Source organism: Prunus avium, chromosome 4 (genome assembly GCF_965620075.1).
Source record: "Prunus avium chromosome 4, drPruAviu1.hap1.1, whole genome shotgun sequence".
NCBI classification, from domain to species: Eukaryota; Viridiplantae; Streptophyta; class Magnoliopsida; order Rosales; family Rosaceae; genus Prunus; species Prunus avium.
In genome coordinates, this window is record NC_142287.1 from 15,348,916 (window position 1) to 15,418,072 (window position 69,157).

Sequence of the window (69,157 nt, forward strand, 5' to 3'; positions counted from 1 at the left end):
TTTGGAAAGGAGACTTATTAGATAACACCCTAGTAGGCAATCGATTTATGATATACGTGGCAGTTTGGAATGCATCGAACCAATAGGAAGTGGGGACAGATAGATGAGAGAAAAGGACTATACCAGTTTCAACAAGATGCCTATGTTTTCTTTCTGCTAACCCATTTTGCTCAGGATGTTTAGGACATGAGAAACGTTGAACAATGCCATGATCAACAAAGTAGTTTTGAAATGCATGCTTGGTATACTCTCCTCCTTCATCACATTGTAAGGATTTAATGGTGGTATTTAACATTTTTTCAACCTATTTCTTAAACCAAATGAAAAGATCATCAAAGACTTCGTACATATGTTTCATGGGAAAAATTCAAGAATATCTGGAAAAATCATCAACGAATAGCAAGTAATTACGATAACCTTGGATTAAAATAATTAGAGAACTCCAAACATCAAAGTGTACAAGCTCTAAGAGAAACTTTGAAACTGAACTTGACTGACTAAACGACAACTTAATACTCTTGCCTAATGGACAGGAATGACAGAAACTTATAGTAGAGGTGCTACTAATTGGCACTTGTTTATTGGAAATTAAAAACCTAACAACTGCACTAGCTGGATGACCAAGCCGAAAATGCCACTACTTTGCGGTTACCCTTGTGCCTACGAATGATGAAAAAGATTTATTGGATAGTCCACGACCATCATATAATGGATATAATCCATTCTCACATCTCCCTTGGAAAAGCGGCGTCTTCCAAGTCTTGAGGTCCTTCACAACAATACGATCAGGAATCATGAGAACATAACAATGGTTATCAGAGGTAAAGCGATGGACATAAATTAAGTTTGTGGAGGCGGAAGGACAGTGTAGTTTGTCATTGAGATGAAATTTGCAAGAATCAATGTTAACAGTATTTGAGCCAAAGTGAGAAATATGTAACCAAGAAGCATTACCTACACCTCCAACCTGATCATTATCGGTATATTCCTTCGAATTCACAAGATTTTGCAGCTCTGGAGTGATGTGTGCATTCACACTAGTATTGAATAGCCAGCTACCATTGGATTGACGAGTGAGAGTGGTAGGAGATGTGGCCATGGAAGTAAGTCACTTGGCTGGAATTCTACCCTGATATGCCATGTTCATTCGCTGGAAACAGTCAACAGCTAGGTGGCTAGCTTTGCCACAAATATGACAGACAATTCTTAGAGTAGCCGATGCAAAGGACTCCTCAAAATTGGCTGTAGTACGCTAAGTAGAGGAATTACCGTGAGAGACACCACCTCTTTGATTGGGAAAACGTCCATGAGTGGGTGTAGGATTTCAAAATATTTTTAAGAAGTTCATTTAAATATTAAACATGCATTTAATCAAATTAATCGCATCGGAAGTCTATGGTGGTTGTTTAAATTCAAAAACAAAACTTCTTCCAAGTATCTTAAGCTATGAACATTGATATGTTTTTCATAAATGGAAATTCAAGAGAAAAGGATAAGATCCAATTACCCTTGAAGCAATTATATGAACCAATTTGTATTTGGTCTTCTCTTGATGATTTCCTCTTTGTTGATCTCCTCTTTGATCTTTGATCTTTGTTCCTTCATCTTTCTCTTCCATTTGAGCCACAAAAGTATATGGCCTCTAAGTCTCCACACCAATGGAACCTTGAGATGAGAGGAAGGATGTTGAGAATACAAGGATGTGCTAGTGCAAGATTCTCAAGATTAGTTTCAATCTAAACCCTTTGAAAGATGAAAGTGTTTCACACTTGAAAACTCTCTTTATCTCGCGTTGATCTCCCAAACCTATTTAGTTGATGTTGGATTGTGTTTGTGTGTTAATGAGCTTATGGAAACAATTCCCATATACATTTACTTAAGCATCATTTTCAGCCAAACCCCATTGGGCTTCCAAAATTGGGCCTTGTGACACTTAAACCATAATATTTAGGTGTCTTAAGCCCTTGGGCTTGATACCCAACCATTTGGACTTCCAGTTAACTATTACCGAGGCCCAAATACATTTTTACACGTAGTAAATCATCCACATCAAATCAACCAAATTGATTTCCTCATTCTCATTTGTATTACTCAGAGTTAACCATTTAAGGTGTGCGATCCATTAGGTTCTAATTAGCAAGGCAGTGGGAAAATATTAGAACTCTTTCTAATCAATTGGAATTAAAATCCCTTTTTAATTCTTCCTTTATTTGGATCTATCACAATCAATCCTAGGATTTCCACGAGCCAAGAGTGACATCTAGCAATTATCAAGGCTACCCAAGCTAACCAGAATAGATGAAGAACCTATTCAGTTGGAATTGTAATGCAATACGGTCCTTTTCTTATACAATGTTTCAAATCATATTATTAGGGTACGAATTGATTATGTCAAACTCCTAATATGATTTATAACCTCATGTGATTCAAAAGAACATGATTAAGAACAACTTTCTAAATTAAGCTCAAAATACTTTGGCCAAAGATTTACTGAATCACATCTTGAAACATTCTCCTTCTTTTATCGAAAGTAGAGCTTTCTTGTTGTACATTCACATGCCCCTATGATGAATTAAGAGATCCCAACAACACTTAAGACCAATCTTTTACAGCTTATCTTTGAGAGCTATTAAAGATCAATAACGCATCACAGGACAACCATGATGCCTCAAGTCTAAGGAATAATTTGCATTATTGCAACTATGAGTTCTCGTTTGACATATAAATAAATACTCCATACGAGAACTACGGTTGATCGCGTTCAGTGTACTCATTCACTAATGAGCACCCACATACTTGTATTAGTGTCAACTACACAAATGGTTTGAGACTAACCATCCTCCTAATTGAGTATACATAATATGTGCTAATCTTGACGGTTTATCAATGCTCATTTGATAACCTATGATTAGGAACATTTTGGGATACTACAATTAGAGATTAAAGGTCTCCCAAATCTAATCTTCTTTAGATTACTTTATCTCTTATTTAGCATACCCTGGACATTTATTTCTTTACACGATGTAAAAGATAACAAAAATAAATTTGCCCTTTATATATCATATATGAAATGTATTCTAAGGAGATTACATCAAATGTATTGGCTCTTATGGCACATTTCTAACAGTGGGCGGTGCAGCATCAAGCCCACGTCCTCAATAACTACCACATCCACAAGCGGCAACAGAAGCCGTAGGTCTATTCTCTGGCATAGGAACAGTTTGCTCTGCTATTCGTCGCTCAACCGTAAAAAAAAAGAGCTTCAAGGGTGTCATAGTGATTGGAGTGTCACAAGCTTGCACTGCACTCACGATCATTTCATAGGCTGGTCCGAGATTATTCATAATAATCTGGACAGGTTAATCATCATCCACTGGCCTTCCAAAAAGAGCCAGGTTGTCACCAATAGCATTCATGCGATCAAGGTAGTCACTCACAGACAAATCAACCTTCATGGTTCGAAGCAACTCATTACGTAGGTGCAAGATTCTGTTATGAAAGGCAGAGGCATATCTGTGCTCCAAAGCTTGCCAAGTTGTGCGAGAAGTCTGATTTCTTGACATGGTAGAGAGAAGAGATGAAGTTAGAGAGCTATTGATCCAACTAAGGATCAGTTGATCTTGTTGAACCCATGTGGAGTAGGCAGGATTCACAGCAGTACTCCGAGCAACATTCTTAGGAGTACATTCACTAGTGCCATCAACGAACGACATAAGATCCCAACTTTCCAAAAGAGGAACGATATGAGCTAGCCATAATGGATAGTTAGAGCGATTCAGTTTGATGTTGACGATGGAGGGTATTGAAGGACCAAGTATTGTTTGTGCAAATAATCTCGCGGGAGAATATTCGCTTCTAGATCCTTCACCCTTTGATCTTCCTTCTCTCTCTTCCTCGATTCCTGTAAAAAAGACCAGAGTAAATAGACCACACTCGGGGGGTGTTGGCTAAAGGCCCTTCGATGCCTAAGTTAGTTCGATTGAATCTTGGTGAAACAATAGCTAAAAAGGGTACGAAGATTTTTCTAGGGTGAGAACCGGGTGATCGGAGCCTTTTGTGGTGGCCGGAGTCGTGTGGAGAAAATATGGAGAGTGGAGAGGGAGAGAGAGAGCTTTGGGTATTTTTCTCGGGTTTTGGAGCTAGGTTTAGAAGTACCTTGAATGATGAATGAAATCATCTATTTATAGGAGCCTTGGGGCTAGGGTTTCGTAGAGATTGAGTCAGACTTGATTACATCCCTTTATTAGGATAATATCTAAATTAATGATATTATCTCATTAATTATAAGATAATATCCTATAATTAAGATATTATCCCCTTATTAGGATTATATCCAAATTAATGATATGATCTTGTTAAATAAAGATAATATCTTATAATTAAGATATTATCCCTATTAATTAATTAACCAAATAAATTGGTTTAATTAATTAATTTAAGGGATAATCTTCTTTTCCATGTGGCGTGCTGTGATTGGAGACGAAAATATTTGCTCTCACAGGCACAACATTACTGGTGTGGGAATTGTTGGTTGCCATGAGTTTGAAACAAGTGTGGAGAGAAAAAAAAAATTCAAGTTGTGAGACTGAAGGCTCTTGATACCATGTAAAACAATAGAGAACTCAAGAATAGTTTGATGAACTTATATCCATCAACACAATGGAACAACTATTTATATTAGCAAAACAAATGTATCAATTACAAAGATTACATCGTATCCCTATATAAGTGGGAGCCAAAATTATACATTTGAAATACAAACAAAACCCATATCAAATTACAATTGAAGAAGTCCACACAAGCTATACTACAAAAAACACTTTGCGCGACGAAATAAGTTTGTTGCGCAAAGTACAATTTCGTCGGCAAACCCTGCACGACAAAATTTTCGTCGCACAAAGATTGTGAAGAAAGGGTTTGCGAGACGAAACCTAATATTCATCGCGCGCTCTACTTTGCGCGACGAACCTTAATGTCGCGCAAATATACTTTGCACGACGAATCCTAAGCTTTGCGCGACGAACCTTAGCGTCGGGCAAAGCTACTTTGCGCGATGAATCTTAGCGTACTTTGTGCGACGAATACTAACGTCACGCAAATATTTGCGCAACGAAATATTCGAAATATTTTAATTTTTCTATTAATTTTTTTTTAATTAAAATAAACTAATTTAATAGTTTGCGCAACAAAATATTTTGTTGAGCAAAGTTTTTGACTTGTTGTTTTATTATTTCTCTTATATCAATTTAATTATATTAATTTTTTCAAATTTTTACTTTTAAAATTTAATTTAATTGTATGATTTTTTTAAATTACTTTAATTTAAATTGACATATTCAAAATAAAATTACATATGAAAAATAGTGGTCAAATTATCCAATATATATAATATTCAAAATGTACACATAAATTAACAAAGTACAATAATAAAATTCTAATACAAGCCTATTGTGGTGGTAGTGGCGGAGGATATGTTTCGATAGCGTCCTAATCCTCAACTTTAGCCGTCAAAGTCTCGATGATTCCCTACAAAAAAAACAAATATGGTCAAATAACAAAAAAAATAACATAAAATAATAACAAAAAATTGGCATAATCTCCCCTAAAATTGTTATACCCCAAATCCAACCCAAACTCCAATCCTCACCCTATACTCAACCCCGAACCCAGCACAAACTCAAAACTAACTCAAAAACACATATTAATGAAAAAAATTTAAAATTTAGAGAGAATATACATTTTGGCAAGATTTTGAGTGAGTGAGAATGAGAGGGAGAAGTGAGTGTGAGAGAATTAGAGAAGATAGTGAGAGAGAGAGTGAGTGAGAGTGAGAGATGGTGAAAAGAGAGATGAGAGAGTGAGTGAGAGTGAGAGATAGTGAAGAGAGAGATGAGAGATTAAGTGAGAGGAGTTAGTGTGAGAGAAAGGGTCGGATTTGGAAAGAGGTAAGAGTAGAGAAAGACATTGAGAAAATGGTGGAGGAGTTATTTTGGTTTTAAAAACCGTATCACTTTGCGCGACAAAATATTATATTGGTTGTGCAAAGTCTTAAATTTATTTATTTTTTAAATTTCCATTTTTGGTGCCCGCCCAAATTTTTAGAGTTTTGCGTGACGAAATATTGGTTTTGCAAAGTTTTGCGCAACCAACAAATTCCCGCGTCCCATTTTTGGTACCCACCCAAATTTTTAGAGTATACTTTGAATCACGAAATATACTATTGGTCGCGCAAAGTTTTTTAAAAAAATTCCCATTTTTGGTGCCCACCCAAATTTTTAGAGTATACTTTGCGTGACGAAATATAATATTAGTCGCGCAAAGTCTTAAAAAAAAAAAAATTTAAAATGCCCGCCCAAATTTTTATAGTATACTTTGCGCGATGAAATATAATATTGGTCACGCAAAGTATTTGAAAAAAAATCCCTTTTTTGGTGCCCGCCAAATTTTTAGAGTTTTGCACAACAACAAATTAGTTCGTAGCGCAATATTTATAAAAATAATTGTTATGAATAACAAAAAATAAAATAATTTTATTTTACGATTGAAAATAATAAAAAGTAAAGAAATAATTTAGTTTAACAATATAAAATATAAAAATAAGTAAATAAGGGTTTGGCGAAAAAATATTGATATTCATTGAGCAAAGTTTTCAAAGAAAAATAAAAAATTATGAAAACAACTATATCTTAAAATTTATAATGTATAATTAAATAAAAAAAATTAATTGGTTTGCCGGACGCATGTTTACATTATGACGTCGTGCTATTGGTTTTTGCACAACCACCCCATTGTTTTCTTTAAAAAAAAAAAATTATTATTATAAAGTTTATTGAAAATGTGACTTTACTCCCTTCAAATTCAAAAAAGAAATGTTTACATAAAACCCACAATAATATATTTTTCTAACAAAAACCCAATCCTAACTACAATAATAAATTTAAAGCTACTAATAAATATATATACTATTCAATTTCTTAAGTGTTATACGTACAAAATAAATAAATTTAAAGCTACTTAATAAATATATATACACACACACACGCACACACACCATTCAACGATCCAACCGTCAAACTTGTTTGCATATACTTCAAGATCGTATACCCCAAAAATCATTATAAAAAAAACAAACATTCAGAGATCTAGTAGCAGGACAAAACTTTTCGACGGTTATAAATGAAAAATCACGATTTAACGGTTATTTTAACTCTGATTTTGTTGATGTTTTACAGCTACACTCCTTGAGCCTATATGAATACAATGACTGAATTTGATCTTCAATTTAAAATATTTACACTAGTGGATATCACAAAATCTTATGTTATATTTAACGAAAATATAAATAAACTCTTAATTGTTAGTGAATATATTGTTTTGATGGCATACGCATTCTACGAAACTAGTTTCAACAATCCAACCGTCAAACTTGTTTGAACAAGCAGATAAGCTTTGTCTAATAGTAATTTCATTGATTACAACAAATAATACACCTAATCAAGAGGGTACATAAACAATTTCTTCTACTTTTCTTTCTTTTTTTATCCACTGGCTGTGCATTCTTCTTCTTTTTCTTTTTTTTGGGTCGGGCTACGTTTGCTATTAGCCATCACTTGAAATCCAAATGCGTTTGTTGTCTGTTAAGACGTCTTATCATCCATATTTTTTGTTACAGATGGTGGCCTCCTTCCCTTCCTTTCATCCCCACCCCCTTTTTTCTCTCATGATCCTTCTTTGTTTTTTTGTTTTGTGATGTGGAAGTAGCCGTCGTGAAACGCTATCGTCGCCATGAAATAGTCATTGTTTTTTGGCCCACACATACAAGAATGATGTCTGATTGCATCAGATTTTGGTTTAGCACGTGCGACACTATGGCGCTATGGCTGTCGTCGAGTTGCCAAATAGGATGTGGAGCAGTGGTCATGCTTTTTAGTTTGTTTAAGTCTAATAATTTTTAGGAACTCTTTAGGAGTTCATTGTGGTTTGTCTTATCTTTAGGTTGTTTTATTTCTATTTAGCTTTGGTTTTCGATACGAATTTGTTGTTTCTACCGTTGTACGATAGATCTGTATTGCAGGTTTGAGTACATGTGCTTCTAGTTGCTTAATCGGAGATTTAGTCATCTTTAGATCAATTCAACATTTTGTTGCGTTTTGGTCACTGGAGAAGATTTACCCACCATATTCGGCACATCGTTGCTTTGTACTTTTGTTTGTTTATCAATAAAAAACTATCACTTATTTTTTTAAAAATTAAATAAAAAAAATGTGATGCTATTTATAGGCTTCTAGGACCACCGCTAAATTAATAAGAAATGAAAAGTGTAGACACACCATAATTTCTCACTAAAATAATAATAATAATAATAATAATAATAATAATAATAATAATACAATTAATATTAAAATCAACCAACACTATACACTCTTAACAACTTGACATTCATGGCCCGTTTCAGTTTACTAGATTTCTAACAAAACCAGTGCACTCTCTTGGTTGCCACATTTTGTGGCTTAACATCTCTCTCTCCTTCTGTCTTTCATACTACTTTACCATAAGTTTCTAACTGAAAATGGGTTGATTCAGTTATACCACCTTACACAAGGACGGTAAATGGCCAGATTAACAGGCTGTCCTTACTATCATCCAATCATGTTCCGCCACCTCTTAAAAATAATTTTGAACTTCCTTCCAGTTAGAGACATATATAATTTAAGAAATTCTGAAAATTATTACCAAGCATTTTTTTTAGCTGCATTCATCTCAACCTCTCCTTCCAGGATTGCATGGGTCACAGGGAGGAGGTAAGGCCAAGAACTTGAAGTTTTGAATTGATATTTGATATTAATCCTCTTTGTTTGGATGTTCTTGATGCATGAATTGTTTTCCTCCATGTTGAAGAGAGAGATTATTTTCCTCTTGTTCAATGTTCATGCATTCTTCTTTAAATTACGTTTTGTTCTGATTGCTTTTTTTTTTTTTTTTTTTCAAACAAAGACTGATCATAAGATTAAGGAGATTCTGTCTCTTCATATTTTCTCAATTTTATTATTGAACTTTATGAAGAACAAGAATTTATTATTTGAAAGTTCTGTGAAAATTTCCTTATCGAAATCGAAGCTCTATTTGATTTTGATTCGGACATTCTTCTCGTAGCAAAACCCGGAAAATTAATATGTAAACTTGTTTAAAATTTTGCAATTATAAGTTTTGAGACAAATATTTAAACCAAAATGATGTTTTGGCCAAGTAATTTTTTCATCACTTGGTACTCCATTATTGTGATATAGTTCTTATGTCTTGTTCTTTTTCCTTTTTCTTCATTCGTTTTTACAAAGCTGTTTTTTACTGGTTGGGGTTTCATAAAATGAATTCAAGCTTGTTACCCTTCTCTCATTTGTACTTGGGATTAAACAAAAGGCTACTTAAAAAGAATATGAGTAATTGAAACCACAAAGTATGAAAAAGAAGCTCCTATGTGCTTCCAATCCTGTTTGTATTATATTTTCCTTGTAACCTCAAATTATGTACGTTGTGTCCTTAGAACACAGCTTATTTGGTCTGTTAATTGTTAACCAATACAAGCTCAAGATGTCATCTCCAGCATGATAATATCTTACCTATTTCTGTACTGGATTACTATTCCGGCTATACGAGCGTATGTACAACAGTCGTGTTTCGGATGGCAATGTGTGAATGTGAACAAAATGTAGTTTTCGACATCAAAGCGTTCCCAGATGTATGTTGAACACTAGGTTTTCTGCATTTTGCAGAAAAATGCTCGGAGGTCTGTTCCTCAATTTGGAGGATGGGATCAAAATGGCCCAGATCCTACAAACTACACCGTGGTGTTCACCCAAGCTCGTGCTAACAAGAAGCAAAACAAGACAGACTTGACTGAGTTCAAGCGCAACAGCCTGGGGAATGAACAGGAATTCTTGGATGCTCATTCTCAACATCGTCATCATCAACAAGACGATTCTGTTATGGTAAGACACTACTTTTCCCATCCTTCTGCAACGTTATTGTCATCTTTTTGCTAATTAAATAACATAGGTTAAGAACCCGTTTGGGACTCCTTCTGTAGGAAGCACTTCTGCTCATAAACGTGTTTTCAAAAAGTGCCTCAATTAAAAAACATCAAAAATTTTATTCAAAGTCAAAATTCTTCATGGAAAAGCACCTAGAAAGTGATTCCTGAACAAGCACATGTTATGTACGTGCTTCTCCCGAAACCGCTCTTTTAAAACAAAACCAAAAGGAAAAAATAAGATGAAAGCACAATTCTGCTATATGAGCTTTCTTTCTAATTGTATTCACATTTATTTTCATGCAGAGGAAAAAGACGATTCTGACCTACATAAATTGCTGTATTAGGCCTTGATTTCCTGAGAATGGGAATAATTTATCCATTCCTGTCCTTTGTAATCTATTATCGACATGTAATCTTATAGACAAGACTCGTTCATCAATCTTTGAGTGAGCAATATACTTTCTATTTTAGTCTATACTGTTGGATTTGTTTATACTTATTCATTGTGAACAAAGTAAAATAGATAAGAAAGAACAGAAACCATATCATACAATGACGGGATAATTTCCTAAGCTTCTTTTAAGGGAGTCAAATAATGATTGAGGCTCTGTGCACCCAAACAATTCCAGATGTGATGCTGGAGGGCATCTTTCATGATATTGCTGGGCTTGTGAAGGATTTCTGCAGTGTCTCTTTTTCTCATGTACCGCGATGTTGTAATAGGGAAGCTCATGATGTTGCTGGTTTTGCAGCGAAAGTTGGTGGCGCTTGTGTTTGGCATGGGTGGCCACCGTTTTGGCTTTCTCCAATTAATGATGTAAACTTACCCTTATGTTAAATGCTAGATACCTATCGTTTGACCAATATATATATATATATTTATAAAGTGCAGGTGTGAGTTAGGTAGGAACCCACCCCCTTGGACCTAAGTTGTATAATCCAAATTCAAATAAAAAATTGAAATTAAGGTCCCGTTTGGGATTGCTTTTTTTTGGCCAAAAACCTACTTCACTTTAAAGTTAAGCAGCTTAAGGTATTTGGTAAAAATAAAATATCTCGATTATTTTAAAAGCAGTGGCCTTTTGACAACAACTTTTAAAAGCAACTTTTTAAATTCCCAAAATACCCTCATTCATTTTTTTAAATGACACCACCTCCACCTCCAACTCTTACCACCTCCACCACCACCACCTCCACCTTCATCACCACAACTACCACTTTAACCGTCTCCACCACCATCACCACCACCACCACAACCACCACCACTACCACAACCACAACCAACACCTCTTTCACCACCATCTTCACCTCCATCTCTTTCACCACACCTAGACTTGTCTTATTGAGAAGGCACATGTCACAACCTCAAGTGTAGAAGGATGATGGATGTGACAGCTTCAGTAGATTTCAAATGGAACAATCTACTGAACTTGAATGATATGCACCATGAACTACTCAAAGATGTATGCAGAAAAACCTAGAAGTTCATTGAAGAAAAATCACTCAAAAAGCTATGGATGCACAAACCCTTTTTTCGTGCGTGCACAATGGGAAAGACTTGGAAAAACAGGTTTTGTACTATAAAGCTCAGACTTAAAATCCAATCCAATGCACATTTAGAAATATGCATTGATTTAAGAATGAACATGTAGACATGCATAATGCATCTAAATAACTACTGAATATGAAAGAGCCTCTAAGTCTTACTTACCTTTCCTAAGGATAAGTAATGACTTAGAAACCTCAATGTAGCTTTGAACTTTGGCTGCTTATTTGTTCTTGGCCTGCTGAATCATCAGTGGATTGAAGACGAAATCCATGTTGACAATTCGAGAGTTCAGTGCCTAAGTTGCTCAATATGTGGAACATTATCTCATCTCGTTCATTTACAGAATCTTCCCTTAAAATCCCTTCCTCATTATGTAAACATGACCTCAACCAGGCTTTGATCCCAAAACTGATAAAGAGCAAAGAGGAATAGTATGTAGAAAGGCTCCTCTTTATTTAAATTAGGTAATTCTCATTGCCGTAAGACTCTGGTAAGTGAGATCCATATGGATTTTATGAAACAAGAAGCAAAAATTGTAAAAAAAGGATATAAACCACTAGCAGCATCACAGCAATAGGGTTCTAGGAATCACTCCTAGAGGCCTTGCAACACACCTAAGATTAGGTTGCATCACACAAACCTAGAGAGAAGCACAACTGCTGCATCTTTATTCAATTGTCCCAAATCTTTGCTGAACAATTACAACAATGTAACTTAAGAGAAACCCTAGTTAAAAAAAGTTGTGAAATGCCCATAACTTTTTTATTTCGATAAAAAACAAGAGGTACATTAGAATGTACAGCACAGGGTACAAGATGTACCCAAGACTTCAGCCAACTAAACAATCAACAAACCGAAGCCAATGGAAACAAAACTAATTAGCAACAGCCGAGCAAAAGGACCAGTCCTCAAAAATCTAAACAAACTGAAGCCCACAAGGATGCCCAGAAGCGAACTCTCTGTCATCTTCATTGCTGCTGCGTACGATATGTCATCTATCTCAAGTATTATAACCTTTTGTTCAATTCTAAAATCTCTAATTAAGTGTTTGTAACTGACTCTTACACTCCGGTCTGACTCTCTTCCTCCCATCACCTTCAAGACCTCTCATCACTGTTAGACATGATTTGATTCAAGGCCTCATAAAAAATAAATAACAAATTGATATCAAAGGCCAAATAACAGCTGTAAGTCATGGAAAATAAGTCTTTCTCAATCATACGTTACGGATTCAAAGAATAAACAGTAACAAGAACAGAAATATACTTCAGTTTCTTTGCAGGCAGACAATGTTTACCAAGAAAACTTCATCTTCTTTTTTTCTCAAGAAATACCCCTAACTTAAATAACGTCAAAGACTCCAGTAGCAATTATCAATTGAACTTGGCGAGGACCAACAAAATCCAAAGTACGCTCATCATCATCTAATGTATTTCAAATTCGGGATCGGATATTCGAACTGTCTTTGCTACAGCTCTGATAAACTTTTAAGGCTGCTTCCTTTTATATTCCTCATTGTGAAGATTTGAGGTCCTTCAGAGGAGGTCTTCTCTATGGTCCTTGGAAGTTTGTTCTTTTAGGGCTTCAACTTCCATGGTACGGGCTTTGCCCAAATATAATTAAGGCCCAACTAGACAACCCATATCAACAAAAAAGCTCAGGGCCCTCTTTTTTCCAATCCAATTCCTCCACCACCACAAACCCCAGTTAGATTCAGTCATGATATACTGTTTAGTTATTGGAAGAACCCAAGTACTCTCTTTCGGATCCAGGAAACAGCTCCCAGACATCCCTTTTCCTTTTGGACAAGAAAGAATACCGATGATAGCTAAAGATGCAATTGCTTGATGGATCAAAAAAATGGGAAAGATGCAGTAGGCTAATGATGGGGCTGTTGGTTAAACTCCGTATTATGAAACAATGCTAAGAAATGTGAGCTTCCATTTCGAGCTTCTCTCAGAACCAGTGATTTTAGGAAGAAAGCACTGTAAAGAAAATGGAAACCAGTGTCGAATCAGAGTGAGAGAGAACGGTGGTGGCAAGTGATGGCTGAAAAGAGAGATTCATAAAGGTGGCGTGATGGGCATTGGGTCTTTAGTAGCACAATGCCATGAAATCAAGTTGGAAATAGAAGTCAGAAGAATAAGAAGATCACGGTATTGTGTTCCTGGTCAATAGAGTGCATACATGTTTATATTAGAAAACCAACAAATCACTTCTCCTAGTATTATGCTCTACAAAGAACCAGCCTCAAATGAAGCCAACACAATGAGCCTTCAATTAAGACAATCCAACACTTACATTAAACAAATGTAACACATCGTCAATAGCCTATATCATTAACAAAATAAGTTACGACACAAGTGAAGTTGGTGAATATAAATTATCCATTCAAATAAATTGCCAACCGCAACCTGCAACAAGAATATTATTTATTGACTTTAAAGTGAATTCACATACATGGTACAACAAAAATAGAAACTTTGATCTTATTATTCAAACCATTTGCCATATATACAGGAGCATCATGTCCATTTACACCTCAAGTTTAAATAATAATAGTCGAAAAGGAAAGTACCTGAGCTTTTTAAGTGGTGGCTCTAAAACGCTTTACAGGGGCTTTAAGAGAAGATAGATACCTTTCATCTGCCTTGCCAATTCCATTGAAAAGATAACTGAAAGGTCGCATTTCTACGTACTTGCCAGAACCAGGAAAAACCTTCAACTCATCATTTAACCAAACAACCCTTCCACCAGAAATGGTCACTTCAACCTTTCCCTGCGAAAATAGAACATTGTCCTTCAACCTTTCCCAGAAAAAATGTAATATGAACTTTTAATGTCTGGCATGCCATAAAAATGCCACATGAATGCATACACAATATTACACAGGCTTTGTACAAGCTCAATCCACACACGTATAAGAATGAAACTTTATGAATGCAAAGTATATTTTGTTGTATATGTACAAACTGGAGAGAAGTTTGAGGGGAAAATACCACACACGGGGGCAAAGAATTAGAAGGATGATATAGGGAAGCATATAACTACAATAAAAAAGAAATAAAAATCCACAATCTTCCTTGGAACCTGTTGATTTTCCAATGAAAATACTGTGAATAGAACTTAAAAACCGTGAATCACATAATCACACCAAGAACACACGAGATTTATCATGGCTCACCGAATTCGTACTACATCCACGTCGGTTTTCACTATGTAATGAGTGTTATATTTACATTGAGGCATGAGGGGGCCTTTTGAGAGAGTGAATCGAAGAGAGTTCCGATGAGATTCCGATGAGAGGGTGAGGATGGCCATTATATATGGAAGATAATGGGCTCTCCCCTTTTGGACTTCCTCAAGGAATAAAGTGAGGCCAAAACTATGGTACCAACCTTGTTGATTAACCAACAAAATACCAAGAATAATGGTAGCAGAAAAGAACCAAATTCTATAGAGCAACCAAATCTATCTTCAGAACACCATTTAAATACGCTAAACATCCTTTTTTGAGAAAAAGGGGTATAAATAAGCGAAAAATCCTTAGGCTAAAGGAAACATAGAATTTCTTAAAAAGAAAATAACAAAATTCTAGTCGAATTGGAAAAAACTTAGGAAGTGTCTATTCCTGCTACATCAAAATGTTGCATTTGAGTAGACCAGCGTTCTTAATATTCAATATCTTTTTGGAGTGGTTGGTATTTGCAGTGATAGAATAAAATAGAAGACAAAAAGAAAAGTAGGATGTCATGGTCATGTCCAATCATATAATGCATTAAAATGTAAAATAAAAGTGCATTAATGCCACCGATAATTCTTATATCCCTCATATTGACTGAAAATTAGAAATATAAACAGAATAAACGCGCGCTGCTTTGCATAAATTAACCAGCCAATTCTTGAAATTAACATTGTGTTCTCTTCTTATTTTGATGAATATGAGGCTTTCTAAATTTTGGCTAAGAACAGCCTAACTATACTAACTACCAAGTCAAGCAGCTTAGGTGTAATGTAAATCTGAAAGGAGTGAATTGGATCGGAGCTTTTAGTGTAAATTGTTTAATTTAACTTTAGAAAAAGAAAAATTATATTAATTCAATATGTTAATAAAATCCACATATACATTTCATTATTCAAACATAAATAATAAATAAATAAAAGAGGGATTTGAACTTTGACATATTAACTATTATCTAAAGAGATAATTTTCTTCAATATATTATGATTACTATGTAGATTTTGAAAGCTATAATTGCGCTTTAGTGCTACTTAGTCTAGTCAATTGTCATGATTGCAGGAATTTTATACGAGATGTCAAACTCCTACAGCAATTGTTTCACTTATTTTGACCCAACATTATTCCTTTATGGGACTTCAAAATTTTAATAATGCTCTTTTCTAATCTACCTACATGAATCTTTTTAATGAAGGAGAACTTATGTTAAAAAATAGTTTTTTAGCTACTAAAAGGAAGTACTAAATTAAAATCCACAATCCCAGATAAAACTAATTCCAAAATGACCAATTCTAATTTTAAAGGCCATTTAGGCTGCTAGATACAGAATCAGTTCAATATCAAATTCGTTGTATCACATATGGGTTTGACATCAAACAATTTGTTTCAAATTACATTTAATAGTATCCATTATCTGGGAATGCATATAATACACACACATATAATATATGTCATTTCAGACACCTCATCTCATTTTTGTTTTTTTCTCAGATCAGATACCACATATCCAAGTCAACACTTGACACACGTATCCATGTCAGTAGATCATAGCCACCAAGGTCTCCCCAAAGAGGGAGCAGTAGCTTCCTAATTCTAAAGTAATAACATACTATCTTATGGAAAAATAAAATCCTTTGTGTGACAAATATTACCTTCCCTCTCCATCCCTCGTAGACATTGGTATCAGATCTAGAGTGGTGGGACTTTGCACTTATGTCAAAGCTTGAGTTCGGATTGAGTATAATTATATCTGCATCAGAACCAGCACGAATTGCTCCCTTCCTCGGATATATATTGAAAATCCTAGCACTGAAAATTTTGTGGATGTTGAAATCATTTTAACGTACTTTAGGCAGCATAATGGGAATTTATAGTAAACACAATTAGCTGCAAGAATACCATTCAGTACTTGTCACCCGGACATAGTCAGTAACAGAAATTTGACCAGATTCCTGAAAGTACGCACAGAAATTAAAAATAATAAAAGATTATCCAAAACATTGATTCTAATTTAAGCTGATTATTTAGGGATGAGCAGGAATTTTATGGCAGCTTACCACCATTGTATCCCATACAAGATGCATCCTCTCCTCAATACCTAATTTCCAGTTGCCATGTTAAGTATTAGAAACTGAAATTGGCATAGAAAACAGAGCATATATCTTAGTTGAACAATATCAAAGACCAATTCTGTGACTACCATTGACACCATTTGGAATTTTCAGGAAATCATCAATTCCAAGAGCTTTCTGTGTTGAGTTGAAGGTACAATGATCGGTTCCTACAAGCTGCACATTGCAAAATCTAGGTCAATCTATACTTTCTTATAACAAATACGTTCACCATTAAGTTCAGGTAGCTAAATTATCCACACACACAAAAAACAAAAGTTTAGGCAGCTGAATAGTATATATCCCGTCATGTTTGATCAAAATCTGGTTCTGAATACAATGTCACGGGACAACCATAAACTTGTCTCCATTTACAATAACTCCTTAGTAGTTGTCCCCATCCTTTCAAAGCTATGAAAAACAAACAAAAGTTTAGGCAGCTGAATAGTATATGTCCTGTCATGTTTGATCAAAGTCTGGTTCTGAATACAATGTCAATGGACAACCAAAACTGGACAACCATAAACTTGTCTCATCATTTACAATAACTCCTTACTAGTTCTCCCCATCCTTTCAAAGCTAAGAAATAAATCATTGCAGTAACAAGAAGCAATATGGACCAAATCAGATCATTCTTATATAATTCTTAAATAAGGTTGAATAAGAGAGACACCTGCAGAGTTCCCATTGAAAGAGCAGCTTGAAGGGCTTTGCCATGTCCTGCGGCCCTTATCGGGGGACTCATGACATACCTGAATTTTCAGAAGACGGCTATGCTTAACATGGCTCTATTTGACTGACAGAACATTGAAAAAATTCAACAAAGAAGACTATAACAAAGAGTGCAGCCTCCTACTTAGCGGCAGTGATAAAGTCAGGATCCCAAAGCCAAGAATCATTCAGCACTAACCCAGAAACTACTGGTTCTCCAATAACCTTCAGCCCTGCAGTTTAAGAGAGTCATTTTTTTTCCCTTCCCAAAATGATAGGTAAAACAGAAACAAGATACTGTGTCTGGAAAAATGTCTAGAGTTTATATGCCATCTTAATCAGCTTCATCTATCATTATTAATACACGTATCTGTGGAAGTCTGTCTATAAGTTTGTTTTACAGTTTGTTCATTGTTTTCTTTCTATTAGCCTTCATTTGAGCTTTTTGGTCTCTATGCTACCATGAATCGGCACATATCAGAATTGACAATTAGATAAGAAATTCTTTGCAGTTGCCAAAATGCACTCTGGCTGGGTATCATAAACTCTTGCAGCATATTCTTTGTGACGCCACTTCAACAAATCAAAATTTTTGGAAATTGGTACCTGTTTGTCATTGAATTAGGATACAAAATACAGGTGATATAGAGTCAGTCCACAGCACACTATGGAACTTTGGGAAAGGGTGGTTGAACATGATTCTGACATGACACGGTAATGTTAGAGAATGAATTTGTTGTATACCAAGATCAACTGCCAAAGCTATTTACTTAGGCAATTAATGTAAAGTCCTGAGAAAAAAGGAGAGTTTATTGCTTATTTACACAAATTGTAACTAAATAAACAAACCAATGAAATAGTAGAAATTCTAGTTATCAATAACAAGATAGTCCCCAATCGAAAAAAGAAAAAAACATAGTCCTGCTGACCAATAAATTTACCAGCAGAGCAAGAAATGTAAAACACAGAACCTGATTTGCGAGCTTTAGAAATTTCTTCCATAGCATCAATGCTCATCACGTGAACTACATAGAGGGGAGTGTTCACAAAACCTGCGAGTTTAATTGCTCGAGCAGTTGCTTCTCCTTCCAGCTGCATTGTTATTTAAGTTGAATCAGACATTGATCATATGCTCATTAACATACTTGCAAATAACTATTAGATAATTTAAAGAACCACAGAACAAATATAACAAATGAATTTCCATTAATATGACATCAGCATAAAAAGATACCTGCCTAAATAATTGCACATTCATTACTAAACGACCAAATTTTAGATAAGCATTACTTTGCATTCAGCTGGAAAGGGGATCAGATTAGAAGCATGTATCCTACTTGTTGTAGTCTTTCTAAAACAGTGAGGGCCACAAAACCAAACTCTTTTACAAAAGTTCAACCTGATAACACGAAAACAGCATAACTGGACGGGCATCTTTCCTCAATCTCTAAGAAAGTTTTTAACTAGTCTTTCCAAGATAGTAAGAACGAGAACATCTTCTTAGTTTCAAAGAAAGAAACAAGAGCCCCACCCAGAATTAGGATTGCTACCATATCTATGTAATGATTGCAGAAGAAAGTTTACTCATAAAAATAGGGACTGATAAATAAAAATAAAATATTCATACCAAGTAGATATGGAATATAAAGTACTATTAAATTGTAAGATAAATAACTATTATGTTAAGGTTGCTACAAGGCAATGCATAGAGGCATTAAATATTACAGCATAAGAAATGCTCTATGTGAAGGGAGATGATGCGCATTTAATAATTACTAATTAATATCAAAGTTATGTTTGCAAAATAGGAAAAAAAAAACCACACTTTCATCTTATCCAAGTTATGTTTGCACCATGAATCTGTTTCTATAATTACCACTGGGGGCCTTGAAAGAGCATGTCCCTCTGGACCAGTAATACCAAGTTCTATCATTCTTCTCTGTCCTTCATATACAGCATCTCCATTTTCTGCATGAACCATAGCTAACGCACCAAGAGACTTGCACTTTTTGAATGCTTGTAGCAGAAGCTCATCATTGATCATAAAAGACCCCTTGTATGCCATGAAAAACTTGAAAGAGTTTATACCTGAATTAAGTTCACAAATTGTAAATACAAATAAATTTCATAAAGCTTAGCATGGCCAACAATTAAGCTCACTCAACAAAACCTGGAAATACATATGACTAACCTTTCTCATTGACCATTATTTCCATTTCTTTTGAAACAACTTCATCCCATTTTGTAATTGCCATATGGAAACCATAATCCATGCAGGACTTCTTAGACTTTTTTTCATAAGCTTCTAATCCTGACAATAAACTTCCATTAACTGGTATAACAAAGTCGATGTGCATTGTTGTTCCACCAGCTAACGCTGCAGCCTGACCACTGAAGAAATCATCAATGGTTCCTGAACCCATGAACTCCATGTCTAGGTGGGTATGAGGATCAATGCCTCCTGTTAATGTTAAACAAATTAAAGTTTAGAGAACACAGATTGGCCCCTAAAGAATGATTGGCCCCTAAAGAATGACAGTCATATTTCACTATTAGGGGATATTTAATAATGAAGAATAGAAAACCAAATACCAGTATACATAACAAGAAAAGCTTGAAACAACATGATAGACCCCAAAAGGTGAAGCCTGTGCAGAAAACAGTATTGGGAGCTTTAAACATAAAACTTTTATTCCTGACTTGCACATTGTGTCCCTTATTATAGACTCCCCCGACTCCGAATAGTTAAAAGCTGTAGTAATCTATCACATAGGTGTAGTATGAAACTAACCTGGCATGACAAACTTTCCAGTGGCATCAAGCACAGTGACATCATCACCAACCTGCCAATGGCATTTTTTTCAAAAAGACAGGGTAATATGACATCAAATCAAGTAGAGCATAAAGAAAAAAAAGATAATATAAAGAGTAAATAGGAGATAAAGAACTCAGCACAAATGAAAAGTGATTTAGATAGATAACATTCTCTACATCGCTCTGAGTAATATAGATCAAGACCATTACACTTTCACTTCAATAAATATATACCCCCAAAATCGGATACAGAGCACTTCATTTTCTGTGATATTGCAAGCGCAATTACTATTTCATTCAAATTGATACAAGATTGATCTTCGGCAACCAAAGTTTTTCTCCAAATTCTAGAGTTAGTGGGGTTGTACTAATAATTTCATGATTTATGAGATTTTGGAAGAAGTATTGTATTCCATTCTCTAATTTTATGATATTGTAACTAAAAATTGTTTGAAAATCATCAGTTTTAATGTTCTCTCAAACACTAATTTACAGGAGAATGATTTGCGCGAACCAAAGATTGGTCATAAAAGTTGTCTATTATACATATATTTTGACATTGGCTTTATATAAAAAATCTCATTATATATATATATATATATATATATATATATATATACGAAAGTTAAAAGTCAACTTAAACTTAATTAATATATAGGTGTGACTAGAATTATAGTTTGTCCTTGTCAATTCTACATAAAAATGAATTTATCTATAGGTATCTCCTGGTCATAGACATCCATGCTTCTTAGACCACCATCTTAAGTTTATGCAAGAGATCAAAAATATCCATGATTATTTTACATAAAAAGAAAAAGGCAATTTCTTCTTAGAAAACAACTTTTTCAAAATCTTTAGTAGACAGGATACTCTGCCACAAGCATCAGGACTAATCTGCAAGCTTTGGAACCAGTGAGGTTTTACAATAGACCAGACCATATAACTAACCACGTCTGCAGCCTCATCCTCATCATGAAATGATTCTTTTGAAAATATCCTTTTGCCAAAGCATCCTCACTAATGCCAAAATCAACACCTCCACAAGAAAATCTCAATCACATCTTAGGCACTCCTTTTGCATGGATTTGATTGGAAAACCGCAGGATGAAACTCTTAATAAGAGCTGCCTTGCCCCTTATATACACTTCTATATTCTCTTTAACACAACATCAATTGGCAATCCAATATTAAAGCACATCGACAAAGAACTTAGAACATAGGGAGGAACTAACCTTGCACCAAAATTTAAATAATCTTTTCAACTAACTTCCATGACAAAACCTCTCTCAAATTTCTCCAAAAATAACAAGAGACTGGAAGGAAGAAAAGAGATAACCATATCCACTGTGCCTAAATCCCACCCCATAAAACTGATTGAGATGAATTTACCCTAAAAACTCATCCTATAATCACGTTTACGAATTGTATTATCAGTTGGAAAAGAAATGGGGACGGAGGATTGAATTGCGCCAGTAGTCCAGAACTAATAAAAAAAACTAGTAGGAAACAGGTCCACACGAATTGGAAAACTACAGAAAATGCAAAACCCACATCCTTCACTGCCCCTAAAGCCCCCAAAGTATCAAGCATTTACATCAAACCTACCAATCTCAATATCCTATCTACAAGTCATAACTAGACCTCCAATATCAGCTTGTTACTTAAGAAGTTATGAGCCACTTCTAGTAACTAAAACTAGAACCTCCACCACATTTGCAGAAACAAAAATATTTGGAAAAAGAAAATAGTGGTTAAAGATTTAGAAAATCAATGACCAGCAAGCTCAACTACAACATACCAATGAAATTCATCCAATTTTGACAAAAATACCGAATAAAGAAAACAGAGATTGAAATATTGCACCTTAATATTAGGCCTAACAGCAACAATGATTCCATCCTCCACATAAACATCAGCGACCTCCATCTCATGAGCATTCACTACAGTTCCGCCTTTGATCAACAACTTGGGCGACGAAGACGAAGAAACGCCACACGACTCGCCATATCCAATTCCAGCATCGCAAAACTGACACACGTTGAAATAACAAAATAATCAAAAGACTGTAAGATTTTTTGTTTTTCTCGGGAACCAAACAGAAAGTGGAGAGTGAATCGAGGGGTACCTGGCTTGATTCTGAGATGGAACAAAAGGCGAAGAGAATGATGAGAGATAACAGAAGGAGGAGGCGTTGAGGACTGGAGCTGGACGCCATGGATTGGATGCTTGAAAAACTTCACTCCTTCACTTCAATCCTGGAAGTCAGGAAATGCGGGAGTGGATCTCTCTCTCTCTCTCTCTCTCTCTTGAAAGTCTCTTCTTAGCTCTGAGCGCCCTCTGGGGCTTATACTTTTCAAATCCTAGGACTTTTCTTCTCTTTTTTACGTCAACCTTTGGAGATTCTCTATGGTCTTCGTTTCACAAACTAATTTGTGTGTGCTGCCCATCTCAACTGTTGTTTTGCTTTTCTCCAAACAACTCCACAAGGCTTTCGCTTTCCTCCCCTTCCCCAACATTTTATCTTTTACCCTTCCTTTTCGATAATGGAAAATAATTCGGAATTTAGCTAAAAGTCGAGAATTTAATAGGAGAAATTGACAATTCCTTTGTTTGGCAACTTAAATGCAGAATTTATTAAATAACTGGTGTTAAAAATCGTGGAAATTTAGAAATCAAATTCCTGAGTTTAATTTCCCCCTAAATAGATGTCATTTTACAATTTTCATAGTATCATTTACCAAATTCGACATACATAAATCCAAATACTGAAATCTTTAATTGCTAGAAATTGAAATGATGGAAATCTAAATTATGTCATTTTAGAATTCTATGTAATTTTCAATTCCTTCATCCTCATGGCATGTTTACTAATAAGTGATGGTAATAAAATGAAAATGAATGTGATAAATAAAGGATGATAATCATATCAACAAGAATAACCTAGTTTATCCGAATCATGATTTTTGGACATTTGATTAATAATTTTAAGGTGGGACATTCGTATTAAATGATTCCTTATGTAACTAAACGTAGGAAAAGTTGGGAATGAAAATCATTCTTTTTCTTCTTATTCCCATTACTTGTAGGTAAATGTATCATAGTGTGTATGGTAGTTTCACCACTCGATTTGTTTTTAACTCATCCAACGATTAGGAATAGTTGACCGAGTTATCAGCTATCACATACTATAGCAAGTTAGGAAGTAATCCACTAGCAAGAACTAAGAGAGAAAACCTAAGCTGAGAAAAGTTTCAGTCGTTGTCCCCATTGGGGGTCAATGGCCTCCATCTCTCTACAATTTTAAGTATATCAACTCTTTTTGAGTTTTTTGCGTGTTTGAAGTCTCTACTTGTAGGTTTTACTTGTGAGAGTTTAAATGTTGTAGTTGCAGTTGTAGTTTTGTGCCCTAAGCCCTTTGCCTAGTTTGTCTAGGCTTGTGGATTTTATGCTCCAATTTATGTGGCTCTATGTATGAGTGGGGGTATACCTTGTGCGTTTGGTGTTGTAGGTGGGCTCTTCCCTTTTTTTATTAACCCTTTGTGATTATTGTGTTGTAGGTGAACTCTTCCCTACTTAGTTCTTTGTATTTCGTATTGGCCTTTGTGGCTGACGGCCTTTATGCATGAATTATGAATGCAATCTACTGCATTTCTCTCAAAAGACAAACATAGTATAATAGGACCTCATTATCCTTATTCTAGCCTCATCCCTTAGACTCTTTCACTTTGAAAAAAAATATTCTAATTGAAATTGTGTGGCTATATCACCCAATGGCCTAGAGGGGGGTGAATAGGCTTTTATCAGGTTTTAAGTTCAATTTTAATATTACAAAGTTGAAATTTAATCCAATTAAATTTAGTTTCAAATTAATCAAACAAGCAAGATAAAATAAAGTACTCAGGGAATTTTAACGTGGAAAAACCCCAAGACAGGATTTAAAAACCACGGCCACTTTGCGAGGCAAAAACCAATCCACTAAGACAAAAGCAGTACAAAAGAGACTTAATTGACTCAAACGTTTATGCCTTTGCGGCAACCAATTCTCACTCTTGCTACTGCTTTGACACGTCTCTAAATCGATTCCACGTCGTTGATCTTGATAGCGCTACGAACCTCCACGATCGTCGATCACCACCAAGGCATGAACACTCCAACGAAGAGAATGATATGATGTGGGTGCTAGGTTAATTAGATTCACAAGGAACAATCCAATCAACTTAACGATGTTATGCTCAATGAACTCTAGTAAAGATGATGAAGAAGAAACTCAAGAGTTCATAAAAATTAACTCACAAGGGTTTGATGCAAAAAGCCAATTTCAGAATATGTGAGTTCCAAATTTTATGTTTACTAAAATAAGGTATTTATATGACCTAAAACTTATTTTAGGTACACACTAGGAAGAGGTAAAAAGACTCAATAAAATTAGAACAAAGATTCCAAGAAGAAACACGTGAAAAACAAAATAGGAAAACTGAAATCCCGTGTTCGACAAAAAACAGAATATTTAGACGCGTGCACTGCTCAAGCACCAATAAGCCCGTTCGAGCGGCAGTGAACAGAAATTGACCTAAACTTATTTAAACTTGATTTATTCAATACCAAAGCACTTGTGAATGCATGAATGCATGAATGCAATGTTAAAACGTTTTAAGTTTATTCTAAATGATGCTAACCACCTAGAAATGCATACATGGTATCTAAGTCTAACTTACCTCACCTAAATGCATATGGAGCCTTATTTGATGATGAACGGTCGAATATGTGCAACTTCAATCTTCTACCCGCATCTCTCTTGCTTTGCCAACTTCATAACTGTTCTTAATACTCAATTTAAAACATCCTAGTGTTTACATAGAAAAGAAGCTTAGGCTAGGGAATGCCAATTTACAAATATGACACTTACACCAATGTGCTATGAGAATAAACAATCGTAAAGTGAAGCAGTTAAGTGTTTATATGGGCCCATTTGATAACCATTTCAATTTAAGTTGTTAGTTTTCATTTTTTTGTGCTAGAGAATAAAGGGAAAAGAGGGAGAATAGAAGTGAGAATGAGAGTGGAGATGGGATTAAGAGAGAAGATGAGAGGGGAGAATGGGAGGGAGGAGTAACAGAAGTGAAAACAACTACTAAAAACTGAAATCTATTTGAAATTCTTTTCACTTTCAAGTTTTTGTTTTCACTTTTGTTACTCTTCCCTTCCATCCTCCCCTTTCATCCTCTCTCTCTCATCCTCTTTCTCAATCTCATCCTCACTCTCACTCTCATTCTCATTCTCATTTTCCTCTATAATCTAGCACGAAAAATGAAAAATGAAAACTAAAAACTAAATTGAAATGGTTATCAAACGGGTATATTTGTAAAAGTGATGTGAATATAAAAAGTATGGGTTGGGTGGGTCTAAGTTCTAAATGTAAAAAATGTTGAGGGCAAATCACATCATTTTTTAAAACAACCGTGAACAATGAGGGTATAGTGAAAAATTCATTCAAACCTCTGTGATGCTTCCGTTGACAACAAATTTTAAAGTAGCCAAGACAATCTCTCGGCGTCTTCTAAAGAATATTGCTACTGACCTTCAATTCAAAGTAAAAATGGTTTTCATTGTTTTACCAAACACCTAAACCATAATTGATGCAGCGCACCAAAACAAAAAATAATTTCAAGCAAACTTAACTCTGTTGATTCTATGAATACTCGTAATTAAAACTCTAATCTGTTAATTTTGAGAATACCCAGGAAAAGAGTAAAGAGATGAGAGAAAAATCTCAATCTTCATTCAATAAACAAACATAAACTACCTTTGAAGTCTACTAGCCAACCAGCTTTAATAGCCAACACAAAAACAAACGTTTGGCCCCATGAACTTCTAAGCATTATTGAAATACTGAAATAGTAATTAAAACATTATTTCAATACTTCAACAGTAATTAAAACAAATGTGGAAAGACTTCAAATGTAGATAGACTATTAGGATAGACTTTATTCATCATGATCAATCATAACTCCATCATCCTCCCGGGGTTGGCAAAAATTCCCCCTCGAATTTGGATCGTCGTTGGAGTTGGTACCATGGAAAGGAAAATGATATTTCACATTGAACACATCAAAAGTGCGAACATGGCTGGGAAGCTTCAATTTCTAAGCATTCTGATTAATCATCTCAAGGATTTCCACATGTCCAAATTTGCGAGAAGCCAATTTGTTATATTCATCAACATGAAAATGATTCTTGGTAAGAATGGTCCAAACAAAAATTCCAACATTGAACTCCACAAAACGACGCTTCTCATCAGCATCATGTTTATACTTGTTAGTAGCGTCCACCAAGCGTTCATGTGTTGTGTGATGGACATCTTGGAGTTGTGAAATCAAATCTTCAGCCTTGCCATAAACTCGCTTTAAATAAGCAACAAGAGCTAAATCAATTGGAGGTCGTGGATTGTATCCATAGTTGACAAGAAATGGACTAAAGCCAGTGTTGCGATTAACTGAATGGTTAAAGGCGAATTCTGCTTAATATGATTTCTGATCTCAAGACTTGAGATGTTCAACAATAAATTACCCAAAGATCAATTCACGACTTCAGTTTGTCCATCGGTTTGGGGATGGTAATCGCTGCTGAAATCAAGCTTGGTCTTAGATAGACACCACAAACAATGCCATAAATGACTAAGGAAACGGGTGTCTTTGTCTAACACAATGGACGAAGGCAAACCATGAAGACGATAAACTTCTAGAAAAAATAGCTGAGCGACATTGATTGCATCAGTAGTCTTCTGCAAGCCATAAGAACGCTGAAATTAGGTATAAAGCGGCAATAAAAGGACACCAACCCATGAAAGCTACGCACTGCATGAATATTTCTCAGGATAGGCCAGTTTAAAATAGCTTCAACCTTGGACTCATCAATTGATATTCCATCCTTAGATACCACGTATCCAAGGAAAATAACACGATATGTCATAAACACACATTTATTCGTTCATCACAAGCATAAAAGTGCTTGGTGCATTAGAGAGCCCAAAAGGCATTACCAACCACTCATACAGGCCATCACGAGTTTTAAATGCCGTCTTCCACTCATCACCATGCCGTATACGGATTTGGTGATACCCACTTTTCAAATCCAGTTTCGAAAAGATTGTTGCTCCAAACAATTGGTCCAAAAGATCATCCAACCGTAGAAATAACAAATATGTAGCGGGCTGTAATCTTGTGAATTGCGTGACTATCCACTCATATCCTCCATGTGCTATCTTTTTTTGGTGTGAGAAAGGCAGGTACTGCACAAGGGCTAAGACTTTCCTGAATATGTCCCTTGTATAGAAGCTCTTGTACTTGGCGACGTTGTTCTTCATGTTCTTTGAGACTCATATGATAGTGTGGTCGATTGGGCAAAGTTGAACCAGGCACTATGTCAATTTGGTGTTGCATTTCTCGAAGTGGAGGTAAACCATAGGGAAGCTCACTTGGAAATATATCTTGCAACTTAGCAATCAGACCTTGGGATGCTTTTGAGATGCCCTTTTGTTTTTCACATTCTTTTCCAATCAGCACATAAACAAGCCATGTATTTTTAATCTCTTCATTGAACTGTCTCCTTGTTTATAGAATATTAGTTTCCACAGTTCTTGACGGCTATTGGGAAATAAGATAATTCTGGTCTTGCCAATCAAAAAACTATATGTACTCTTCTTTCCATCATGAATTATACCCATGTCATATTGCCACGGCCTCCCCAGCAAAATGTGCATGCGTCCATAGTGATAACTTCACACTGTACTTAATCCTGGTATTTAGTACCAATAGAAAAAGGAAACTAAACAACATCTTGAAACACTTACCCCATTTTCTTTCTTTAACCAAGATAATTTGTAAGGATGAGGATGCTTCTCTGTCGCCAATCCCAACTTTTGAACTGCCTCCTCAACAACTACATTTTCATAGCTACTAGAGTCAATAACAAGTCGACAAACCTTGCCCCTAATTGTGCATGTGGACTGGAAAATATTATTGCGAAGCCATGAATCACCATCAGTTGTTCGTGGAGTGAGACAAACCCTTTGAATCACCAATAAGGGGCCATTATCACCATGAACATGCTCTTCTTCAAAATTGTTATAGTGGCTATCAAACTTGGGGTCTTGTTCAAGACTATATTGCTTGTATGGGGGTGTGTTTCCCTTTTTTCAGCCAAAGTGGCCGTTGGAAGGAACTTTTGGTCCTTCTTTTCTTGGATTGCGTAAGCGTGCCACCACCAAGCCACTAATTGGCTTCAATGGAAAAGGTTGGATTGTTGTGTTTGCGCTTCTGACTTCTAACCAGCCGATTGATCGGCCAAGCAAGGAACCTCCTCTTGGCCTAAGTTCTTTCACGTCGTCGGGGTCGAGGATGGTTAGGTTTCGTATGGGTATTCTAGTATTTTTGAGATTTTAATGATAATGATGCAAATTAAATTAAAAGATGCGATTAAAATTAAAAACTAGAATTAAAGGGCGTTAAAGTAAATCAAAGCAATAGATAAACGTAAATTAAACGAAGAACGAAACAAGAACGATATAAATGATAAAGGCAATAAAATAAAGCAATATGAAATTAAATTAAACTTAAAGAAAATTTGATAACAATTGAAAGTAAAGCGATAAACTTGAATCTTAAAATAACGTAATGGAAAATGCAAGAAATTAAACTTACACTAACGAAAGTGAAGTACTGATCTAGTCTACTTGCTTGGAAAATAAAAACCTAGTCTAGGGATAGAAAAGTGAAAGACAAAAAGTAGGTTTTTGTGTCTGATGTCGGGCTCTTTGCTCTTTGTTTGATGAGGTTTATATAGGGGCATCTGTCAACCCAAGGGCTGGCCATTAAATGTCCAAAGGTTAACTTCGTTCAAAATCTTTCCTTATGTGGCTTTCTAAATTCGCCGAATTGATTCGAATGAGATCATTGGATTGCAAATATGATCACTTGATTCTCTCCTTCTTAGGAATATTTCATATTGACATCACTCCCTTTGATTGCTTTCCATGGATGGATCTCGTCACGTGCATGAAAACATCCGAAAATGTTGGGTCTTCTTCCATTGGCTGGGCTTGAACCTCCGAGACTTGTCTTGAGATCCGGTGAGATGGCTGAAAACAATAATCCCAAGATGTTGGAGTGGCCGTTAGATTAGATCCAACGGTGTTCTCATGTTATGTTCTCACATAGGCGTTCTCACTAGATCCTCGCCCAACAACTCAATAGGACTTTAAGTCTAGCCCAATCCAAGCTATAGTCCAATCTAACACTTTAAGTCCAATCCCAACCAGTCCAGTCCATCCTACCAAACGAGGCCTAAGAATCTCAGCGCTTACTTCTCCCTTCCTCTCTTTCACCTCTTTCCCATTGGAACCCACCCAATGTAAAATCTAAAGCAAATTTAAAATTAAATTGGGCATGTAGTTTTTATTTGATTATATTTTTCACGATCATGACAAAGTTTCGGTGGTTAGCAGGCAATCATCCCTTAATTGAATTGAAGAGGACTTGCTGCAAAATCCCAATGTTAATTTTCCATTTCTCTTGGCCACAACGTGGTAGACTTTTTAGCCGAACACACAACCTTTGTTTAGTTACAATGGTGGGCTCTTTCTTTTGGGGTACAATGGCGGGCTTAAAGCCTATAATGTATAGAAGAACCTAGCTCTATGTTGAAGCATAAAATTGAATAAAACATCCCCATTCGAACCTTATGGAAAATATAGCAAAGCTAGGAAAAAAATATATCTTAGCCAAAAAAGAATCTTTTCCTTGATTGCCAAGGGAGAAATCCACCTGGAATTTTTTTTTACGAAGAATGCGAATTAACTTGACCAGAAAAAAAAAACAAAGTGGTTCAATCCAGAAAAATTATAAATAAGAAACGGAGTTTTTCAACCCCTTGAAAATCACTTGGTAAAGCTAAAAAGATCTGAACTTATCCACGACATTTGACATAAGTCCCATGTTAAAAACTTCACAAAGTACAATACAACATATAATAAGTGCCATTTGACATTGTTTATTTTAAGTTATAATCAATTTCTTTCCTAGTTTTGGATAAAGGAGAAAAAACCTGCTTTTTGGAGGAAATCGCTGCCTCAGAGCAGTTCCAGCGGAGGGCTGAGCCCAAGGCTGGGGGGGAAATGATGTTCCAGTGGTGAGCCCAAGCCCGGGCTAGGAGTGGGTCCCACGAAGTCGGGCTGGCCCGAAGGCCAGTTCAGCCCGAGGTCGAACCCGCGTGTTGGGTGACGTCATGCGCGACGTCAGCGTTGGTTTAAATTTTTTTTAACGTCAGCGCGTGCATTGCTCCAACGGGCAAAAGCCACGTGTCACGCCCCCAGCGCTCCGATCTGCTTCTCCGAATCCAATCCAACGGCTGGCATTTTTTTGGCAATAAAATTATGAAAAAAAATCGAAATTTTTTAAAAAAAATACTAAAAATTTCTGATTTTTTTTTTCTATAAATACCTATCAATACCCTTCACTTTCAACACCAATCCTCATACATTTTATTCTACTTCTACTATTATTCACTCTTTACTCAACATTTTCCTCTCTTTCACCTTGTATTTTTTTTCTATTATTTTTATGGCTTCTTCTATCGAAACTGGAGTGGCGTGGAGCACCATGGAAGATGTTTCCTTGTGTGAGGCTTGGCTCCAAGTTTGTTATTGTCCTGTGACAGGCAATGAGATGAAATTTTTTCATATGTGGAAAAAAATTCATGCCGAATTTTTGTGAAAAAATTCCGGGGTCGACTCGTACGGAAATGACATTGTCTAGTAGGTGGAAAATTCTCAATAAAGAGTTGGGAAAATGAAGAGATGCCTTGGCAAAAGCGATGGACAACTATAGAAGCGGGGAAAATCGTACTAACGAGGTAAGTATTTTGTAATTTTCGTTTTATTAAGTTTAATGTCCTAATATATATATTTTGTTAATATTTATTGCATTTTCAATATTTTGTAAATATTTCTTGCATTTTCAATATTTTGTTAATATTTATTGCATTTTAAATATTTTGTTAATATTTCTTGCATTTTAAATATTTTGTTAATATTTCTTGCATTTTCAATATGTTGTTAATATTTCTTGCATTTCCAATTGTTTCTTAATATTTCTTGCACTTCCAATTTATTTGTAAGGTTAATTGCATTTCCATTATTATTATTTTTGTTACTTGCATATCCAATATATTTTAAATATTTCTTGCATTTCCATTTTTTTGTTAAATAGATGATTCAAGCACAGATGTGGTTCGGTGCAACCGGGGTTGGCAAAAGAAGTTTCAACAATCATGAATGTTGGGAGGTGGTGAAATATTGCAAACACTTCATAATTATTCCCACGGGTCCCGCCGTTGTGTTAAACGAGACGCCACTCTGTGATTCAACGACATCGGATTCACCTCTCGATTCCCCTATGAGTCAAGACTCACCCATCGAAAAGGAGCCGAGGCCCATTGGGCGAAAGGCTGCGAAGGCAAACAAAGCGGGTAATTCAAGCAATAATAATTCAAAGTTTTTGGAGGAAATTGCAAGGCAGAATGCCATAAGAATTGAAATGGAGCAGAAACGCCAAGATAACGAGATGGCAATTCAAGCCGAGTTTTCACGAGAAAGGGATTATTTGCGCAAAAAAGACAGGGAGAAGACGGATTGGGAAACCATGGCGATGGATACAAGCTATATGTCCCCTGAAACAAAACAATTTTGGAAGCTAGAATGCAGGGATGTTATGAGAAGAAGAAGACTTTTCCAAGATGATGGGCCTAGCAACACGGATTGGTTAAATGATGAAAACCATTAAATTAGTTGGCATACCTTTTATGTTTTTTTATTTTTCATGTTTTCTATTAAAGTTGTTGTAATTCATGTTTTTTATTTTAGTAGTAGTAATTCTTAATGACTTGTATTGGATTTCTTTATTTAATAAACAAAGCATTCAATAAAAGACCTTTTTATTCAACATATTCCATACATCAAACAAAACATAATTAAAATAAAAAAACTACAAACAAGGCACAATAATAATAACAAACCACAACCAAACCATAATAAATAAAAAACAACACAACCAAACCATAACTAAATAAAACATAACCAAAGCATCTATGCTCCATCATTCATCTTCATTGCCTTTCACCGCCCATAGATGCTCCATCAAGTCAAGTTGACGTCTTTCATGAATATACAAACATTGCATCTCTGTATATCGATCTATCATACGGGTCATGAAACGACCATCCCTAACCAATGGGTCCGGCTCAAACGGTTCTCCACTTGGCCCCATGGGCCTTTCATAAATTCGTGTCAAGGCCGTGTTCATGGGATCCGGTTCGTAGACCTCTGCAGCTTCATAATCATACTCATCCTCCACAATCATATTATAGAGGATGATGGAAGTCATCATAATGCTTCTGAGGACCTCCTCATCAAACATACGGGCTGCACCTCAAATAATCAACCACCGAGCTTGAAGGATGCCAAAACACCTTTCGACATCTTTCCTGTATTTTTCTTGATAGGTAGCAAAAAAAATTTGCTTCTGGGATCGGGGATTCGGAATGGATTTGACAAATGTGGTCCACCTCGGGTAGATGCCGTCAGCTAGATAATACCCCGTCTGGTAGACTATATTGTTGACTTGATAGGTGATATTGGGGCCTTGGCCTCTCAAAACCTCATTGAAGACCGGGGATTGACCCAGCACGTTGAGGTCATTTTGGGATCCAGCAACTCCAAAGAAGGCATGCCAAACCCATGTGTCGAAGCCAACAACGTCTTCAAGGATGATACTTTTTTGGCCTTTTCTATTTCCATAATCACCTTGCTAGGCAGTTGGGCAATTCTTCCATTTCCAGTGCATGCAGTCGATGTTGCCAATCATTCCTGCAAATCCTCGAGCTTCGGCTTTTTGTAGAAGCCGTTGGAGGTCCCTGGGAGTAGGTCTATGCAGGTAGTCCCTAGTATACAGAGTTTCAACTGCATCACAAAATCTTACCAAAGCCTCCAACGTAGTGGATTTCCCCATCCAGGCAATCTCATCCACCTGATCAGCAGATGCTCCATACACCAACATTCGTATAACAGCTGTAAGCTTTTGCTCCGGAAGAAGTCCCAAAACCCCAGTAGCATCACACTTTTGAACAAAGTATGCATCATGATTGCAAATATCATGCATGACTTTATTGAACAAATGGGGTTGCATTCTAAATCGCCTTCGAAAATCAACATCAGAGTACAAAGAAGTTGGGATAAAATAATCTTCCAAAAGATTCTTACCCCGAGAATGCCTATGTTTGTCCACATTCCGGCGGCGACCGACTTGTGAACCACGGCGTCGACCTTGGTTCTCTTCATCTTGCAAAGCCACTGCTATGACAACTTGTTCATCGACTTGTCTCTGCAACTCATTGATTTCATCTGCTCTACGGTTTCTCTCATTTCTTTCTCGCTCTTGCCTCTCCAAGCATCTCCTAAAATCTTCCATTGAGAATGAATGGAGTATGAATTCTAAATGTTGAGAAATGAAAATATAGAAAGATGTGGTGTGAGAGGTATGAGCTGAGCCTCTGGTTTTATAGAAAATTTTGGCAAGATAGAGATGCCACGTGGCTTGATTTGATTGGATGAAAATTTTATATGAAATTTCAACCCAAATTTATCTGAATTTTGAATTTTGAAATTTGAAATTCATCTGAAATTTGAACCCAAAAATTTATCTGAATTTTGAATTTTGAAATTCATCCGAAATTTGAACCCAAAAATCTTATCCGGAAATTTATCCGATTATGAATAGTCTTAACACGTAGAAACCCGGAAATCTTATCCGAAAATATTATCCAAATTAATTATTGAGGTAAAAAAATTTGTGAAAAAAACAAAAAAATGAATAGTAATTGCCCTTAGCCATGGCAACGGGTGGAAACACAAAATACTATTTGCAAAGGCAACCACTATTCACGTGAATAGTGGCTGCCTTAGCCCCCCCATTGCCATGGCTAAGAGCAACTCCACCGGCTAGGAGTGGGACCCACGAAGACGGGCTGGCCCGAAGGCCAGTTTCGCCCGAGACCCAAACCGAGGGCTGATGACGTCAGGCGCGATGTCATCGAGTAGTTTTAAATGTTTTTACCGTTGGAGACAGGTGTCAAGGCCTGGGCGCTCCGATCTGCTTCTCCTCCTCCAATCCAACGGCTGGCATTTTTTTGGCAATAAAATTATGAAAAAAAAAATTTGATATATTTTTTTTAAAAATACCAAAATATTCTGAGTAAATGTCTTTCAAGACCTTATTTTCATTTTCAACATTTAAGTAAATGTCTTTGTCCTTTTACTTTTATTTATTTTTATATTACTCCATTTACTTAAGTTTACAATGTAAATAAGGAAGTACCCCCCATTTGGATTCAAATAAAAATACTAGAAAATCAAATTCCCACCAAATCAAAATATGAAAAATCGGTTTTAGTGCAAAATACGATTTAGGCAAAAAATGATGGCTCATTAAGTCAATATATATTTCATACTAAAATCCCATAAAATCAAGTTTTCTTATTTGATGTGTAAGAAACAAAAGCCGCATTATCTTGAGAAAATTATTATTCTGAAAAATCATTTTTCATACTTAGTCAATTTGCACCTCCGCTAAAAAATTTCTAGATCCACCAGTGCAAGTAGGAACCCGAAAATATTATCCAAATTAATTATTGAGGTAAAAAAATTTGTGAAAAAAACAAAATAATGAATAGTAATTACCCTTTGCCATGGCAACGGGTGGAAACACACAATACTATTTGCAAGGGCAATAACTATTCACTTATATCTATTTACAATTTACGCCGCATATCCCTTCATTCCATTCCATCTTTAATTCACCCATTTTGTCCACTTCTTTTTTTCCTCTTCACTCGTTTATCATTTCACTCTTCAATAATTAAATAAATAAATACCTTGGTGGGTGTGCTTTTTTCATTCTCCAGGAGTGGCATAGATAAGACAGGATGCAGCAATTACCTCCTTTCCCTTACAAATATTTTTTTAAATTTTTTTGCTGTAATTATTCCTAATGTTTATGTTTTTTTTTTCTGAATTTTCTTGACTTTCTCCTCTGAATCGTTTTTTTGGGGCATTTAGGTGAATGATATATCGATTTGGAACATGGTACTTCAAAGACAAATAGTTAGAGGATTCAAGGACAAATATTTAATTTTCAACATGATATTTTGTTTATTTTATGATCGAAACAATTCTTTGGGTGTGATGGTTAAGAAATACATTTGACAAAAGAATTTTTTATGTCAAAGTAAAAATGCTACTAAACAATTGAGAGAAAAATTCATTTTCAACATTATGTCCTTTTTAGTCATTATACACATACCACAACACTTTCACACAAAATTAGTATTTTGTTTACTAAACGCCAAACCACTTTCATTCACAACTGATTTCTCTTACAGTAAATTTGAAATTGATTATATTCATAGCATATAGCAATGCCAAGCTAGCCCTAAGTGATGGATACTGCTTGCCTCTACTTGTAAGGAGATATTACTCCTTCTTGTGAATCACAATTTGACACATATGCAAAATAATTCATCTAAAACACAAAAATAAAAACTTATGAACACATGTCACGTTGCTATTGGTAGGAATTTAGGAGCTCCTACATACATGGTAAGGAGGGAAAGTATTTTCCATAAGTAATTTTACTAATAATAACATTAAGACTTTTTTTATAAAACCTCACACCTTCCCAACTATATGCAGGTGATTAAGAGCAGTTAACTTGTATAAAATAAAATAAAAAAATAAAAAAGAGTGAAACTATGGAGACCAAAAATGCCGTTTGGCCTTTTCATTTTGGACTTAAACTTGTTCTTGTTTTTATTTTTATGTTGACCTCGTTTATGTTTATGGCCATATATATAACACAACATCGAATAATTTCTCATCGCATACAAAGTAAACATCATCTTACGTTTTGGACCATTGAAACTTTCATTTCGACCTAACCAACAAATACTATGGGGTGCGTTGTTTTTGGGGCGTTCATTTTCAACTTCAGTATTGTCAATTATATGGTCATAGTCTCCAACAACAACAAAAATATTGTCAACGAATTTGTATATTGTACCCTGATCAGCTTGGCATTGCTGTGCTGTGAAAATAATCGCTGTCAGATTTGCTGTGAGAGAAATCAGCTGTGACAGAAAGCAGTTTGGCGTTTGGTAAACTTTTTGTTAAAAGTGTTGTTGGTATTGATTTCCACATATAATCAGGAAATAATTGCCGCATAATCATTAAACCCAGCGCCCCTTCGAAACTGATTCCTACATAATCAGAAAATGAAAGCATCTCATTAGCTGCTTTCCCTTATAGCTTTCTCTTACAGCAATTTTGAATAATAAGTGATTTTCTCACAGTTTACCAAACGGGCTGAGCTTCCCAAAATTTTAAAAAAATCACTTATCATCCCAAATAAGCAATGCCAAACGGGCACTAATACTACTTGCATGCTATTTACTCTACTGATTTAAAAATATTCTTTTCCTTTCCTCTTACTTTTTGGAATGAGACGACTTATGGGAGTATATAAAATAGTTGAGGCAAATTATGTGTACTGATTGAATTGATTTGACAGCTCGACAAATTACAAGATGCACAAGCAATTACTCCACTTTTACAAAAGTAAAGAGAATCCTTTTTTTGGAATTCATGCATATTTATTGGTGTTGTATGTGTTTTTAGCACAGCCAACAGTGAGGCTTCAGCAGGGCTGAGACCTCCTTTATAGTACGGGTCCACCTGCACACAAGAAACAGAGGACCACCGTGAAGGGCACCGGTGTGGTACCGGCCAAACCCTCTTCGATGCTTAAGTTAGTGAACTTGTGGTAGTGAATATTTATGAGTGATTGTATGAATGAGCCCCCTCCTCTAGGCATGCCTGAGGGGCATATTTATAGTGAGCTGTTGGTATGGGTCCGTCAAGGACCCATGCTGTTCTAGCTGGAGGTCTCTGTCGTGCCCTTGGAATACGCGCGGGACATTCCTTAGTGGATTTGAGTCAGGCCCATGGGCGGTCGTGGTGACAAACAGTAGTGGACTGTGGTAAGGTGTCAGGGCGCACGTGATGACCTATACGTGATGGGAGGACGGGTATGATTTTTTAGACTTGGTAGGCGTAGTAAATCGGGTAGGATATTTTGGTATAATAGGCATAGTAAATCGGGTAGGATATTTTAGTATAATAGGCATAGTAAATCGGGTAGGACATTCTGGTATGCCGTAGTGAATTGGGTCGGCTATGATATATATCAACAGGAGTCCCCCAACTCTCTATTCAAGGGTCACGCCTTGGGTGGGGAGTTGCACCAGTCTTCACACGAGCTGATTCACAATGCCATACCTGTGCCTAGAGTCCCCAAGTCCCCAGCCAAGGTGAGGAACTATTACTTTAATATATATATATATATATATATATATATATTTGGGTATATCATATGAATAGGGTATTGCCACCTATCATTGTAGTATTGTTAAAGTGGTGGGCATCCTCTCTTGCATTTTGACACAACACACGTCCCACATATTATTGTAATATTGTTTAGCCAATATAATACTCCAAACAATATTAATCATATAATATTGTTCACTTTGAAACAGCACATGGCATACCTCTCAGTTTTCTTGGAAAAGCAAAGGTTGAGTATATAGGAGATTCGCACGCCCATTCAAATTTTCTGAAAATTTCTGCCAAAACAGTTGGTGTGGTCCGCGTGGCTTATGCTGACTGGTGGGTTTGTAGGTGAATTAATTGGGAAGTTTGAAAAATGGTGGTCTGTAGAAAACGCAGAGGCTTTTCTTCTTCGCGTTTCTTCACTCCTCTTTGGTTCCTTGCCTCATACAGGGGAGAGTGCAATTTCTGGAGATGGCAATTTTTGAAGAAAACTACTGCTTGGGTTATTGCAAATTTTGGTAAGCTATTCCCCTTCTCTTGTTGGGTTGCTTGTTCTTTGGAGTTTCTATTTTATTTTTCTTTAGGAGTAATCAGATTGGGATGTCGGGATGTGGGAGTTCGGAGGACTGGTCGGCATTCTCCGTTGATTGGGGGGATGAAGGCAATTTGGGTGTAGTTGGGCGAAGTGCAGATAGTGGAGAGACTTGGGCATCCTATGATGAGTTGGTAGATGGGTTACCCGTGATGGAGAGACATCGTGTGAGGATAGGATATGGGGTAGATGCTGAGTCGAGCCAGTCAAGGGGTGGTACCCAGCTGTTTCCATATGAGGGTAGTGTTGCGCAGGAAATAGGGTGTTGGGCGTTGGACTATGGTGTAAACTGTTACTCGGGTAGGCTTGGTGTGCCGCCGGACCCCGAGTTTTATATTGACAAAGACTGGTCAGCTGACCGTTTCCCGAGCATCGTGAGGAGTGGGCAGCTGGACCGTATTTGGAAGTGTTATGGGGTTCCACATAGTGTTGAGATTAGGTTGCCTCGGAGAGGTGAGAGACCGAGTTGTCCGCCCTCGGGGTACGTTACATTGTACACGGATATGTTTGGGCAGGGGGTTAGACTCCCGTTGAAGGCTTGTCTCCAACATTGGTTATGTGTTCTTGGTGTTGCTCCGCATCAATTGAATTCGAATGCGTACGGGGTCATGCTATCTTTGTATGTGTTGTGGATGGAAGTGAATGGCACTGAGCCGACTATAAAGCAACTCCAGCACTGTCTGATTCTGAAAAGGAGTCCCAAGCAGGTCGGCTTTTGCTATCTTCAGAGTGCTGTTGGGAAGATAGTGGAAGATCAACCATCGTCCCCCAAGTATTGGAAACTACATTGGTTTTTTGTGTCGGGGGCATGGGAGTTTTTGGAAGGGGGTCGGACACCGACCTATAGTGTTGCTCGTTGTTTTAGGGAGCCAGGTCGGGTCCCTCTTCTCTTGGTTCATCCTTTCTTGTGCTCTGTCATTTAGCTATACTGCTGCTAACTTTTTTTTTTTTTTTTTTTTTTTGCAGTTGAGTGGGATAAGCCGGTGGTGTTGACGGACGACGAGAAAGCCGGAGTTGATCGTGTGCTTGGGCTTAGTACCGAGCAGAGGTCTGTTAGTAGCATTCTGACTCCCCTGAGATTAATGAACGCGGGTCTGGTTCCGATGACAGGTGGTTGTGTACTTCCTTGTGCATATATATATATATATATATATATATATATATTCTCTTTTTTTTTTTTTTTTTTATCTTTTATTTTAAACTTTAAAAATGTCGTAGCTACTGTGATCTTAGTCGGCTCATCTTGGTAACGTGCTCAGATTGTTTAACTTGTTTTAATTTTTTGGATTTGATTTAGAGTTGGTTTTTAAGTTTTATTTGTTTACTTATGAATGTTTGATATATTGAGTATTTTCGCAAGCCACTATTCAAGTGTGTGATGTTTGAAGTGTAAGCAGAGCTGACCAAGATATGTTTGAACGAGAAAATACTAAAACAAAGCACACGCTGTAGTTAATTTAGAAAGGGAAAAAACAGATAGGTTCACCCGAGATCTCACCCCCTGATCGAGTCGTTCAGTGTCGTCGGGGGTAAGTTTGGTGAGTTATGGAAATTAAAGACATGCGACCCGGACCGTCAAAGGTCGGATAGGTGGAGTGATGTTACCCACTTGATCATGGGAAATATTGTCTGAGGTGTTCGGCGTTCCATGGATGTGGTAGTGCCTTGCCGTTCAAGTGGGCGAGCCGATAGGTCCCAGGTCGGGCAACATCGGTTACTGTGTAGGGACCTTCCCAATTGGCCCCTAATGTACCCGCGGTTGGGTCTCGGGTACCCGGGAGAACCTTCCGCAAGACTAAGTCCCCAGGTCGAAAGTTCCTTTCTCTCACCTTTTGATTGTAGAAACGAGTAGTGCGTTGTTGGTAGGCGGCTAGGTGGAGAATTGATTGCAGTCTTCGTTCTTCAAGGAGGTCCAAGCTTAGGTTCTGCTCAATTCCGCTTTGCTCAGGTGCGAAATGCTCTACTCGTCGGGTAGGTTGACCTACCTCAATTGGGATGACCGCCTCAGACCCAAAGGATAATGAGTAAGGGGTTTCACCTGTGGATGATCGTTGGGTGCAGCGGTATGCCCATAACACTTCGGGGAGTAGCTCGGGCCAATTCCCCTTCTTGGCCCCCAACTTTTTCTTTATGGTGCGCTTGATAATTTTGTTCACTGCCTCTACCTGTTCGTTGGCTTGTGGGTGAGCTGGTGAGGAGAAACGAAGGTTGATATTCAAACCAGAGCAGAAGGCTTTGAATTTGGCATTGTCAAACTGTCTTGCATTGTCAGTGATAATCGAGTGTGGTATGCCAAAGCGGCAGATCAGGTTCTTCCATACGAAGCTCTGTACTTGAGTGGTCGTGATGGTTGCCAAGGGCTCGGCCTCTGCCCATTTGGTAAAATAGTCCACAGCGACAATAGCGAATTTTGTCTGCCCTTTTCCATTCGGCATTGGTCCAATCAAATCCAGTCCCCACTGTGCGAATGGCCAGGGGCCTGACATGGTGGTGAGCCCCTCAGGAGGTTGGTGTGGGATGGTGGCAAAGAGTTGGCAAGGTTTGCAAACTCGCACAAGTTGTTTGGCGTCGTCATTCATTGTGGGCCAAAAATATCCCCTACGTAATATCTTGGTGGTCAGGGATATTGCTGCAGAATGGTCACCACAAATCCCCTCGTGGGCCTCTCGTAGGAGCTCTCGCCCCTGGTCGGATGTGATGCATTTTAGGAGTGGCTGAGAAAATCCTCTCTTGTACAGGCAATCCTCCAACATGGTGTATCTTGTGGCCCGAAGCTTTAGGCGTCGAGCTTCGGCCTTGTCATTTGGTAGGGTACCGTTGGTTAGGAAGTCACGAATCGGAGACATCCAGTTAGGTCCGTGGTTGAGCATACTAACCTCCTGCTTCGTTTGGTCAATACTTCTTTCTGCAAGGAATTCAATTGGCACGACCCGTTTTATCTTTGATGTTGCAGCTGAGGCCAACTTGGCAAGAGAGTCGGCTCGGCTGTTCTTGGAGCGGGGGATTTGGCTCAGCTCATATGTCTGGAACTGTGATAGTAGGTCTTTTGTTTTTGCCACATATGCGATCATGGTATCATCTCGAGCCTGATATTCCTCGTTTACTTGGTTGACCACAAGTTGTGAGTCACTCCGTACTTGGATCTTTTTGGCGCCAAGCTCCTTGGCGAGGCGAAGGCCGGCTATTAAGGCCTCGTACTCTGCCTCATTGTTGGACGCCCGAAATCCTAATCGAAGTGCGTATTCAACTTCTGTGGCGTTAGGGGAAATGAGTACCAGGCCAGCTCCACAACCTTGTGAGTTGGAGGCTCCATCCACGTACAAGATCCAGTGGTGGTCGGCCTCTCTGATAGGGTTGGGAAGTGGAATATTATTCCCCTGCATGGATGGTGCCGAGGTGAATTCTGAGATGAAGTCTGCCATGGCTTGTGCCTTGATGGCTGTTCTGGGTCGATACTCGATATCGAATTCACCGAGCTCTATTGCCCACTTAATTAGCCTACCTGAGGTTTCGGGTTTTTGTAGAACCTGCTGAAGTGGCTGATCTGTAAGAATTCGGATCGGGTGGGCTTGGAAATATGGTCGGAGTTTTCTCGCAGAGACAACCAAAGCTAATGCTAATTTCTCTATGTCCGGGTATCGTGTTTCTGCGTCTAAGAGTGCTCGGCTGACGTAGTATACTGGGCGTTGAGTGCCATTGTCTTCTCGTGTGAGGACTGAGCTGATCGCCGATGAAGAGGTCGATACGTACAACGATAGTATGTCTCCCATTTCTGGTTTTGAGAGGATGGGTGCACGACCCATGTGTTCCCGTAAGTTGTCAAACGCAGCAGCGCACTCCTTTGTCCACATTATCTCTTTCCCTCTCCCTCTTAGAGCCTTGAAGAAAGGGAGACACCGATCTGTGGATTTAGAAATGAAACGATTCAGCGAGGCGATCCTACCTGTCAAACTTTGGACCTCCTTGCGAGTTCTAGGAGGGGTCTGATCGGTTCATAATTGTATATCATTTTGTACCCTTCTAGCTTATGATTTGGTTATGTTTTTGAGTTAAACTTGTGCTTTTAATCCTTTTTGTGTTTATCTTTCAGTTCATTGAGCTTTAGGTAATAATGATGGCTTTGGATAGTAAATGATGCAATCCATGCATGTTAGGGCCTAATTTGGATGAATGGATGAAGAGCTTAAAGACAAACTCAATTTTGGCTACAGTCCCCTGCCAGCCCAGTTCCGTAGGTCATATTGCAAGCTTTGTTTCAGCAACCTACACAGCTCGGATGAGGCAGCATTCTTCATGAAAGTTGTTCCAATGGGTGTGTACTATAACATATCCAAAATTCAGCCCCATTGGATAAATATGGAGTCTGTTACCTAGCAAACACAGAGCCATGCTCAGGATGGATTTTATCAGCGCGCAAAATGAGTTAGCAATTTGTTTTGGCCTTAACTTCCTCCTCCGACCTTGGATTGGCCCAAATGATATATGGCTGGAAAGAAGACATTCTGAACTTCAAGTTTGAGTGCTTAAAGTCTTAATTTGCTTAAGGGAAGCCCAATTCGTAAGCCCTTGAAGTTGCTGGTCATGCTGACCTCAGGATGAGCTATTGTTTCTGGTTGGAAGCTTGGTCATGGTGAGCTAGGCATGAGCTATTGAGCTGGTTGGAAGCTTGGTCATGGTGACATGAAGATGAGCTAGGGCTGCTGGTGGGATTTATTAGTGAAGTGCATCAACCATTTCAGATTTTATAATGCAAGTGTTGTATGCATTAGCCATACTTAATTCAGATTTTCAGCTTCCTTAGGCCTATATATAGTGAGGTTTCCCAAGCTTGTAAACACACCCCAAGGGGGGGAGCTCTCAAACACTTCTCTAGAGCTCCCTTCCCTTCTCTCCCTCAAATTCTCTTAGTTTCATTTTCTAGTTTTCAATTGTTGTAATGAAATATTTGTGCTGAAATTCTGCTTAAGTATTTCTTAGTTCTACTTTACTTTTCCTTATGTACATTCTTTCTTTAGTTTCAAGTTGAATTAGTTTCCAAGTTTCAATTATGGTTTTTGTTCTTATTCATTATGCTTATAAGTTAATATGCTTGTTTGAATGATTGATCACCATTTAGGCTTGCATGTTAGCTATCTTGGTTTGAATTAAGAGTATACACCATGCTTTAATTCGAATTGAACTATGAATAGGAAGAGTATGTATGGACATTCGACAACAGGGATTAGATACATGCTTGGTTGTTTAAATTGTTCTTCTATGCTTAATGGGTTCCTAATGCTTAATTTTAGGTTAGACAACAAATGATCAAATTAGGGAATTAGGAACACAAGGTTATGACCAAACACCATGGCTTAATCATACATTAGCTAGAATCAATCCGTTAATCTAATTGAACTTGGGAACTTATCTGCTTGAGTTAGTTATTTCTTTCTTCCTTGTTTTATTTATTTCCTTTCTTTTTCATTTCTGTTTTGTGTAGGAAAAATAAATTGGATCATTCAATCACCAATCCTCGTGGGATCGACCTCGCACTTACATATGCTATACTACCAAACGGCTCGTGCACTTGCGAGTATCACAAGTTGAGGATGCAACTGAATCCATTTTGGTGAAGCTGTATCTACGCAACAGGGTCATGTTGATGAGTGCCTGTATCTTTTCAGGATTGGCCTCTATACCCCGATGACTGACCAAAAATCCCAAGAATTTACCCGACCCAACACCGAATGCGCACTTGGTTGGGTTGAGCTTCATTCCGTAGTGTCGCAGGATGTTGAATGTGGTAGTCAAATCGGTGGTATGATGTTCTGCTTTGATACTTTTGACTAGCATGTCGTCCACATACACCTCCATGCTTTTGCCAATTTGTTCTGAAAATATGCGATTCACGAGGCGCTGGTATGTGGCGCCCGCATTTTTTAGGCCGAATGGCATCACCTGGTAACAATAGGTACCTCGATCGGTGATGAAAGAGGTGTTCTCCTGATCGTCTGGGTGCATGTGAATCTGGTTGTAGCCTGAGTAAGCGCCCATGAAACTTAGCAGCTCGTGACCGGCCGTGGCGTCAACCAACTGGTCGATCCGAGGTAATGGGAAGCTGTCCTTAGGGCACGCCTTGTTGAGGTCTGTGAAGTCGACGAACATTCTCCATTTTCCCTCGGTCTTCCTGACCATCACCACATTAGATAACCATTTAGGCTAATTCACCTCACGGATAAACCCATTCTTCTCAAGCCTATCGACCTCATCCCTTATTGCCTCGTATCTTGTCGGTGTGTGATTATCTCTGGGTTTATGCCTGTCATGTCTTCGTGGGTCCATGCAAATACATCTAAGTTGGCTTTCAGGAATTTGACAAGGGGCTCTCGAATCACGGTCGTCATCTTTGTGCCGATCTGGAGAAATCGTTCTGGCTGATCAGGGTAAACGGCTACCTTCTCTAACTCCTCCACTGGTTTTAGGTTTACGGGGTCAATCCCCTCTCTGGGGTCGAGCTCTAATGTTTTGGCAGGCACTGGGTGTTCTTGACCGCTAGTTAAGGAGAAAGTTTTTCTGTACAGTTTGGTTTTTAGTTTCACTGATGACGCGTAACATGTCCGAGCCGTGCTCTGACTTCCCCGGACACAGCCAACCCCTCCTGGTGTTGGAAACTTGAGCATGAGGCATTTGTGGCTAACCGTGGCGTCTAGACCTACCAGGGCCGGTCGCCCCAATATCACATTGTAGGAGGTAGGACAATCTACCACGACAAAGCTGGTTGTGGTGCTAGCGCATCGGGGGTGTGTTCCCATAGACAAGGTGAGGTGCATATGGCCGAGAGGTTGCACATGCCCTCCCCCGAAGGCTACTAGGGGTGAGCACCGTCGATCAAGCAGATCTCGGCTGATGCTGAGCATCTCGAACACATGGAGGAAAATGATATTGACTGAGCTCCCTCCATCAATGAAGACCCTGGCGATTTCGCACTGGGCTATTTCAGCAGTGATGACCAGGGGATCAGTGTGTGGGAAGTGGAGACCGAATTGGTCCTCCTCGGTGAATGAAATGGGCTCGCATGTTACTCTTGACATCTTTAAGGGGCGCTCAGTTGCACCTACTGACATAGCTTCGGTTGGGACCCTCACGGCGGTTCGGGCATAGCTCTTGATGGCTCGGTTGGAGTCTCCCGCCAATGTAGGTCCTCCCGAGATGGTGGCAATTGTCATCCTGGTAGTTGCCGGTTGAGGGTCTGCTTCCTGCGGTGCGACTGGCTCTGTTGGAATAGCTCTACCAGCTACGTACTGTTGTAGCCTACCTCGTCTAATGAGTGCCTCAATTTCCTCCTTAAGTTGATAACAATCGTCAGTGTGGTGGGCATGGTCCCGATGGTATCTACAATACTTGCTTTCATCCCTTCTCCCCCAATATGGGTGCTTACTTCTTCTTGGTGTAGGGAGCTCATCTGCCACCATGGCAAGATCTCTCCCTTCGTCCTATTGAGAGGGGTGTAGTTGGTATACCTATTGTGCTTTTCGGGTAGGCCTTCCCGTCGCTTCACAGCTCCGCCATAATCTTTCCTTTTAGCTAAGCGATCGTGGTGGCGATACTCGGGTCTAGCCTCTTCATTGGCGGCCCTTGATCCTGCCGAGGCCTTTCTGGCTAGGTTGAGTTGTTCAGCTCGAGAATAGCTAGTTGCTTCCCGAAGGAGATCTTTGTATGTCTCAGGCGGATTTCTGGTTAGTGAGAAGAAAAAGTCCCCCCCCCTGAAGTCCTCCTACCAAGGCGTTATGAGCCGTCGCCTCATCGCAGCCTTCGCACCTGGCATATTCGTTGTTGAATCTGGTGATGTAGTCCCGAAGTGTCTCGTCTGGTCGCTGCTTAACTGCGGATATGTCATTGGGGGTGTACAACCGGGTGGACATGATCATGTAGCGCTCCAAGAATACCTTCCTGAGTTCGGAGAATGAGCCAATGGATTCGGGGGTCAACCTCTTGAACCAGCTGGTGGCAGATCCCTTCAAGGTTGTTGGGAACAGCCGACACTTAGTTGCCTCATTGGCGCCTCGCCCTTCCATAGCATATCGGAAGTTATCTAAGTGAGCATATGGGTCTGACATACCCTCATATAGGGCAATCTTGGGGGGCTTGGAGTCCCTTGTCACCTTGGCATTGAGTAGCGCCAGTGTATATGGTAGTGGGATTTCCCCCTCCGGACCTTCAAGTATCCGAGCTGACCTAGATTTTTCCACCTGACCAAGGCGATCCCAAACACTTTTTAGTTCCCCGGTCACTAGATCCTTCAACATGACTTCGATGTCGGTCACTCCTTCTCTGTCGGTGTCGATCATCCTTTCCTTCCGAGCTCGTTTCTGGTTGAGAGCATCCCGGGCATCATATTGATCTTCTGATTCCACCTCCTCATCGAATGACAGGATCTGGTCTTCTGTCTCGGGTGGTAAGTTGGTTTTCTGGTGTTCTAGACCGCCTCTTATGCTTGCCTCAGTATCCAAGGCTTGATCTAGCTGTTCTCGCAGGAGCTTGTTTTGTGCGAGGAGGTTGTTGCTCAGCTCTTGCATCTTCCCAACTCCATCAATAACCTGGTCCATCTTTTCTTCTAGGCCGCGAAGCTGACCCCTTCCACTTCTCTTGGGTTGGGACGCTCCTAACTTCCTCCTCAACATGGTCCTTACTGGCAAAGATTTTGCTTAGGGGCTGAGCCAATGAATGTGGCTTAGTATGGTAAAGAAAAACGAGACCTTTTGTCTGCGTTTCCCACAGACGGCGCCAACTGTTGTATGTGTTTTTAGCACAGCCAACAGTGAGGCTTCAGCAGGGCTGAGACCTCCTTTATAGTACGGGTCCACCTGCACACAAGAAACAGAGGACCACCGTGAAGGGCACCGGTGTGGTACCGGCCAAACCCTCTCCGATGCTTAAGTTAGTGAACTTGTGGTAGTGAATATTTATGAGTGATTGTATGAATGAGCCCCCTCCTCTAGGCATGCCTGAGGGGCATATTTATAGTGAGCTGCTGGTATGGGTCCGTCAAGGACCCATGCTGTTCTAGCTGGAGGTCTCTGTCGTGCCCTTGGAATACGAGCGGGACATTCCTTAGTGGATTTGAGTCAGGCCCATGGGCGGTCGTGGTGACAAACAGTAGTGGACTGTGGTAAGGTGTCAGGGCGCACGTGATGACCTATACGTGATGGGAGGACGGGTATGATTTTTTAGACTTGGTAGGCGTAGTAAATCGGGTAGGATATTTTGGTATAATAGGCATAGTAAATCGGGTAGGACATTCTGGTATGCCGTAGTGAATTGGGTCGGCTATGATATATATCAACAATTGGTACTCTGACATAATACAATATTCATAGGAAATGAAAATTATATACAATATGAAAATATATAAACTTTTGGAACAATTTCTTCAAGCACGTCGCTGTGTGATTTCCACAGTTCTACGACGTTGCTTTCTTTGTACCACTTTCACAAGCCAATTTGGTTTTCCATTAGAGATTACAAGATATCCCACAGATATTCCAATTACCACCCCAGATGCATACCCCATCAACACTACCTTCCAATCAAAACCATTCCCATGCTCCAAGTCATCCTCTTGTCCGAATGATGGTGGTGGTGATTGATGTGTACCACATGTTTTAGAAAGTGGCAATCCACACAATCCTGTATTTCCACTATATGAATCATTTTCAAATGTATCAAATTGCTTGCCATGAGGTATGGGCCCCACAAGTCGGTTTTCTGAAACGTTGAACTTTGATAGTGATGTCAACTTTGTCAATTGCCCTGGAATCTCACCAACAAGTCCATTTGAAGAGAGATCTAACCATTCAAGATTGCTCAATTCCCCAAATGAGGGTGGAATTGTACCTGTAAGCTCATTATTTGAAAAGTTAAGCCCCTTCAATGATTTAAGCTTACCGATTACGTTTGAAATCTCTCCTATAAAACTGTTGTTTGAGAAATCTATAGTTGTGAAGAAAGTTTGGATCTTCAACATTTCAATTTCGAAGCCTTTAATTGTCACCACCACAGTGTCGTGATAGTAGCCATCTCCCATATATTTCAATTCATGCTCTTGTGAGTTTATCATGGCATCTAAATTTTCAAAATATTTTGTTGGCAAAAGACCGCTAAACAGATTGTGGGAGAGGTCCATGATGCGCAATTTTTGGAATGGAAACTTAGATTTCGGATTTCCTATTGCACCATGGAATTTGTTAGACCTCAAGATAAGAACTTGCAACTTGGGAAGAGATTCCAGCCAATTAGGGAAGGTGTCATGAATTTTGTTGTTTCCCACGTCTAGAACTTCCAAATCTCTACATGTGAGCAAAGATGGTGGCAAGGGTCCTTCCAATTGATTTCCATCAAGGCCAAGATTTCTCAAAATGTTTCCCTTAGAAAATGTCATAGGAATCATGCCATCAAATTTATTCTTCCTCAAATCCAAAACGGAGAGGCTTTGACTGAAGTTTCCTAAGCACTGATGAATTTTACCACTCAATTTATTATTAGACAAATCAAGGATTTGAAGTCTATTCAAGCTGCAAATGGTTGGGGGCATCTCTCCAGTCAATTGGTTGTTTGATATGAAAAAGAAAAATGTGGAAGGTGGTGGAATTGGAAGCTCTCCTTGGAGCGAATTGCTGCCAAGGTTAAGATATCGAAGGTTTTTCCATCGAAACTGTCTTACAGCACCTGTGAAAAAGTTGTAAGAAAGATCCAATTGCCTCAATGAATCTTTAGCCACATTGGACAACCATTTGGGAACCTCGCCTTGAATTTTGTTGTGGGAAAGGTCTAACGTCTCCAAGTTTGGTGAGGCTCTTAGAAAGTATGGGAACTCACTTATGTTGCAAGACGACAAAGCTAGGATCGAAAATTGAGGCCAAGTGTTGTTACTCAAATGGTGGAAACTCAAGGATAGATGGTTAGAGGAAAGATTAAGGTAAGAAAGACTTTGCAGTTTTGAAAACTTTTCAAACTCTACAATGCCACTCAAGTTATTGGATGATAGATCAAGCTCCGTAACCTTCTCAAGTTCAAAGATTGATCTTGGAATCAGGCCATGTAGCTTGTTATCACTGAAATCAAGTCGTGTCAAAGAATGACTAGATTGGAATTCAATGATGTCACCGCTGAGTTGGTTGCTTCCCACGCTAAGAACCTCCAATGATGGCAAACTACCTAACCAAGATGGTATTGTTCCATTGAGTAAGTTCTCAAATAAATCGAGCTCGGTTAAGTGTCGAGGAATAGGAACCACCTGTTGTTTTTCTGAAAAATCATATAAAGAAGAGATCGATGTCAAGTTTCTATCAACTTCTGGAAACTGACCAACATAATTGTTGCCACTAAGATCCAAGTTAGTGAGACTCTCAAGCTTCAGAAGCGACCATGGAATTTGGCCTCCAAAACCGTTATGTGAGAGGTCCAACTGCATGATTTGTGTGAGGTTACCAGGTAATGCAGGATATGGTCCTACAAAACTGCAATTTCTGAGAGACAAATCTCTCAAAGACTTGAAATTTCTTGTCACATGATGCCAATCTACTGAGATTCTAGTATAAGAGAGCCGCAAGGTTTCAAGTGGACTGCTCCAGTTAGACTTGGGGAAATAACCTGTGAGATTACGGTTATAACCTAAATATAGCAATCGAAGGTTTGGTCGGCGGAAAATGCTTTCTGGAAATTTTCCTTGCAAGTTGCACCTGGAGAGTCTAAGAGTGTTCAAAGAAGAAGACAGATTCTTGAAGGAATCAGGTACAACTGATGACATGTCAACAGTGTATAGATTAAGCTCCCTAAGATTGGTTAGGTTTTTTACAATTCTGTTGAAGCTAAGAGTATCTAGTCTCACATCAGGTAGCGAGAGATTGAGTGAAACTAAGTTGGAAAGGTGGGAAATTTCGGGGGGGACTGCCCCATTGAAATTAGAGAAAGAGAGGTCAAGGTAAGTCAAACTTTCAAATCCACCAAACTTGGACGAAATTGGGGAACCTCTGAAATCATTATCTGAGAGGTCTAACCTCTCGAGATGGCGAAGAAAGAATAAGCTGCTATTGGAATGGATATTGCCTTGAAGGCCACTAAGACCAAGGTTGAGACCGATCACATGACCAGTCACCTTTCCGCAAGTGACTCCCCTCCATTCGCAACAATCCTTGCCTTTCTCCCAAAAAATAGTCCTACTAGAATAGAAGGAGTTCTTGAATTGAAGCAAAGCAGAGCTATCGTCAGGATGGCATAAATGCCTTGAAGACAGAGAAGAAGAAGAGTTAGCTGATGAACAAGTATTAAAGAGCATGAAGAGGAGGCACATCCATGAAAACCAAGCCATCTTTCTTCCAAAATCCAAAAGTATATATATGTTTCTACTAAAAATGTTGTGAGCAACTCTATACTGGATATGTTGATATTTATAAGAAGCTTAATGAATACTAATTTCTCTTCTCAGCAGCCACTCCGAAATCCAAAAGTATATAACAAATTATTAAGTCTGACTAAGTCCACAGCAGCCATTCCGAAGACTTTGTCTATCTCTGTTAACGTCGCGGTAAGGTTTTTCTCCTGCAACAAAATTTCCACAGCCCTAATTGACCTTAATTCTTGGTCTCGTTGTGCTGATAAATTGACATTGCGGGTGAAGGCCTGCGTCTCTATTATCTAATTGGAACAAATTTGCACCAAGTCATTTGGTTGTCTTTGGTAAACCTTAATTTCTGCGTGTTAAAATGCGCACCTTAATTTTCAAAGACTTCAGACGAATAAATAAATAAATAATTTCAAGACTTGCTAAGCAGGGAACAAGTAATCATAAATTAACCATCAAAGTCGTTCTTGGTGGTTTCGCTTGTCTTTTCACTTTCTGTCTCTACCTGAATGACTATTTTCTAGGCCTTAGGCCTTTAGTTCAATATCTTAATGAACTTTCAGAGCAAATTCATACAGGTAAAAAAGGAAAAACAAAAAGAAAAAGAAGCAGGGTTGAGAAAGAAAACAGTACTCTCAAGAAAAAATGGTTTACTGCACAAAACAAACATGTTAATGTTATACATTAATATCATTTGGTAGAGATTTAATTCTTAGCTAGCTGCTACACCAATTTGAAGTGCTGACAATTGACATTGAGGGTGAAGGCCTGCGTCTATTCATGTAATTGGAAAAAACCTAACTGATACAATAAGGAAAAAACCTAACTGATACAATACTACATCAATTACATGTACAATCAGCATCTCAACACAGAAAAAACTAAAAAATTCGGAAAAGACTTAGATCTGAAAAAATACATACCTCAACATTGATGCAAGCTCCAATCCACCTCCAAAAACCACAAGAAATCGTGACGCAACACAGAAGCACGGGTAAAGGGAAATCGAATGACAACCCTAAAGTTCGATGACGCATTTTAAATTCACTTCGATGACACGTTTTAAAATGAGTGCTGCTATTTTCACCCACCTGTCCTATTTTTCCACCCACAATATAGATTTTAAAAAACACAATCTTATTTTTTCACCCACCAATATTCCTAAAATACCTTTTAATTATTACCTCATTTCCTCCCTCCTTTTATTCTCTCTGCTCATGTCTTCTCTCTCTAACGCACCACACATCTCTCTCTCATTTTTGCTGTATCTTATTTTCCATCCCTCACGCTTCATCTCTCTCTTTCATGTTTACTATACAAACTAAAACTGTTTTTTGCTATATCTTTTTTTTTTGTTTTGTTTTTGTTTTTTTTTGTAAATATGGATTCTGTGAATATAATCATATTTATGCTCTTAGGTTCCTAATATTGTAAATAAACTCTTTCTTCAAAGTTATCCAAGGACCATAAATCTACCAAACTTTGTAGTAAAAAATATATATATAAAACACCCGTGCAAAACACATGGGAATGTCAAAGAGTACAAAGCCAAATAGATAAGGAAAAACAATAGTACTCGCCCAATTCACATGTCTCACTCTCAAATTTGTTAAAAGACCAAGTTCAATAATCATCAGATGCTATTGTTTCTCTGGTTATGACAGCAGACCTTGTTTCTCTTTCTTTTTCCTTAAGTCCTTTTAAGTCATTTTACAATAAGGTTAAATTTGTCTTTAAAAATTTAAAGATAAGATGGGTGGGAAAATAGGACAGGTGGGTGGAAATAGCAACACTCTTTAAAATACGTCATAGATAATGACATTTAATGACGTGGATTTTCGATGAGTCATTAAAACTGTGTCATAAAAAGACATTTTTGTTGTATAATTGATGCTCAAGCATGATTTTTCATATTTGAAGTCCAATTTTCTGATTTTGAATTTCTTCCTTTTTTAAAAAAATTTCGTATAAACAAGCCCATGTTTTTTTCCTACATGAAAACGAAAAAATTCAATAACATGGAACGATCACCTCAGCATTTTGCCGACCACCATGTCCTCCACCTCTTGGAGCCATATAGAGCTAGACTTTTTTTTTGGCACAAGGATTTCATAGTGCAGGTCAAAAGCCTGCTCTGATACCAACTGATGCAGCGGAATAAAACAAAAGTTCGAACAAATTTAACTCCATTGATTCTAAGAATACCATGAATTAAAACTCTAATATGTTAATTATGAGAATATACACAAGAAAAGAGTAAAGAGATGAGAGAAAAATCTCAATCTTCATTCAATAAACAAGCATAAACTCCCTTTGAAGTCTACTAGCCAACCAGCTTTAATAGCCAACACAAAAACAAACATTTGGCCCCATAATTAAAACATTATTGCAATACTTATAGTAATTAAAACCCAGTTCTTCAGAAAGCATTTTCTTCAGGATAAAATGCATATATGGATAAGCAGGGGTATCGAGACACAAAGGTCAAACCCAGTTCAATGAAAAAGAAGACAAAATTCAACACTAACATCCTAAGGCATCAAAGTATTTATATTTTTTAATATGTATAGAAATATTGTAGCATTGGTTAATTAATTAACTTCATACAAGATTGTGTAGCACATTGGGAACCTTTTTTTCCATTTGATAGTACTCGATCAGCCAGAAATAGGGTTTGATCGATCAACTGTCTTTTGTTAAAGATCATGAAGCTATGATCAACAGAAGATCGTAAGTTTGGTCAAATACACACATGGTGTCAACAAAAGTTCTGTTACATTACCAAGAAGCTGGATCAGATTGTTTTAAAGCAATCATGAAAAGTCAATTAGGTGATGCCTTAGCAGTCCAACCTTACATGGCAAAGTAATTATGAAGTTTATACAAGTGCTAACTGAGCAATGGACTACGTGAAGTACGGCTCAAAACAACACATCACATGTCAACCTATGGCAAGCTCCATATGACTGCATTATACTGATGATAGATGCGGAGAGAGAGGGGCTAGCTAACCCATTATAGGTAAGTTTTTGCCTGAAACAAGAGTAGCAAACCCAATCGGCAATAAAGCTGCATTAGCAAGAAACAAACTAACCTAACAGGCTGACAAAAAACAACCAACATACAAGCACCAACTCAAACTAAATCAAAAGGAACGAAGAATGTAGACTGCAAAACCAGGCCCCAAAATACAAAACATGGGAGCTCCAACCAGCACATCAGACAAAGAAATCAGCGACCAAAGAAAAACTTTCTCTAGGACCAGAAGTAGCTAAATCATAGGATTGAGGCACTGAAGCATAGCTTTCAATCTTACCTGCCTTCAAAGAAATAATGCAGTAATACCAAAGAAACTGCTGCAAGAACTATGAAGCAAGCAACATCCAGAAAATACAGCCAAGCAATCAACTAGCTGCAATGTAGAAGCCTCCGAACAACAATGTAGAAAATTGCATGATTGGCAAGGCCTTCAATTGCAACCAACTAGTGCATAAAAAGCTTAAGTTGCTTGCCACTCTGAAAAACACCTTAGTAAGCCAATACAGCAGATTCAGAGCTAACGGGGGCACCCAACTCATTGGCAAACCAAAGAAAAACAAAAGCAAGAGTAACTAAGGGAATTCCAAGAAACTACAAAAACATCAGTATGCAAAATTCATTATGATTAGAAGAAAGCCTGGTGTTTTCTTCAATCCACATTAATAAACAGCAGCAGCTCAGCACAATTTACTCAATGACAAGAAGCTGATTTCCCTTTCCACTGGCTGCAGCCCATGTAATAAAATACAACTAACTCAATCTCAGCAGCTACATACCCCATTTGCCCAAAAGAATTGTCTAAAATGTCTCCACTAAAGCTGCAATCAAAGAAAAATTGTGGTGGTAATTGAGTTGGACAGTACACAAAATACAGCATTACCGGGAGATAGACGAACTTATTACCATATGAAGACAAGTTATCATTTTACATTCTTAATCACATTATATTTTGTACAAATAGATAGACAAGAGCCTAGAGCCTAGAGCAATTCATTACAACAAAACTCACAATAGCATCATCTTCATGTAGAATTCATGTAGACGAACACGAACAAAACTGTTCGTTTCACTTTGCAAAACCTAAGGGAAGGTGTCGTATAGTAGTGTAGCTCGGAAGTCCGAGTGTCGTTTCCACAGAGAGCGGTGTAAAGAAAATAACAGAGATGAAAAAGAACAAGTGTGATTGAGAAGTAGATTTATGCAAGATTTGATTTAAAGAAAATTCAATTGATTAAAACACTAAGGCATTGGGGTTCCACTTTTAACATAAGCATGCAACTCTTAATAATTTGATCCACAAAATATTTTCCAATGTAGTTGTTCAAAATAATTAAAGCTCTTTTTAATTTCCTTTAGAAGTATTCTAAGCATAACTTGTACCATTGGCAACAAACTATCAAAAAATAATCTTCATCAAAATTCTATTAATCTAAGTAATTCTCTTCTCTTTTAAAAGCATGAAAGTTTTTACTACACAATGGGAAAAACATGATTGAACCCATGAAATAGATTATCAAACATTCATCAATTAATTAAAAAGAAAACTACAAATTCCATTTGAACAAAAACTACAAATTCACATTAAAGCTTAAGTTTGGATCAAACTAATAAAAATTACACACTCATATTAAAAGCTTTCCCCCTAGCCTTAGCTAGGGAGTTAGTTCCCCATAAAATAAAACTAAAACAGAAATTTAGAACTAGAAGAATTGGAGGAAGGAGAGAGAGCTCAAGAGAAGATTGTGAGCTTGGTGTGTGTTTTTTTGAAGCTTGAAGACTTCTCTATTTATAGGGCTAAGAGGGAGGAACATCATGATGAATTCCAACACCACTATTCCTATTCCAATACAATCCATAACTCCCACTTCATCTTGTCTAAGTTAGTGTGGTTGGAATCAATTCCATCCCATACTTCCATTGTTGAATTGTTTGCTTTCATCCCATACTTCTTAGTGGCTTTCATCCTCTTTTGGCATGGGTGTGGCACTTTATTCATTCTTTTCAATTCTTTAGCTGCTGCACCTCAAGCTTTCTTCACATGGGTTTTCAAAGGTGTTCAATTATAGTTGCCCTTTTGCTGCCAACCCATGTGGGTTTTCTTTTGGTTGCTGGAAAAAACGATTCTTCTGAACCAGGCTTGGTGTAGGAAGGCCTGAGGTTTCAATATGTATCCAATGGGGCTCAAATTTGGATATGTCATAATAGACACCCATTGGAACAACTTTTATGAAGAATGTATTCTCATCTGAGGAGTAGAAGTGAACGTTTTGGGCCTTGCAAGTTGACTTCCAGAAATGGACTGGAATTGGCTTCATTTCATTTCTTTCTTTTCTTTTTGCTTCACATGCATGCACATTTTTTCTCCTTAATAGCTCCAACATGCACCTATATAAAATCATGATATTAGAATGTAACAATTATTGCCCAATTGATAAGAGTTTGGGTGCCACTTCAAGGAGAGATAACCAAATAGAGAATTCAAATGAATTAGCCTATCTTTCAATGAAGTACAAATGGATTCTTAAAATGCAATGGAACATTCTAATTGGTGCAAACTTCATTAAAATAAAGTACTAACAAATATAGATTAGGGATAGAAATTGTAATAATTATGTGTTTATCAAAAACCACAACAAACATAAACCAAGGTGGTTGGTGTGAGTGGTTCGGCACTCTCATTCCTTAAGAGAGGTCAGCGGTTCGATCCCTGCTCTTGTACGGAGTCACCACTTTGGCCAACACTTTACCCCTTACGGGCCGACCCGGTGTGAGTGGGGATTAGTCTGGGTTGTGGTTAAGGCTTAAAGGTGCCACCCATAGTTGGGGCCCATCCAGGACCACCTCATGGTTCAGACCAAAAAAAAAAAAAAAAACCACAACAAACATTACACCAAAACCATCATCAAATGAGGAACAATATTAACACGAGAATATCAAGGCACAATCTTGTAAGTTTTCATTTTATCAATCCAAGAAACAAAGGAGTTCCTGGAGTTTCTGAACCCTTCAAATCCATGCTCCTTACTCTTATTCATACTAGACAAGAGAGCTTCTCCACCTAATATAAGATCCAAAAACCACCACACTCCCACCTCCTCCAACTTTGTGGGCTGCAGCTGATTCTCCCTCACTATCTCTTCCCATACACCACCTTTGTCCTTCATCATCTCCACCAAGCCCAAGTTCTCACCCTCCTCAAACCCGTAGTTCTCAATGCCAAACTACTCAGCCAACTCTTCCAAGAAATAGTTCCACTTGAACACATCCCCATTGTTGATATTAAAAGTTTCATTTTGGGCATAGGGGTTGTCACGCCCCAAACCACGGATTGGGTTAAGACGTGATTCACACATTAATTATAGAATTTAATAAAAACTATAACTAAAATGTGAAGAAACATTTAAATAAATAGAATAAATATTTCACATAGAATTTTCAGCGAAAACGATAACATCTGAAATCTTACATTTTTACATTATTTTACAAGTTAGAATTACTTAAGAGTTCGCTAAAAGAGTAGCTCATTATTCAACCACAAGGTATGTTCACAATACACTTTATAGACATGCCAAAATCATCACAAGTCCTAGATTTCAGGTTCAGTACTTGAAAATATGTTAGGGGTGAGCGAAACCACAGCTCAGTAGGGACATAAACCTTTTCACGGTAAATTGATATAACTAAATTAAGTGACATACAATCACACAGTCAAATATCATATTATTAATAATAATGCATGAATGCTCTTCATCTACTCTCGTTAATTCATATAACTAGACAAGCATACCTGCACATCCCATACCATGTTTATACCACTTGGTCCCGAAAGCCCATTTATATGAACTAACACCCATCTCAATCATCCCATAATTTGCCCCTTTTGTTAGTCATCTTGTCTAACTCCCTGTCGCTAGTCCCGCATCACCCAATAAAAATCATGTACACTGTGGGATCTCTGAGATCTGGTACCTACGAAGAGTTGAACTCAACTACACAAAAGATCATTTCCATTACCCTCTTTTACATCATTATTTTCTCAATCCAACAATTCCAGCCAATTTCCAGGACATGATATAATTATGTCTTTCACATATCCTATATATCTCACAACAATGTAATCATTTAAAATATCACCAATGTATATATAATTATGCCAACACTGTTCAAATGGTTAACAACACATAAACTGACAGGACCCGCCCTGAATTCCTCAGAATTCGTGACGAATCCTATGGTATTTCTGACATTAAACTGATGTCGGGCCCAGTTACTAACGATATAACCTCTTTTCCAAATCAAGGAAAAGAGGGACGAGACTTTCTGCAGAAATTTCGACAGGGTATCCCTTGAAAAACGGACATTTACCAAAATTTTCACCTGTAAAAATCACAGTTTAAGAAACCAATTGCTAGCGCACACAATGCAATATCACACAGTTTACAGAATAGGCTTCTATCCTTCAAATAATTCAAAGCAGAACCACCAGCAATGCTCTTAAGTCAAATAATACATTAACAATGAAATTAATTAATCCAAACAATTTTATGAATACCCACTGTAATCAACATAAAATAACTTCCCAATTTTCACCATGTGATGTATACCATCCAAACACAATCGCAAGTAGCTTAAAGACTCGGGCCCAAATCGTACATCAATCCAAAACGGGTATCATACCTGTCTTAACCACAAACACCTTTCAACAACACCCACTTAGTCAAATGGAAATATGAATAATCATTCAATCACGCCTCGGTTTCAATCGAGCTTCAGGACCATCGACAAAGTCAAAACCAAACTCATCAAAAACAAAAGAAGTAAGACTATATCCAAATGACCAAATTAAAGTTCCAGAAATAAACTTTAGTTCGCGGCTGCACCTGAGTGAGACCCCAGGCTACCTACGTACCCTTACTGAGGGATCAAGTCACACGTAGTTCTTTAATCACAATCACAATTCAGATTATATACGATTATTTAAAGTAATACCAACAACTAAATTTAGATTCATTACAACATCAAATTCGACAAGGCAACCCCTGAACACTTTATGAGTTCCTTTCCTTTTATCAATTCTTTCCTCGCAATCATACCATATCCAAGGCGTATGTTGCCGAACAACACTTCCCAATCCATGACTTAAACATTCATACCTGTGCAGGGTACTCACAAAGCACAAATTCAAGAATCTCAACCCGGAAACAAATCCACATATATATATATATATATATATATATAAATACACACATCTCACACCATCATCATGTACCAGGGAAAAACAATCCAATTCGGGGATCGTTTGACTAGACCACATGGAGGAATCCTCAACAACCATGTGGCCAGGGACGAGCCATCCATCCAGGGGACTGGGCTAACCAGCACGCACAGCAGAATCCTCAATACTTGTGCGCCTGTAACAAGTCCTATGCTCGCAGACTAACCAGCTATACATTTTCATGTATCCAAGTACCCATGTCCACTGTTTCCAAGTATTAGTATTCAAGGGGAGGTACATATGATAGTACACATCATGTACCGGGGAAAACAATCCAACGTGGGAATCATTTGGCTGAACCACATGGTGGAATCCTCAACAACCGTGTGGCCAGGGAGGAGTCGTCCATCCAAGGGACTAGGCTCACCGGCATGCATAGCAGAATCCTCAATACTCGTGTGCCTGTGACAAGTCCTACGCGCACAGACTACCCCGCTAAGGATCTACGGTAACACCCCGTCAAGGATGCCCGGGTTCCGACATAACCAAACCATATCCACAGTTTTCCAAGTATCCATCCATTCCAGATTCAGTAACCAAGAAAGCCCACACGCCGGAATATCCAATGTCACATGTGCGTATAGTGATCAGGGAAGGTACATATGATGGTGAGGTTTATAACCCTTATATAAATATTATAAAAATAATATTCCCTTCCTTAATTCAACTTTCTCCAAATATTTATTCATAGTATAGAAAATAAACTCTCAAGCATATATTCTATAAAGACCCAAAAATAATTCAAATAGAAATCAACACTTGTTTACACATAGTTTCCTTAAAATATTGTATCCCATAATTAGCAATAGACTTTCGCAAATAACCCGATATTACCCAATCCATATACTTTATTAATAATCATAATAATATTAATTAATGATAAATAATAACCTTTAGAGATCCCATATCCTCATTAACCCATATTGAATCCATTTTCAATCAAAACTCATTATGCAAGAAATTCCATATTAGAAGAACGAAGTACACTTAAAGACAAACATCCACGTATTTACTAATAATCATAGTTGAGACCCAAAACTCACTTTCACAACCCATCAATCAAGTATTCCATACTCATCTATTCCATAACTTCAGTTATCAAACTAATATCCAAGAATTCCAAACGATACTATTGTCACGACCCGATTCGAAAATAAGGAATATTCCCGAATCATGGTGTGAGTCATACCATAGTCATAAGAATAAAATCCTACAACCATGATATGATGAGAAATAGAGCCACAAATAATACAAATTTACTTAACATCACAAAATCAGAGTCGCAGTAGCTCATACTTAAATACACACTAAGATCTTTATCAAGTGGTTGATTACTTGCAAAACATTAATTACACAAATCAACAACAAAAGCCTAGCAGCTTAGTTGAAACCCACTTCCTTAAACTTCGTCTTGAATCCTGCACAATCTATTAGGGTATGAGCATTCTAATGTCCAATAGAGTACCGTCAAACCCCTCAAGGTCAGCTATCACAATTAATCAAAGTGTCATGCATCAAACAACACAAGATATATAAATTATGCAATCAAACCAGATAAATAAATTTGCATATGCGGTGATGCCATGAACTCACTCCCTTCTAATCCCACTAATTCATACCTTAAGGCAACAAGCCTGCATGTCCCATACCATGCGTTTTACCACAGTGGCTCCAAATATCCTAAAATATGAACTAGTGCCCATCTGTCCCTTAGCCCATTTTTATTTTGTTTATGAATTTCTCAACTTTCACTTTTCATTAGAAGCCCTGCTCCCATCACCTCAATATATTCAAGCCCTGCTCTCGTCACCTAAATATATTCCACATTTTTTTTACTTAGATATATCTAAGGCCTTCTCCCACCCCTTAGATATACCTCAAACGACACACACACCCACACACCACTGTATTTATGATGCATATGTAATGCAGCACAAACATCATTTCTCTCTGCGAAATAATAATACAAATAATAACAATAATATATCAGGCTTAATCACATAAATAATAATATTCATCCAACGCCAAAAATAATATCCATGGAGAAACATCAATAATAATATTCACATAACATCAAATAATATTCATCGAGCAAAGCAACAATAATATTCATATTTATAATACTATATATAAGCACAAAGATTAAAAGTGACATAGGCCACTCATCATGAAATCAAGAAACCCTACCTCACGTCCGACTTGTTAGATTACCGAATTACCCTTCCAATCCTTCTGTTTCCACTTGAGCCTAAATCGAATAATAAGGACAAATAATAATTAGTGCTTTTGCTTAACATAATTTTTGGTCAAAAAGTTACGGGTCTCGGATGGTCTTGAAACCAATGTTAATGGACTTAAAACAAAAAACTAAGTTAGGGAGGATGGCGAACGACACCAACATCGCACCACATGTGCTGAAAACGCATATGGCGACTGCATAGATCGTCTTCCCCAAAAGACCATTTTTTCCCCTATTTTCCACTTCATTTTTGGCCTAAGACTATACTCAAATTGAGGCTTGTAACCTTAGCTTTCTACACATATAAAGATTTTTGAAAATGGAGCTACGGTTAGTGAGAAATTCAAACCCAAGACAGACCCAAAAATTTGAATTTTTGTTTTCAAGCTTCCTCTGTTTTGGCTAACTTCACTCCAATATTTGATCCCCCAAAACTTAACCAAAATCAGTGAAATCAAAAGGGTTTTGACCCTTGCTATTCCTAGTTTCCAAAACATCAAAACCTTTCAAAAATTACTTCACAAATCAAAGGAACACAAGAGCCAAAGTAAGGCCCATGAATTGAAATTTCCAGAAAAAATACAAAGTTCCAAAATTTTCTCAAACGTCTCTTTCAACACACCTCAAATACCATCCATAAGGCTCGAAATCATACTCCAACTTCATATCCTTGGCTTAAGCTTCCCAAAAACAAGATTTGGATCTAAAGTTTGAACACCCAAACCTAAAATTTTATCAACACACCCAAAATCCGAAAATCTTGATTTCAAAATTCTTTTTTTGATTTTCTTATGCCTTAAAAGGTTCATAAATGATTCTCCAACTCAAATACAACTACAAATCTACTCAAACAATTAATTATACAAGAACTCAAGAATTGTAGAACAAGAATCCCACCTTTCATCCTTCCAATTGCTTCAACACTTAACCATTTTCTTTTCTACCTCTCACATTTCTTTCTTAATTCTCTCATGGATGTAATTGTAATAACCTCCACCTCCCTTATTTCCAAGTATTCTCCTCTCTTCTTCCTCTTCTTCTTCTTCCTCTTCTTCTTCTTCTTAGTCTTCTCTCTCTCTCTCTCTCTCTCTCCCATTATCTTCTCCCTCCCGTCAACAACTCACCTCCCTTAGCTCTAAAAAAATTCAGCTTCATTAAGGAAGATACCTTAGGCTAGGCGAGTCATAACTTTAGGCTAGGTGACTCACCACTTTAGGGATTGAAAGCTTGAGGCAAGGGGGGAAGAATGGGAGGAGGGTGGTTTGATGCCCTCCACGTTTCAGATTTTTTTTTTTCCCTACAAGGTTATTTTGGTAATTTTTCACACATGGGTATTTTGGTCATTTTAGCCCAAAATTCATAAACGATTCCTACGTGTTTGTTGAGTCGACTACTATCGTACTACCTAAGAATCATAATGGTCTCACCTCAATTTCTTAAATGTCCTTTGAAAAATTCACAAAATGTTACATAAGGGCATTTTTATCCAACTTGAAATTACACACTTAATCCAATAGTCTCAATCCAAAATCACTTGATAAAATACCCATAATCATTCTTCACTATAATATTGTTTTTCACTTAAATATGAAAATTCACCTTGAATTTTTCGGGGTATTACAACTATAAAACAATCTCATAATCCCAACATAATCAACATAACTCAAATAACAGCCAAGACTTGTTAATAAAGTCATTCTAATACTCCTCGAATGGTGAAACTACCTCGGAAGACTCATGGTCAACTGAGGGGTCAAACTACCCAAACTTGGTCAACCGGGCCCACGGGGCCCACGACCTCCGATTTCCGATCCGAAAGTTCCTACGGGTTCAACAGGGTTTATTATACATGTCCTGCAAGTTTGGTCCTAATCGAACGGTTGGATCGCTCGCAATCGCATGATCAGACAGTTATCGTTTAACGCAAACTTTAAGTCATTGAATCGGAGTATCCGGGACTTCGATTCACGATCCGCGAATTCCTACACGATCCTAGAGGTGTCTAGATCAACATATATGAAAATAGAGTCAATCTAAAGGTCCAAACATATCGAACCCGGATAACGCCCAATATGGGATATTCGATCGACAGTCAAACGATAACCAAATTCAAATCTGAGCATACCGTCGTGCTCGGGACGACTTGGGGATCATTTTAGGACCCAGAGACCGGCCACAAAGTGGCCTACGTGCCGCCACACCCGCCAGCAACGCATGGGTGCCCAAAGTAATTCTGGCGATTGGAAAATTTCCAAACCGCCAGTCAAGACCTATACCTACATGATTAGGACAATGAGTGGAGCAACTTTTGCTCTTGGGCCAAGGCCAAAAAGTGACCGGAACTTTCCAGAAACACAAGTCGAAACCGGCTGAAACTTTAAGCGATAATTTGAGTTTCAAAACGCAGAAATTGATCCTAATCAATACAACCATCAGCTAGAACACATTGAGATGATGAAAAAGCATGCCTAGATCGAAGAAATTGATAGCCAGAATTGCCAGAACGAGCTCCAAGAAGTTTTACGTAAAACCAATGACTTTTCTGCATTTTCAAGTGGCGGTGGTGGCTGATCGTGGCTGGGAAGGGTCGGGATAGGGAGAGGGGAGTGTGGTCGGGATTGGGACCGATACCACCCAAAATAGTGGCCGGAAGAAGCAACTGCCAGCCAAAATGTGGCCGGCTGGAAGGTTTTTTGTGAGATGGGGGGCTCGCGGAGAGAGAGAGAGAGAGAGAGAGAGAAGAAAACCAAGTTTAAAAAAAACAACTTTGAATTATTTACGGTTTTGCCACTATGTTTCCTTTGATCATAACTTTTCCGTTATAACTCCGATTCGAGCCCACTACGTGTTCTACAGACTCATCTCGACACAATCTAAGCAATAGTACTATTCAGTTCCCCAAAATTCTTCTGGATTAAAAAGTGACCAAAATGACCATATCCCCAAGGGCAAAATTGCAATTTCATAATTTGTTAATTTAATTTAATTAAATGAATACTTAAATTTGGGCCGGGATGTTACATAAACACCCAACATCAAGAACATCCATCAAATTATAATATCACGAATAATATAGTGCTCACAAAATTTAATTAAATTAGTTCCCGTAAAAGGCCCCCTAAGAAACCCCCTACCTTGACACCAAAGCTTTTGCTAGAAATGTAAGGTGTTTCCCAATTTTCCACCACATTCACAAACTCAGTCTCCCACTCTTTTTCTTAACAATTCTACTTCTCTCTACTTCTCTCTACCTCTCTTTCTCTCTTTCCCCCTACCTTGACTTATATATATACAAAGAATAGGTCGGCTACAACTCATTTCCTATTGGATAGTATACTGGCGGTTTATGTACTTACTATTCAAGTAATATATATATATATATATATATAGTCTTGTGGATAAGGAAGAATGTCTTATAAGACACGTTGTGACTCCTCCAATTCCTCCAATCCTAATTTAACATTCTTCACGGTGAGTTGACAAGGCTAGTATACTTAACATGCTTTATTGACACCTAACCACATTATCAAGAACCATTTTACTAATGTATATACATATATATATAATAGGCATGAGAGTAGTGTGGAAATCGAATTTAAGATCTCTTTTAACATCTCAAGAGATAAGCAGCACTGAACCAATAGCTACTTGGTAGAAGATTGCTATTCGTGTTTTTTCTTTTAGCTTTTTTCCTTCATAAATGGAACTTAAGTATAGAGGTAGGCATGACGTAGATGTAGCATCTAAAAGCAAAGCACATTTTGACACCCGTAAGCATTAGATGCCACAATATAAAATTTTAAAATTTTATGAGCCCAAATTGAAAAGACTATTTGTTTTATTGTTTGAACTATGGGTGGGCATCGGACTGAAAAATCGGAACATCGAGTTGGACTGAATGGAAAAAACTGGAAAAAAAAATTCAGTTGACTAAAAAAGTCAACAAATCAACACCGAACCAGATCGGATCAATTCTAACCAGTTCTAGTTTCGATTTCACACCTTTCCAAACCAGACCAGATCGGTTGTGTATTATTTTTATTTTTTTTATAAAATTATTTAAATCAAATTCTGCATTTTTAATCTCATGACTAATATTTCCCCAAGTCCAACTTCAAAATATCTCTCTTTGTATGTAATTGGATCATTTGCTAATTTTCAAGTCCAAAAAATAAAATTTTAGTTGGAATTTGTATAAAAAAAATAATTTGAAAGAATAATAATAATAATCTGGTCCAAATTTGAAAAAATAAAAAATCGAACCGAAATCGGTTCAAACCGAATTGATTGGTAATTTTTTTACTAAAATTGGACCAAATTGGATCGGTCAAATAGTACAGGTTCTGATTCTAGTTTAAGGTGGAAACCGAATCTAACCAGACTGTGCCCACTCCTAGTTTGAACCCCTATTCTCATTGCTCTCTGGTAAATTCTAAATTCTAACCTATTTGGAATTATTATTTTTTTTCCTATCTATTTTCATACCCTAGCCCCCTCTCTCCCAAAAAAAACAATCCTAGAGCCGTTTTCACTTTGAGGGGGGAGGAAGCCACTATTCTTCCTCCCCTCTCCCCTCCTCTCTTCCTCCCTCTCATCTCCCTTCATTTTCAGAGATAAAAGGTTTTCCCTATTTGTCTTCGTTTTGCTATGATTTTCCTCCAACCATCATAGGCGGCTGCGTCTCGGCGTCGGATCTCCACCTGCGTTTCGGCATTGGATCTCCACCACCATCATTTTTGCGGTTTCTTTATATTCGGAATAAGTCACAGAGACTCTTTGGATTCTCTATATAGTATTCACCTTTCCTTTTGTGAGAGCTTTTCACCTCTCGTTTTGTGAGAGCTTTTCATCTCTCATTTGTGAGAGTTTTATTTATATTGTTATGGCTTGGTTTTTTCAAGCTTTATCTCTTTTTTATTATTCTGAGTTTGCAATCTTAGTTGGGAGGCCTATGCTAGAGTTTATTCAATCTTACGTGATCATTAGTAGAGGCGCACCAGATTGTCTTAATTTTGATGTTAGACCACTCCGTTATTGTAATGGCCCTTTGTGGCTAGTGGCTTTTTTGGCTGAATTATAAATGCAAACCTAGAATTTCTCAACAAAAAAAAAACAAAAAAAAAAAAGGACAAATGAATTTTTTATTTTTTATTTTTTTACAAGTCGATATTCTAAACTACTGTATTGTACTGTACAAAAAGTGATCGAACTCGAGTGCAAAAGGACGAGCACACCGCCTTAGCCAACTAACATAACTCATAGCAGCGTTTTAGACAAATGAATTAGGTCTTTCTTTATTTTTCTATTTTAAAACTAAAAGGGAGGATAAAGGAGTAGACGCTGCGAAAGTGAACAAGGGGGTGGGCCTAACTTGAATCCAAACCACGGATATGGTTCACACCTAGATTCTCATAAGGGAGAGATGTTATCATCACATGCCCTTCTTTTTTTGTTAGATTTGATTCTATGATTTTTGAGTGTCAAGTGGGTGCACAAGGAGGAATTTCAAGCCTCTACATTTAGTATCGGTGCATTGAAAGTGAACAAGGGGGTGGGCCTAACTTGAATCCAAACCACGGATATGGTTCACACCTAGATTCTCATAAGGGAGAGATGTTATCATCACATGCCCTTCTTTTTTTTGTTAGATTTGATTCTATGATTTTTGAGTGTCAAGTGGGTGCACAAGGAGGAATTTCGAGCCTCTACATTTAGTATCAGTGCATTTGTGTGCATTTACTAAAATCTTTACTATTTGATTAATCTAACAAGGTTAATTAATCCACATCAGCATAGTTATATTATCTTAAAAATCACATATTGTACCGTATCAATTACCCTTCCCCATCTTTAATAAGAGCAATCTTCCCCTTCCCCTTTCACACCCTCCCCACCCCACGTCTCTTATGCGAAACCCTTTTCCCAGACTCTTATTTCCATGATTGTCATCTCTCCAGTGGTCTAATCCCAACCCCTTCTTATCTGAGTCCCAGATGCAAATAAGAAACAAAACCACATACCTAATGAATTATAAGGCTAATAAAAGCAAAACCAATCAACAATTCGAAGAAATCAAATTTAAAAAAGGTAAGAGAATTGGTAAGCATCAATAATGGATTATACATACATAATATTGGACTTGATACATACATGTAGATTCAAGATTAATTAATAAATAATTATTAATATTGTTCTTCTAATCTTTATATTGAACATGGTCTCTATGGAAGTTGAGGAGAAATTGGAAAGTGCGTGGAATTGAATTTGTTGTGGGAATTACCTTTTATCAACGCTGAACTAACTTGTTCAAAACGCAAGTATAGTTATACCCCAAGTATTGATTATTCTATAGCAAGAGAAATTAACAGTGATAAAGAAAATTAAATACAACTTTATCATTAGGGCTGGACCATTGAGCGATGGCAGCCATGGGAATCTAGGAGTTCGGGAAGAGGGAGACATGAGAGAGAGAGGTTGTGAAAGAGGTGATACCATACAACATGTGATTTTTTTAAGATAATATAACTATGCTGATGTGGATTAATTTACCTCATTAGATTAATCAAATGGTAAAGATTTTAGTAAATGCACACAAATGTACCAATGCTAAATGTAGAGGTTCGTGATCCCACGAGGAGCTGCCCACTGTCCTTTTCGTTTCTTTGTGCTTTTCAGTTGTGTTCCGCAAAAAAAAAAAAGTTCAGGATATCTAACACCCGTCATAATTTCATTTTCAAAATAAATTTTCGACATTCTATTTTTGGTTTCTTTTTCTCAACCAAAAAAAAAAAATTGTGGATTCCTTCAAGTCATATACTGGGCACTTTGTGTGTTATTTGTGTATAATATCTAGCTAGTGGGAAAAGCCCTTTACTTGTAGACCAGTGGTCTCAGGTTTGAATTTCCATAGCACCCTTGCAGTGTATATGTAAGAAACCCCCGTTCCTTTGTAGTTTAGACTATCACTTGTATTTAAAAAATTGTGTATAACGTTGTTACATAAAATACTTTCTTTTTTTTTTTTATAATCAAACGTCATACATATATACACGTACGTACACATTCTCCAAGTTTAATGCACACATTTGTTTACAAATTTTTGAATTTGCATATCATACATGTATTTTCACGTTAAAGACTCCAGTAGCAATTATCGATTGAACTTGGCGAGGCCCAACGCTCATCATCATCTAATGTATTTCAAATTCGGGATCAAGAACTCTTCCCATCCAATTCCTCCACCACCACAAACCCCAGTTAGATTCAGTCATTTCAAATTCGGGATCAAGAACTCTTCCCATCCAATTCCTCCACCACCACAAACCCCAGTTAGATTCAGTCATGATATACTGTTCAGTTATTGGAAGAACCCAAGTACTCTCTTTCGAATCCAGGAAATAGCTCCCAGACATCCCTTTTCCTTTTGGACATGAAAGAATACCGATGATGGCAATGCAAAAGCTTGATGGATCAAAAAAATGGGAAAGATGCAGTAGGCTAATGATGGGGCTGTTGGTTAAACTCCATATTATGAAACAATGCTAAGAAATGCGAGCTTACATTTCGTGCTTCTCTCAGAACCAGTGATTTTAGGAAGAAAGCACTTTAAAGAAAATGGAAACCAGTGTCGAATCAGAGGGAGAGAGAACGGTGGTGGTAAGCGATGGCTGTAAAGAGAGACTGAGAAAG

At 37.7% G+C, this 69,157-nt stretch overlaps 3 protein-coding genes across 3 annotated transcripts; 1 reads left to right on the forward strand and 2 right to left on the reverse strand.

Moving 5' to 3' along the window:
- The first annotated feature begins 8,733 nt into the window (after positions 1-8,733).
- On the forward strand, positions 8,734-10,505 carry LOC110768215 (RPM1-interacting protein 4 (RIN4) family protein). Its single transcript, XM_021971916.2, has 3 exons — positions 8,734-8,801; positions 9,771-9,986; positions 10,334-10,505. The coding sequence occupies exons 1-3, from the start codon at positions 8,784-8,786 to the stop codon at positions 10,379-10,381; spliced, it is 282 nt and encodes a 93-aa protein (XP_021827608.1). The 5' UTR covers positions 8,734-8,783; the 3' UTR covers positions 10,382-10,505.
- A 3,489-nt stretch (positions 10,506-13,994) lies between these two features.
- Positions 13,995-22,862, reverse strand: LOC110768207 (dihydropyrimidinase). Its single transcript, XM_021971909.2, has 13 exons — positions 22,579-22,862; positions 22,317-22,481; positions 20,431-20,482; positions 19,831-20,100; positions 19,516-19,727; positions 18,611-18,731; positions 17,785-17,872; positions 17,602-17,680; positions 17,018-17,105; positions 16,875-16,915; positions 16,717-16,769; positions 16,470-16,626; positions 13,995-14,358 (listed from the first exon to the last, which is right to left on the reverse strand). The coding sequence occupies exons 1-13, from the start codon at positions 22,666-22,668 to the stop codon at positions 14,167-14,169; spliced, it is 1,608 nt and encodes a 535-aa protein (XP_021827601.2). The 5' UTR covers positions 22,669-22,862; the 3' UTR covers positions 13,995-14,166.
- Positions 22,863-47,945: 25,083 nt separating this feature from the next.
- LOC110768211 (receptor-like protein 6) lies at positions 47,946-50,882 on the reverse strand. The gene has a single exon (XM_021971913.2). The coding sequence runs from the start codon at positions 50,880-50,882 to the stop codon at positions 47,946-47,948; it is 2,937 nt and encodes a 978-aa protein (XP_021827605.1).
- Positions 50,883-69,157: the final 18,275 nt, after the last annotated feature.

Excerpts from the sequence above, each read along its gene's own strand:
- LOC110768215 (XM_021971916.2), top strand. Across the intron at positions 9,987-10,333 it reads AACAAGACGATTCTGTTATG|AGGAAAAAGACGATTCTGAC; the intron begins GTAAGACACTAC and ends ATTTTCATGCAG.
- LOC110768211 (XM_021971913.2), bottom strand. The coding sequence starts at position 50,882 with ATGGCTTGGTTTTCATGGATGTGCCTCCTCTTCATGCTCTTTAATACT.
- LOC110768207 (XM_021971909.2), bottom strand. The coding sequence starts at position 22,668 with ATGGCGTCCAGCTCCAGTCCTCAACGCCTCCTCCTTCTGTTATCTCTC. Across the intron at positions 20,101-20,430 it reads TGGAAAGTTTGTCATGCCAG|GAGGCATTGATCCTCATACC; the intron begins GTTAGTTTCATA and ends TAACATTAACAG. Across the intron at positions 17,873-18,610 it reads TTCTAAAGCTCGCAAATCAG|GGCTGAAGGTTATTGGAGAA; the intron begins GTTCTGTGTTTT and ends CTTAAACTGCAG.